The 71236-nt window shown below is 48.8% G+C and overlaps 1 protein-coding gene across 1 annotated transcript; it reads left to right on the forward strand.

Moving 5' to 3' along the window:
- Positions 1–2821: 2821 nt before the first annotated feature.
- Positions 2822–30137, forward strand: LOC309597898 (ankyrin repeat and MYND domain-containing protein 1-like; the record flags this gene model as incomplete). The annotated part of the gene is made up of 18 exons (XM_082327889.1): positions 2822–2929; positions 4496–4642; positions 7657–8093; positions 9115–9331; positions 11840–12004; positions 13465–13523; positions 14957–15128; positions 15602–15742; positions 18070–18231; positions 18918–19025; positions 20064–20195; positions 21056–21169; positions 23389–23554; positions 24457–24523; positions 26471–26625; positions 28340–28459; positions 28990–29060; positions 29955–30137. 18 exons carry the CDS (start codon positions 2822–2824, stop codon positions 30135–30137), a joined length of 2724 nt encoding a protein of 907 aa, XP_082184015.1.
- Positions 30138–71236: the final 41099 nt, after the last annotated feature.

The raw sequence follows: 71236 nt of genomic DNA on the forward strand, positions 1-71236 counted from the left end.
GCGCAAAGTGATACTTCAACTCCAATTAATGAAAAGTGCAGTTTGCCCCCAGCAGCATTTTGAACTTTGATATCCTTTTCCTTAGACACCTGTGCTGTGCTATATTTGTTGCATGCACCCAGTATCGGTCTTCAAGGACTGGGGAGGGTCCTGCTGCCTGAAAGAGTGAAAGAAACATTTAAGATGTGAAAGTTGTTTCAGAATCCATGGATCAACTGTAAACCAGACCATACTGGATCAGCCCCCATGCTGATAACAGCTTGTTACAAAAAAATTTAAAGTAAACCAACCACCTCATTCAGGCTGTTGCTCAACGGAAAACTACCGTTACAGGAAGCACTGACATTACTGATGATTAGAATGAAATAAAAGAGAAATATGGGCATGTTGCACTTTGACTACAACAACTGAATTTTACGAGGGCTCAGGAGGTTTTCTAAAATGCTGATATTAATCAAAATGCAAACTATTCATTTGGCTTGACACATTACTTTGAAATCTCCCAGGTATTTTGTGATGAAAATGTCAACGAGTTTTTTTGGTTTTTTTTTTGGTCACAGAATTTGTAAAAAAAAAAGTTATTACAGGAATGACTTGTCATATTTGTACAGTGTGTTGATCCTAGAAGTGCCAGGGGTAAGCTTTAAAGCTTACCTTAGAAGGACCGGGCTCCATCTCCCCTCTCCCACCTCTCAGGCTAATGCCACCAGACTGTCAGGTTACTTCTACTGGTTGTGCTTGCTGTCACCCCAGATGCTAGGAAGAGCATGACAGTGCCAGCCAGCGGTGGGGTTAGCCACAGTGGGACCCTCGACAGGCAGAGGGATTCTTGTTTTTCCCTTGGATTCCCTCTTTTTCTGTTGGGGTCCTTCTGTACTTCACATTTAGCAGCCACTGCTCCATCTACTGGACTGATTTCAAAAGAACAGACCCTGGCTGCACTTCATAAGGGTCCTGATCTTTGTGTGTATGGGGACTATTTTGAAAATGTGATAAATATGACTTCGGTTTATCCTGGTAGCTTGTGCCAAGCCAGTATCTCTGTTTGACAGGGTAAATGACTCCCTGGAAAAGGGAGATGCAATATCTCTGATCCCTCTGGAATTCAGTAAAAGATTTGGTGCAGGGCAACAGAAAAAAAAAATTCTTCTGTTAAAGTGGACATTTTTACAAATGCTGTAAGTGATGGACATGGGGAGGGGGTGAGGAACTGAATAAATCAAATTAACAAATATCAGTGTTCAGAGGGGTTCTGCAGAGCTGATCACAGGTGATCAGTGAACTCCCTTGAGGATCAAGTGTGGGACTGATTCTGACTAACATTTTCGTTTCTAGTCTCGACACTAAAAGAGGACCTCACCCAGAACTGTGTGTATTATTTTCGTCAGGCAAGAGGAACTCAAAGGGGAAGAGAGGTTAACACAAGAGAAAACAGATATGAAAGCCATTTATAATTCTGGCTAGACAGTGACATTATTGCTTTTTTTTAAAAGGAATAACGGTGCAAAAGATCTAACTGATTTTACAATGCAACATGAACAATGTAGTAAAAAAGAAAAAAATCATGATGAAATTCCAGTGGGTTTCTTTCAGTCCTGCATTTTTCTGTCAACGATAAATTATCCCTAGTTTCATTCTAATAAGCTATAACCTCCCATTACAACTTACAATAGAAACTACTCCATGTTTCTTGAAGAAACACGAGTTTGATAGCTGTGTGATCTAAAATTCATACCCGATGATGTGCTCAGCAGAAGTTAGCAGATGGTGAGGGAGTGCATTTCCACTCGCCAACATCTGCAGCAGACAGTTGCTGTTTGGCATCTTCCACGCCCTGGCGCCGCACGTGCAGGCTCTTGCTTTCAGATTACAATGTCATTCTGACAGGTGGAATCCTGAAAATTAAACCAGGGACTGTAAGTTTTTCATGATCAAAAAATAAAAGGAATTACAAAAGCAGATCTAAAGTTTTTAAAGCTAAGTGACTTTTGTTTAAACTCATTTCATGGCTTTAGTGCTCAGTGGAGATTAAGGGAAAACTCCCATTTGTTTTCCCATGAATTGAGTGTGCTTTCATAGAAAAGGGAGGCTTAAACTGATTAGTTGGTGTCTCTAATACAGCTGGAAAATCTGGCACTTTGGAGGGTTTTGGTGAAATGCAGTTTTTTTGACAAAGACAAAGACAACTCGTGACAACCTGATGGTGGGCCAGGGCCGACACCGGGCCCAGAGAAGGCTGCTGGCCCGGCCGCCCGGGGACTCGGGCTGACACCGATTCTGCATATTCCCGGGACAGCCGGTCCCGCCGAAGGAACAATCGGTCCTGCTCCAGCCCCAGAGCCCCAGAGGCTCGGAGTTCATCCATCAATTGGAAAAACCGCATGGGTTTGGTACGATGCCAGCACGGACAAGGTGGAGCGCGTCGGCCTGGAGCGCTGCGGGGCCTGAGGAGGAGAGGGGCAGGCGCCGGCTGAGGAGCCGGGGCCGGGGCCGGGGCCGGGGCTGGGGCTGGGGCTGGAAGGAGGCGGCAGGAGCGGGGGGAGCAGGGCCAGGCTCAGGGCTCGGCCCGCTGTCCCTCCCGCTAGGCCGGGGGCCCTGCCCGCGGGGAGCGGCCGCGGGGAGGGTCAGCCGGGCGCGGCTGGGCCAGTGCGGGGCGGGACGGCGGGGGCAGGCTCTCTCCCCGCCCCGGGGCCGCGGGGGCCTCCCTCCTTGCCGCCGCTGCGGAGGGGCCGGCCGGGGTGTCCCCGGCAACGCGTCGCCCGGCCGCACGGCGCCCCGCATCCCGCCGGCCGCGGCCGGGCGCGCTGCGGCTGGGGTTGCTATGGCGGCCGGCGCCGGGCAAGTCGCCGAGGGCAGAGAAGCGGCGAGGGCGGCCGGCTGCGGCCCCTGCCCCGGACAGGGCCTGCCCCGCGGGCCGCGGGCCGGCGAGGTACGCCGCCGGCGGGGTGCTGGGCTGCGGGCCTGAGCCCGGCGGGGAGAGAGGCCGTCGGAGGCGTCTCGCCTCTCCCGCCCGAGTACGATCGTCCCGCGGGCCCGGCTGGGCCTCCAGCTGCTGCGGGCGCAGGAGGGGCCGCCGGGGGGCACCGGGGAGAGGCGGCTTCGCTGGAGAGCCCCGTCCGCCCGCGGGGGAGGCGTGGGGGTGCCCTGCACCCCCGCTTTGACGGCATCGCCGCCTTGCAAGGAGAGGGGCTCCGAAGGGCAGGCTTCCCTAGGCCTGCCTTTCCCTTCTCGCCCTGTGTTGGGGCCAAACGAGGTAGTTTCAGCTTATTTGTGAGTGAGGCAAGCACTTTCCTGGCGTCCATGTAACATCTGAGAGTGCGTTCACCGGGTGCATCGGCCCTGGCTGCTCTTCTGCGTGTTTCTGTCACTCCGTGTCCGGGTTGGTAACACATCCATGGCAAAAATGCAAGCTGGGACACAAGTTTTCAGATAATACCCTCTGCTCTGCTGCCTGGATGACTTCGTCTGTCCTCAGTCTCAGAGAAAATATGACATGGTTGCTGTGGGTGCTGTTGCTATTACCACCATAATGTTGTGGGTCTTTTCTTTAAGCTACAGGTAGTCACTCCTTTTATGCCACAAAATGCCAGGACTGTGGCAAAGCTGCAAATTTTATTATTATTTTGAATGCACCAGAAGACGTAAGGATTTGAGATTTTAAGTGGGTTTTTTTTGAATTATCAAATTTTGATTAATTGATATAAAATATCTTCCAAAAGTCTGGTTTTGCTTCAAAATAGTGAACACCTTAAAGTGTTTGTGACAGAAATCAGTGACAATTGATCAAATTTAGTCACGAACAGTCAGAGGAGCAGGTTGGTTGCTAAGGTTTTCTTCACTGAAGAGAGAGGGGCTTCGGGACAACCTTTTGACTTTGCTTCTACCACTTCCATACAATCCAGCACTGTGTTTACCTATGATATGAAATTTCATCAGTGCTTTCTACTGAAGGGTAGGAATGCCAGTTCTGGAGTAGCAGTCATATTTATCTTTTAAGCAAGTAGTGTGTAGAGGTTTAATAATCGAGTTGCTTCACCTGCATCTGACAATTGAGGGCTTTATGGTTGTGTCGATTTCCCTTTTGGTTTGAAGGCAGAATGCTAAATGTGTACTGGCACACAGGTCTTTATGAAAGCTGTTGAACGATTGAATAGATGTTGGTTTAGCCTGCATCGTTTGGCAGTGTATCCAAGGGTATGAACGCTGAGATGCATCTACTGAAGTAGTGTGAACTACTGATTGCTATATGATAGAAGAGCTTCTAGAGAAATTGGTAAAATCCTGGCTGAGTTTTGAAGCCCGTGACTGAAATGGAGTTGAGACAGTGCCCAGTCTTTCTCAGCAGTGTAACAGATTCACCCTCTTCATCTGTCAGTTTGCTCTTCATGTGCCACCTTGTTACTCCTGCTCTGTTGCTGTAAGGAGGCAATTTCACTTATTTCTGTCCTGTCAGTTGTATCATTCTTGTTGTCTTGTCCTCTTTTGTGGGTTACAGAGATACATAGGACAGTTCTACATGAACCACCGCCATGGGAAGGGGATTTGCTACTGGCCTGATGGTTCCAAATTCACAGGAGCTCTTTATCTTGGCCATGTAGAAGGCTATGGGACCCTGGAATGGAATGATGGCAGAAAATTTCAGGTAACTGGAAAAATGCTGTGCTAATACTGCGATATCCTTGCCTTTCAAAGTCAGCATAAGTACAGGAAAACTTGAGGGTGGATTTTTTTCAAGCAGCTCCATTAGTGTTTTGGTTCTTTAGAGCAAAATCATCATACTTTGATCTCCAGTGAGTTAGGGCACTCTTTTCAACAGCTTAGCTTCTGCTGTACTCAACTTTTGCATGGGGAATTATTGAAGGAGATGATCATAGAATCCTAGAATCATTTAGGTTGGAAAAGACCCTTAAGATCATCAAGTCCAACCATTCACCTATCACTGCCAAGCCCACCACTAAACCATGTCCTCGAGCACCACGTCTGCCCTTCTTTTAAATACCTCCAGGGATGGAGACTCAACCACTGCCCTGGGCAGCCTGTGCCAGCGCCTGACTGCCCTTGCGGTGAAGACATTTTTTCCTAATATCCAACCCAGCCCTCCCCTGGCGCAGCTTGAGGCCGTTCCCTCTCGTCCCATCGCTTGTTCCTGGGGAGAAGAGACCGACCCCCCCGGCTCCAGCCTCCTTTCAAGCAGTTGCAGAGAGCGATGAGGGCTCCCCTCAGCCTCCTCTTCTCCAGGCTGAGCACCCCCAGCTCCCCCAGCCGCTCCTCCCCAGCCTTGTGCTCCAGACCCTGCCCCAGCCTCGCTGCCCGGCTCTGGCCACGCTCCAGCCCCTCCATGGCTGCCTTGGGGTGCGGGGCCCAGCGCTGAGCACAGCATTCGAGGGGCGGCCTCACCAGTGCCCAGTACAGGGGCATGATCACCTCCCTGGTACTGCTGGCCACACCATTCCTGATACAAGCCAGGACGCTATTGGCCCTCTTGGCCACCTGGGCACACTGCTGGCTCATGTTCAGCGGCTGTTGACCAGCACCCCCAGGCCCTTTCCCGCCGGGCAGCTCCCAGCCACTCCTCCCCACGCCTGCAGCGTTGTCTGGGGTTGTTGTGCCCCAAGCGCAGGACCCGGCCCTGAGCCTTGTTGACCCTCACCCAGTGGCCTGGGCCCATCGCCCCAGCCTGGCCAGGTCCCTCTGCAGAGCCTCCCTGCCCTCCAGCAGATCAACACTTCCACCCAACTTGGTGTCATCTGCAAACTGACTGAGGGTGCACTCGATTTTAAACAGAACTGGCCCCAACACTGAGCCCTGGGGAACACCACTTGTGACTGACTGCCAACTGGATTTAACTCCATTCACCACAACTCTTTGGGCCTGGCCATCCCGCCAGTTTTTTACCCAGCAAAGAGTGTTCCCGTCCAAGCCATGAGCAGCCAGTTTCTCCAGCAAAATGCTGATGGAAACAGTGTCAAAGACTTCACTGAAGTCCAGGCAGACAACATCCACAGCCTTTCCCTCATCCACTAAGGGTCACCTTGTCATAGGAGGAGATCAGGTTGGTCAAGCAGGACCTGCCTTTCATAAACTCATGCTGACTGGGCCTGATCCCCTGGTTGTCCTGTATGTGCCGTGTGATGGCATTCAGGATGATCTGCTCCATAACCTTCCCCCGCACCGAGGTCAGACTGACATGCCTGTAGTTCCCCAGATCCTCCTTTCAGCCCTGTGATGTGATACCATCTGCCCAGAACTGAAAATCTGATGCCCGGAACAGTTTCTTATTCTAGTATCTAATGTATAAGATCTCAGTATTTTTTCTCCTTCTTTGATGAAGAGCTTATTAGTTAGACAGTACTCTCAAAAGGCATATTAGGATGCCACCAATATGAAACTGCAAAAATACTGCATTTTAAGAAACTGTGGAGATAGATAGAGAGCAATCTGAAGAGTCCAGGTAGCTAGTTGTCTGTTTTGCATCATTTTCAGACCTGATGTTGCTGGTAGAAGCTGGAAATCTTGTTTTCTAAGAGCTTGCAGTCCTTCTTTGTTTTCTTAGAAGGTGTATCTGAAAAGTCCCAAGCGTAGGGGAACACCGCCCACCCATTCCTACTGATCCCTGGGTATCTCTGCAATTCATCAAATAATCTAAAACATCCAGAGAAACAACATAACAGTCTTTGCATTGAGAAGGTGATCAACAAGAACATAGTATTCTTGCTGAATGTTGATAATGTGGCACTAATCATGGATTTAGGAGAGCTTTAATTTGAGTATGTGATGTATGATCTAAAGCTAGGGGAAAAATAGAGAAGCTTCAGATCATAACCATACTCAGAATTTTATTCTTGCCAGGGGTAGCGCTTTTCTCCTGCTCCTTTATCTTTGTAGCTAAACAGCTCAATGTGAAGTTGCTAATTTTTGCTTTAAATAGCGGTTTTGAGGTTGTGATAGCTTAGTGTGAACCTGTCTTCAACCATGTGTAATCCAGATATGCATGAGTCTGCTGAAATTTGGTAATGCCTTACCTACCATAGTGTCATGGCCAAACTACGATACCCTTATAGGAGGACTGTCCTGTAGTGCTTTATTTGCTACTGAGACTCTTCTGTTGGCATGTCTTGTCATGCTTGCAAGGCTGTAGATATCCTACTTTAGTTACCATTGTAAGAAAAGAAATAACTTGTCATTTACAGTTTCTGTGTCTGTGAAGATGTATGTCAGACATGTTAGCTTTGATTAAGTAGGAAAATCTAACCAAAAATCTGGCCTGGCCTGAAAGGTAGCAGCATGGCTAATGAATCTAAAATTGGTCTATAAAATTGGAATAAAATTAAAAGAAAATCTTGCTCAGGCCCTAAAACCATCAGGAAGTTTCACCTAAACATTACATCCCACTGTAGTTAAATTTAGGGCCTTCCACTGTTCTCATGCTGGAAGGTTTGTGTTTGCTATTAAATGGACCAAAGTGAACGTGAAGGCTTTGCTGTTCACATTGGCCTCAGCAGTTATTGCTCTGTCAATAGGAGGTGGACCAGTAACTCCAGCACCAGCCAGATTAGAATAAAATAAAATAAAATAATAAATAAATAAATAGAAACCACACTTTAATTGTACAACTTGTTTGATCTCTGACACTAATGAGTTTACTTGTTTCTTAAGGGGCTGTACAAATCTGATGAGCGATTTGGACCAGGGATTGAGAGCTATCCAGATGGCTGTCAGGACATTGGCTTGTGGCTCAGGGATCATCTAATTAAGCTGTGTACTGAAGTACCTGGTTATTTTTCTCTCGTGGATTATCCAGCACACTGCAGATACATTGATGACAATTCTCAAAAGAAGTATATTTCAGTTGAGGAAGACCCATTTCTCCATAGCTATAAGCATCTCCCTTTTGATGATAAGGCTATTTTCCCTGAAGGAGTCTTTGCATATTCTCGTAACACAGATCATCTTACTTTGACTCGTTCCTTCCTGGAAGAGTGTGATGCTTGGTATTTTCAGAACACCCCAAAGCTGCCTGAGGAAGACCCTTGGCCTGTTGCAAATGTCACCCCTCTACTGGTCAGAATGCAGACGCATGTCTATAAGCACAGGTAACCATTGATGATTTGTTTATTATGTATGGATTTTTAGAAATTATTATCCATGGGTGTTCATTATTTTCAAATTTATGTTGCAGGGTAAAAGCTGCACTCCAAATTTTTTTTAATGGCCTTGAGATTAGAAGTTGCCAATACAGATTTTTTAAAAAAAAAGAAACAAACAACATATTCATCTCTCAATTCACAAATTTTATTCCTTTAAGTTAAATGTCTGTTTTATCCTGGTTACACCTATAAAAATGGTCTCATTGCTCATAAGCATGTCAGAGTTTCTGGAAGTCCAGTCTTGAAAGGAATTGGGAGGCCAGCGCTGTAGAGACCTGTTCTGACCTTCCCTGTTCTGAGCGTGTAGTGTCTTGCATAGAGGTAGAAATAGGGAGAAGCATCGTGCCAGATTTTCGAAAGCACTGAACATCTGGCCAATGATACCTTTTTGGGGTTGTCTTGACTCTTCTTCTCCTTCAAGGCTATACTAAACATGCTGCAGCAAGTCTACAGCTAGTAGAACTGCCAACTGCACGTCAGTTTTTATGTGGCTCGGTACTTGTACGTGGAGATGCTCTTGGGGCCTGCGGAGTATTTCCGGATTGGCTTTTTTGATAGGAACACAAGCTACATAAGCGTATTTTATAGTCATAGCTAAAGCAGGTGACGGAAATCAAATCATAAACAGATGTCATGAGTGTGCATGATAAATTGGTTCATAGAAACACGCAGTAGTTAGATTTTGGTTTCCTATTTTAGTAGATGTTTGATGGCTGGATATTTTTTAACTCCTCTGTAGCTAAAATCTATATGCTGCTGCCAGTACCCCGTACACTGGTTTGCCTTTCTGCCATTAATGTAAGCAAGCTTACACTATCTGAAATAGTTCTTAAAATGATAGCCGGCCTTATTTTCCCATCTTGCTCGCCAACATATTTTATTCTTGATGTGTTTTTTCTTTAATTGCTGTAGTGGTCTAAGAGTACCTAGCTGCTTAAATGTGCCGTACTTTTTTCTCCTTTTCTAGGCGCTGTCAAGGGGAGTTCACTTCAGATGTCAACCTCATTCTCAGTGGAGCCCGCAGTACTTTTGGGCCTCCAGGCCCCAGGGAACTTGCCTCCGAGCAGCTGATTCAGAAGGCAGCAAGAGGAGACTGTGATGGGGTCTACGCGATTCTGAGGAATGGGCTTGCTCATCCAGACGTAGCTGACAAACATGGATACACGGCACTTGCTGCTGCTGCTGTAAGACTCTAAGCATGACTCTTTACCACATGACGAGAAAATTCCTGGTATAGTAGGCTGGATTAAATTTTTCTCTTGTTTCATTCCATAGTGTGAAAGGAATGTTCAGTAAACAGGAAGAACAGAAAAGCGGTGTGGCATGAATAGTGTCTGTAATGACTGGTATCATGCCAAACCCCACAGTAAACAAGTAACCTAAAAGAAGCTGTTCAGTAAGTGTTAGAGATGACTTCAAATCATAGAATCATAGAATCATAGAATTGTTAAGGTTGGAAAAGACCCTTAAGATCATCGAGTCCAACCATTAACCTATCACAACCAAGTCCCCCGCTAAACCATGTCCTCGAGCACCACGTCTACCCGTCTTTTAAATACCTCCAGGGATGGAGACTCAACCGCTGCCCTGGGCAGCCTGTTGAAGTGCTTGACTACCCTTTTGGTGAAGAAGGTTTTTCTAATATCCAACCTAAACTTCCCCTGGCACAGCTTGAGGCCGTTATGTGGTATGGAATTGCCCTTTGGCCAGTTTGAGTCAGCTGTCCTGGCTGTGCTCCCTCCCAGCTTCTTGTGCACCTGGCAGAGAGAGCATGGGAAGCTGAAAAGTACCTGACTAGTATAAACACTACCTAGCAACAAACTAAAACATCAGTGTGTTATCAACATTATTCTCATCCTAAATCCAAAACACAGCACTACATCAACTACTAGGAAGAAAATTAACTCTATCGCAGCCAAAACCAGGACAGTATGCTATTAAATATATGTGGTACCCATAGCCTCTACACTATTATCATATTATTATTTTGTTTTTCAAAGAGTATTGTGATCAAACTCAACATCCAAACCCACCAGAAAAAGATTATATTTGAGATTCAGATTTGGAGGAGGTGACTCAGTCACAAAATATACAGGAGTAACTGATAAAAGTACTGGTGCACACAGTATAGGATTTACTGCATTAAGGTTCTTTAGAGCTATATGTGGGATATTGTAACTGAAGAATTATGTAATATACTATTAAGGTCAAAGGTGTGAACTGCAGGCTGATTTCACATGGCAGGCTTTCCCAGCACTGAAACAATGCGAGCCCTGTTTATATGTCTTACAAATGTATATAAAGGCAGTGTTTGTTAAGTGACACCTGAGCAGTTCTAGTATCAAGTCAACCTTAGTACAAAGGTGTTCAGTGGTGAATTATTCCCTTGTGTCCACTGGCCCGGGAGATCTGGTTTTCATCCTTTCAGCTATCTATCCCACTGTCTGCCCATCCAAGACCATAGACTATGTCAGTGTGTAGTCATCAAAAAATGCTGGTAAATGGAGCTTACTAATGTAAGAAATAGAAGTTGTTCTTGCTTTCAGTGACTGGACTGAAAGAAATCCAGGTATTATTACGCTCTTTTTTATTTACCACTACAGAACTCTTATATACAGCTTGACTTAATACTCTCATCTCCATCCAGCCCTACTCTTCCAGAAAAGGTAAAGATATTATTGCACGTCATATAGGAGTCACTACTAATGGTCTTTTAATTTCTTAAAGTTCATTTTAAAAACAGTAGTGCATTTTTTAAAGACTTCTCCAGGAGGTTGTTTGAGACATTAAACTTCTTCATGTGGACTTGTGCTGTTGGGATGCATGCTACTCCGAGGAGAACAGGGAAGAGAAGAGACTGGCTGCTTCTCCTGTAACTGCCAGTTCCATTTGAGGAGAAGCCACGTTCAATATCTTCACCTGGGAAGACATCAGTCCTCTCCTTAGCTTTGTTTCCCACTCACGGTAGCCATGTTAATATTCCCAGCATCTCATTGACACTTCTCTGCAGAAGTGGAGAAAAGGACATGGTACAGTGCTGAGAACAGGGATGATAACATGATCAAAATCCAAAACAGGAAAATAAAATAAAATGGAAGCCAATGAAGGCAGGCTTTTGTCAGGTTTGATTTCAGGTTATGATTATGCAGTGGACTAGATCTATGTTCTTGGATGGGGCTGTGCCCTTGTTATTTTTTCTCCTAGTTGAAATGAGATTCAGACAGAGTTGTTTTGGTTTTGGTGAAAAGTGGTGGCGGCTAGAAACCATGCGTGCACAGCTTCAGTTTCTGTAGAAGGGGGATGAAATCCTGCCCCCCCGCCTTTTTCTTCATGCCCTTTTCAGCTACCTCAATACTTGGCATTCATTGTAAATGGCTAACAAAATCTAGATAATAATTCAGAACACTGTATTTCTCCTGTAGCCATCTCAGTCGCTTTTAGTCTTTTCCTGTGCATGAATCCTCACTGAATTCCTGTGAAATCCAGTAGTTAAAAATGAGCTGAAAAATGCATGTTCTGAACCCTGTAAGACATGGTTCAGTATTGTGTTTCTGTTTTGTGGGAAATATAAATTTGAATTAGCTAAACAGTGTAGAGCATCACTACTTTAAAACTGTGTTGTTAGTTCTTTCCATGTCAAAAGCTAGAAGTGTTTACATATATGTGCAAGTATGGATGTTTCCCCTCTACAGGTCCATTCCCACAATGACGTTGTCAATCTTCTTCTTGATAGTGGAGCTGATGTGAATAAGTGTAGTGATGAAGGATTATCTGCTCTCTCCATGTGCTTTATTCTCTTTTATCCAGAAGAATCTTTTAAGGGTAATATTGCTGAGAGGAGCTTGCGCAGTTACAAGGTTGGTTTACTTCCAATCTAAAATGACAGAATCATAATGTATTATTTCCTCAAGCTGTAAGCTTGCTTTTTAAATTTACTGTGTATACTCCCTAGGAAAAAGTCAGAACTGTTACGCATTTTGCACTCTGCGGATGCAGAATGATCTCTGCTCTCACTGCTAACTCCCAACTGGAAGGACCAAGCTCCAGTGCAGTTACAAGCTTACTCTGCAATTGAAAGAAGGCGCTGTATCGATAGCAGAGCTGTGAGGCCGTGTTGGCTAGGTGTTTAGCACAGTGGAGATGGGGCAGTTGATGGGAATTACAAAAGTGTAAGGAGAACAATGGGATGTAGGTGATTCTCCTGGTACTACGTAATCCTGCTGGCATCGTGGAGGTGGCTAGTAAAAAGTAATTGTGCTGTCAGAAGTCTGCCGATCCTTGGGGAGTGCTCACAACGGAAGGGTCATATCCCTGGCCTTCCTCCTGCCGCAAAGAGGAACACCGGCTCCGGACTTCCTACGTAGGAACGCGATATACATTTTGTAAGAGTGCAAACCTGGGAATGGGAAAGAAAAAGAAAGCAAGGATGTCAGGAAACACCAGCCAGGATTAGAAAACAGATTAAAAAGGGGTCTGGGCAGGAACTGTGTGGTCTTTGGAATGTTCCAGAGGAGTCTAGAAATGTAAGGGCACTGCTGAGACTTTCACATGAGGCTAGAGAGGTTGTGGCCCATGCCTTGAGGAAACTTGTTAGAAATTAAGTACTTGGTTGCTCTGAAGTCGCTGTTCCAGTTCCAAGAGTGTGTTCAAGTGGTGGCCCATTGCTAAAGTTGCAAGACTTTTATGGGAAAGGAAGAAGGGGAGCGAGAGAGAGCAGCTGCTCAAAACTGCACAGAAAATCAATGTGGAGCTATTCCCTCTCATTTTGGAGGTAATATGTGGTAATTAGGAATAGAGAGGGGATCTTTCTGTGTTGGTTTGTGTCTCTCACAGTCTCTGAGATTCCGCAAGGTAAAGGTACATTGCTTTCCCTGTTCCTCTGGCTTGAGTATGCATCCAGATTTGGAAACATCAGCCTTGTAGATCCTAGTTCCAGATTCTCATGCAAGCTAATGCAGGTTGAAAATCTGTAAGTGTCTTGTTTTATTTCAGCAATTTTTTTTCTTTTAAGCTAGGTGATGTATACTGGAAGAAACTTTTAACTCTTCTAAACATGCTTTAGACACCATAGAAGTTGGTGTATTCTTGTATAACAAGATAACAAGAAAAGTATTCTGTTATTTTAAGAGATTTTTTTTTTAAAAAAACATAGTTACAAATTACTTCTAAATGATTTCCCTAACAGTTGTTAACAAAATTCTGTTATCATTATATGCTATACTGTGTTACTGTTCTGATGTGTTAATATGCTGAGTGGTGCATTGGAAGAGGATTTTTTGTCATTTTTGTAATGTCTTTCTTTTTTTATATCTTTAAGTGGAATGAACAATCAGAATCCTCAGAAACAGTCAGTGTGGCTGAAGGCATAATCTCGGAGTAAGTCTCATGCACTGGGAGACCAACTCTCATAAACCCTTTTGTATAAAGAAGGTAACGATATTTCACCTATTTCACGGAAGTGTGCATCCATTGCACGGAAAGATAATTTTTGTTTGTTTAACTGGGCAGATCTTGTTTCCATGCCAGCAGAAGCCGCTCATTGTTTATGCACTCTAATATAACCCATGTCAGCAGTGGGCAAAGGTTGCAATGGAAAAGTGTGGTTCAAGCAAAGGACATCATGCTTGAACAAGACGACTTCTTAGCGGAGCATGAAAAGCCGCTAAGTATGCAATGGACACTTGCAGTGTAGTGTAGATGTGAGGAAGGAGAATATATTCACTTTACTTCTTCAAGTCTTGACTACATATGAACTTGCTAGTTGTTTTCTGCAAGTGTGTGTTCAGCAGTGTCAACTGAAAGGTAGTCCAACTATTTTGCCTTTGTGGATCTTTGAAAGGGCCATGATCTGCTTTTTGCTTTGGTTACAGAGCAGTCACCAAAGATGATGAAGTTTTTGTGTTGGGTTTTATGGCAGTGTAGGTTATTTTGATAACTTGAAACTCCCAAACTGTAAATTCCTGGTTGGCCTTCTGGCCTTCATCCCTTACATTTTACTTTTGTGACACATCCTCACACCTCCCATGATTCTTGTTGTCTGAAATCTTTTGCATATTGCATGTTGTTTATTGGACTATGAAGATCCATTGAATGTAGGCCTTGTGGGTAAAGCTGAGTTAATACCATGCCTGAAAAGATGAGTCTCCACCGAGAACACTTTGTGATGGCGTTTCTGGGTGATTTCCAAGCGCTGATTGCCCTTTTATTTGTTTTTTTGGTGGTGTCAGTTCATTTTGGGGTGTGCGTGTGGATAGTTTGCCTCCATGGAAATGCAGATGGCACCTGGAATATACTGTCCTAGTCTAGCATAGCTCCTGTTCCAGCTTTTGTTTAAGGGAAACACTGTACCTTTGTTCTCTTGGGATGGATGAATGAGGTATGATTGAAGAAAAAACTTTCCAAGGAGTCTTTGATGGCGGGAAGGAGGAGTCTGTTTCTTTCATTAAACAAGTCTAAGACTAAATGTTTGCAAGTCACATGAGTGACTGGTGGAGATGCAGAGAACCTTGTCTAGTTTTGGCTGTCTGTTCCCACGCAAGGGCTTTTCATGACCACAGGGAGTGCTTTTGCATGCTACTCCTTTAGTTTGGAGGGCTGAGAGACACTGGCAGTGCTGTCCCCTCTTCAGGTCATAGTGCTGTTGCCTGGGTGGTGATGTTGTGATGCGGCCCTGAGGACTGCCATGTCTTCCCTCTGCTAAGTGACAGTTTTCATGCCTGTTACCTGGGAGTCATTTTAGTCCACTAGCTTTTAGAGTTTTCTTGGACGATGCGAATACATTATTGTGGTATTTTCCATGTCAATTCTAGACGACAGAAGAGATGGGAAACAATCCAACTGCTGCTTCGTCGAGGTGCAGATCCCAATGCATCCTGGGTCCCACCACACCTTCTCTTCTTTGCTGTTAAAGCCACAGATGCAGAAGCAGTGAAACTCCTCTTAGAAAGGGGAGCCAGAACTGATGTGCGGCTTCCATCCAAGGTTTTACTGCATTATAATTCATAATGTGGGATTCTAGATATGTACTGCAGCTTCCGTGCCCTACTGTAAAGTATCCTGCATGTCGGAATCAGCTTTAGAGTGCCAGAAAGCTGTTAAAAGCGATTATCCTGTTCACGGATATTTTTTTTTAATAGGAAGAACGCAAAGCTCCTTACTCTCCAAGTATTTTTTTTCTCATATTTCCTGGTGGCCAAGCTTGTGTGTGGCTGGGGAATACTTGTGAAGCTGCTCCTCAAGTTGCTAATAGCTGTTGTGATATTTAGTAGGTTTAGTGTCTGGGACCTTTAGTGTTCCACAGTCCTGTAACTCGAGGCTCTAGGTTTATGGTGGCTCTTTGTGAGCCACAGCATGTGGGAAGAGTGAGCTTGGATTATTCTTTGAAAAAATATTTAGCGCTGTTTAAGTGCTGCTTGTGATAAACAGGAGTCTTAATGCTATGTTTGTGTTTTCAGTTACGGGGGTTAACTCCTCTCCACATAGCTGCCTCAATTCCCGGGGAGGAAGGAGTCCAGATAACACAATACCTCCTGCACTCTGCTCCAGATCTTAATGCAAGGGCAGAAGATGGAAATGAGATATACGGTCCAGACAAGGTATGTTGCTTTTTGAGTTCATCTTCTTTCAGCTGTTGAAATTCAGATTGCACAGGACCTAAGCAGGGAGTTGAGATTCCTGCCTGCTTGATTTCACAGTAAAATCTTCACATTCCGCAGAAAGAACCTTTAAAAAAAAAAAAAACCAAAAAGCCACTTGAGGTCTATAGTATTGGGTTGCAGTAAACATATCCTTCTGGTTTGGTGCCCCAGAACATTTTGCTATTGTGCCTTATATAAGGCAGAGTTTAGAAATCTCTTGCGTGTAGTCCAGTACAAATGCCTGAAGATAAGACTGCAGAAACAGATATGTCTGTGATGGGACTTGCTTGTCTCATCTCCATGGAGCTGGCCTAATCCTTCTTTTCTTTCCTTATTTCTCTTTTCCTTCAACCCAGGCTGTCTCTGCTAGATTCCTGCAGCATTTGCTGTGCCTCCAGGTTGCAGAAGGTCAGCCTAGCAGTAGACTTTTTTGGTAGTATAGCACTTTTTAGTTAGAGTTGCCATTTTTGATGATAATTCTCTACTGCTGATAGAGCTATACCAGCAATACATGCTTTTTCTGGCACTTGTTACCTTAGAAATTACTTTAAGTTGTAGTAACAAAATCATGTAGTCACAGAACAGTTGAAAGATGGAAGGGACCTCTGAAGACTGTGTAGTACAATACCCCTGCTCAGAGTAGGATCAATTGTAACAGGTTGCTCTAGTCCAATTGGTTTTTGAGTATCTCCAAGGGTGGAGACTCTACAACTTCTCTGTGCAACCTGTTCCAGTGGGAACACTTTTCCTAATGCAGCCCAGGACGCTGTTGACCTTCTTTGCTGCAGGGGCACACTGCTGGCACATGTTCAGTTTGTCCACCAAGACCTCCAGGTCCTGTTCTAGAAGGTTTTTTCCATCTGGTCAGCCCCCAGGATGTACTGGTGCCTGGAGTTATTCCTCCCCAGGTGCAGGGGAGCAATACAACAATTTCGTTTTGTTAAATTTAATAAGATTCCCCTCTGCCCAATCCTCCAGCCTGTCCAGCTCCCTCTGAAGAGCAGCACAACTTTGTGGTGCATTAAACCAGTCTTGCCAGTTTTGTATCATCCGTGTACTTGCTGAGGATGCACTCTGTCCCAGCACTGAGGTCATTAATGAAGGCGCTAAATAGTATTGGCCCCAGTATCTGCCCCTGGGGTATGGCGCAGCTGGACTTCGTGCTGCTGATCACAACCCAGGATTCACCTCACTGTCCAATTTTCTAGTCCATATTTCTTCAGGTTGTCAGTGAGGATGTTATGGGAGACAGGGTTGAAAGCCTTGCTGAAGTCAAGGTAAAAAACATTCACTGCTTTCCCATCTTTCCCCAAGCTGGTCATCTTATTGTAGAAGGCTGTCGTGTTTGTCAGGCATGATTTCTTTTTTGCAAACACATTCTGACTGCTTCCAGTCACCTTCTTATCTGTAATATGTCTGGAGATGGCTTCTCAGAAGATTTTTCCATCAGTTTCCCATAGGCCAAGGTGAGGCTGACCAGCTTGTAGTTCCCTAGTTCTTCCTTCCATTTTGCCAGAAAAGCAAAGAAATTCCTCAGAAACCTCCCCTGCTCGCCATGACCATTCAGAGGGAACCAGAGTGGCCTTGCAATGACATTGGCCAGCCCCCTGGCACACCAGCAGGTCCCAGTCACTTAAAAAAGGAGCTGGCTTATGTAACTAGACTGATAAAATTTATCTTGTCATGACAAGGACTAAGGTGAATGTGTGCAGGACAGGGAGATCAGATGGCTTTTTCAGTTTGTATTTTAATACTTTGTCCTTAAGTAGTAAACTGGAGAACTTATTACCTATTTATCAACAGTACTTAGTTACAGAATGCCCAGACACAGTGTAAGCAAGATTTACTTTCTCAAATATCACTTTTGTTTTTTATATTGATCTGGTGACCCTATATTCATAGACCTTAAATGAATGACATGTGAATGAGCTTGACTCAAGGCAGGCCCTTTGTGCCTGAAAGCTTGCTTCTTCCGTCCCACTCCCTACACCATATCGTTTGGCCCAGTAAAAGTTATTAACATCTGTCTCTCAAATTTGCCTTCCCGAGACTTCTCCACTGGTTTTATTAAACTTCTTAGTGTGCAGTGTGAAAGCAGTCTAGCAAATACGGCCTGAATGTAGAGAAGAAAGTAGAAAAAGGGTGGCAGTTTTTTTCATGGGGCTGAACAAGTCTTGTCCATGACTGAGATCCAGACCAATGGGTGACTAGGCAGGTTTATTTTCTGTTAACTTGTCTTTAAGCCATGTTGCAAATGTGCACATCATTTCACTTAGGTTTCTCAGTCTCAAGCCAGAGAAGCCAACTTGGCAGGCGATGTCACTTTGCAACTGAAAAATGAAGCGGGACCACCACAAGAGTACTTTTCCTCCTATAGCGGTCCTGCCCCTGAAGAAGGTGGAAGGAGCGCGTTGCACATTGCATGCGAAAGAGAGGATAAGAGAGAGGTAAGATCATAGCGTCTGAGGCTCTGCTCACAGGGAGTAGTTCTAAGCTAATCTCAAATGCCATAACTTGGCAGTGAAGAGATTTCATCCCTCTGTAAGGAGCTGATTGAATACCAGGAATAAACTCCTTTTCTACTGAATTATTAGCATTGTACTGATTAAAAATCTAGCAGCACTTGAGGAAAAAACATTTCTTAAATCTTTGGAGTTCTGTTTGACAAGAGAAACTCCTTTAGTTGAGTTTCCGTTGGTTAATTGGCCATTAACTTAATCATCCACAAGGCCAATCTGAAGTTGGACAGTCTTAGTTTTGGCATGCACTAACCTCTGTGCATTTGATTTGGTACTGTAGTAACATTCTTCTAGCAGGTTTGGGATGCATACAGTTGGAGAAAGGTATTTGAGGGGAGAGCTACTTGTTCAGAAGCAGACCCAGACATTCCTTCTGGTGGCAGGATGAATGAGATTTAATAACCTGGTTGTGAAGAGGTTTCACCATTGTGTTTTCTCAGTCATGAGAAAGTGGACGTATATTTTTATTATAACATCATAATTGAGGTGAAAGGTTTGAGTGTGTTTTATGGTGCTAATTTTATTAATTATACTATTATTATTAAATTTAATATTAAAAATTTAACTTTATCATGATCTAATTCTACCTTTTTCCACCGCACTTGCCTACAAAGCATGCCAGAGATGTTATCCGCCTCCTTTTAATGCATCGGGCAAATCCAAACACGTTGTGGAGTGGCCATTCACCACTTTCCTTAGCAATTGCCAGTGGGAATGACTTGGTGAGCATCTTTAAGTTCCTTCATTTTTTTGGGTGTACTTCTTCATTCATGTCTGCCTTCTCTGCCAAACTACATAATGAGTGGTGCTTGCAGTCATACATTTTCAGTGAAAATAATAAAGTTTTTACTTTTTTTTTTTTCAAACCTATGGATGTTTCATGAGCCGAACTAGAGGAGTCCTAAAGGACTGTAGTATGAGGTAGCCAGAAATATTTGGGTAGGACCCAGAAGGTACTAGCATTTGGAGAACTGTGTTCATTTTATGAAGCACAAGGACATTCAGTTCTCTTACAGGCTGCCTCCCTGCCCGGAGCAACCCAGCCAAACACCAAAACACTCGCTTCTGGGCATAAGACAAAAGTGCAGCCATTGATGGTAAGAAGTATGCTGTTCTATGTAAAGATTAATGATCAGTCTTAGAAAGCATTTGGTTGCAATGAGGCTCAGCACTCCACAGATGAGGCTTATAGTTCACACAGTAGAATTCAGCGTCTGAAGTTAGCACCCGTCTTCCCGAGCAGGGAATGGACTTCTTTCTGCCCACACTGGGCCCGTGAGCGCAGGTCCACAGCAGCCGGCATGGTGCAAGAGAAGACATGCAGCCAAGGCAGGTGATGAAGCAGATGTGTCTGCAGGGCTCTGCCTCTCTCTGAATAGAGCTCGCTGTGTCCAGGCTCCTGGCTCATCATCTTTGTGGAAAGCAAGGCAGGAGAGCGAGGGGGTGAGAGTGGCACCCTGGCTCCCCACGGAGCTCAGCTGCCCTCTCATTTCTTTGATACTGTTGTTTGGTAAAGTATTTGATGATGACATTATGATTCACGCTAAAAGAAGTGAAGACTGCTAGCCAGTGAGCTAACTTTTTGTATGCTACCAAAGCTGTGACAAGTACTGGCAGATACTCCAAGTGTGCTGTGGTGAATACCGTAAAGCTCTAGGGTCTTGACTGACCTGGCTAGGGTCTCACTTTCCTGCCGTAGAACTGTCAGTAATATCTTCTCCAGTCACTAATTTGTTCCGTTTGCATATGCCCATTTGCAGGCAGTTGTTGAACTCCTCAAACATGGGGCCAACCCGAATCTGCCGTTAAGTGGAGCAGTACAAAGTGCCCTCTGTGCAGCTGTCAGTACGGCGTATGAGCAGCAGAGAACGACGGCACAGAGGATTGCTTTGGTGAGATAATATCTGGGTGTTTGTTGTTTTTTTTAAACTTTGGTTTAAACCAGTGATTTTTGTCAGGTGCGTTGAGTCCCCTTTCTCTTTAATGGGTAAGCTGATTTTTTTTTTTTCCGGAACAATTATTTTGTGTCTGTTCGTAATGCTGTTTGTTTCTGTCCTGAGGAACAGGGGTTTTGTATAGAAATTCATTTTCATGTTTGAGTGAAGAGGATGATAACCTCCTTGTGTAGAAGAGGAAATGCTACATTAACGTCAAATGGGCTGGTTGTAGTGCCACAGCCCTGTCAAATCTGACTGTTACCTTGTTTATAAACACAGCCAGCATCCACGCAGAGAGCTGCATTGTGTTTGGTTGTTACTGTAAAGTGGTCCGTACCGCTTGTGGTGAGCGCACTTTCTCATCTGCAATGAGGTCAGCGACAGCGTTTGGCCTTGTGAAAATTGGGGTTTTTCTCCTCATCCCAGGGAGCCTGGGGCTGATCTCATTCAGAGTGGAGGCGAGGAAGGCTGCAGCTGAGGGGTCTGGGAGCAGAGGCAGTTCCCCCAGCTGGGTTCTGTTCTGCCCCCTCCCTCACTAGTTGTCCCTGCTTCGTTTGTTGCTGCAGGATTGTGGGATACCCAGAAACGTAGCAACTGCCTGCAAGAAGGTTTTACTTACAAAACACATTTAGATTTGACAGTTCATCATCAGCTGTAAAGGGGCAGAAGAAGTGCATGCTTCAGTGCACAAAATAGTCTCACAAATAGAGGTTAAGCTCTGATGTTCAGGCCTGTCTCTTTAGCTGTGGTGCGAACACATTTTTTTGGGGAGAGTTTTCTCTTCGCTTGGATGTGTAATGACTTGCTTTCTTCAGGTTGATAAGCTGCTTGAAGCTGGCGCAGATATCCTTGCACCAGTTACTCTCAGGGAAGGACAGAGAAAAGCTGTGGGAACCGCTGTTGACTATGCGTATTACAAATATTACCAGGTATGACTTCAGTTCCTGCATCTGAATGCATTTGCATCCATTCAAATACATGGCCCGTTGTGTCCTTGTGAATTGTCTGGGGCCTCTTCAGGAACTTTCACGGAAATTTCCTTTTTCCTTTCGTTTGTTGTGAGACTCAGTTCAGCACCAAATGAAACATTGATCACTTAAAGTCTGAATGCCTCTGACAGTTTTGCCTGTGAAGGCAATTCTTGCTGTCACGTATTATAGTAAGATTCCATTCATAATCGGATTGGAAAGAGTTAATTGTCATCTTAAACCCAGGCATTAAAACCAAAAGGAATATGTGTTTCCGTGAGGCTCCAGTCAAATCAGGAGAAGTTATTATGGGTTATATATTACAGTAATTTTAGATGTGTTGTAAGCTATGATAGGACATTATTGATCAAACTTTAAAATAATGGATTTCCTAAATAAAGTATATATTTAAATAAAGCATACATTTAAATAAAACATACATTAAAATATCGGTTATGTATTATATGTTATATATTGTATATGAAATAACTAAAATATATATTTGCTAAATAAATAAATGGATTTACTAAAGTCATCCTTAATCATGTATTAGTCCCTTATAAAAAGAATCTTACTGTGAAGTATAACTAACAAATTTCTGCCTGATGCTTTTTTTTCTGGATGTATTTGTTTAAAAAAGCTTTTAAAAGGCCTGGGATCCTGTGACAGTTCTAATTAGAACTGATAGAAGATTTTTTTTTTTATAGCCTTATTAACAAGAAAGCTTACGTGATAAGCAGATTGCTTACGCCTGGAACAAACAGTAGTTGTTCTGAAAAGAACAAAAGTAATGGCGCACCTCAGTCAGCGGAGCAGCCTGCTGAGAGCTAACGAGGGTTTTTGCATCTCACGCCAATGTTCTATGTAGACATTAAATTGGGATTTCTTTGCTTGCAATCGCAGCTGATCCTCAAGCAGGAAAATAAATTAAGCAATTTATAGCTGTAATCACAGGTCAAACTTGACCACCATACTTCAGGTACCTTGCTTACTTTCCTGCCTTGCTCTGGACTTTTGTCTGTACTCTCCTTGCTGGCGCTGGCTACAGGGAAGCAGTACGGGGAACGGAGGAACGTAAGAGTGGACAGGCAGTGCCCTCTGGCTGTCTTCATTTCCAAGAAACTTTTTGGTGCTTCCAGAAGTGCTGGGAGAGGAGCTCTGCGATATGAGGGCAGCTTCCAAGTGCAAGGTCCTGCACTTGAGTTGGGGCAATCCCCGGTACCAGTACAGGCTGGGGGATGAAGGGATTGAGAGCAGCCCTGCCAAGAAGGACTTGGGGATATTGGTGGATGAAAAGCTGGCCATGAGCTGGCAATGTGCACTCACAGCCCAGAAAGCCAACCGTCTCCTGGGCTGCATCCCCCACAGCGTGGGCAGCGGGGCGAGGGAGGGGATTCTGCCCCTCTGCTCCGCTCTGGGGAGACCCCCCTGGAGCCCTGCATCCAGCTCGGGGGTCCTCGGCATGGGAAGGACATGGAGCTGTTGGAGTGGGGCCAGAGGAGGCCACGAAGATGCTCAGAGGCTGGAGCACCTCTGCTGTGAGGACAGGCTGAGAGCTGGGGGTGTTCAGCCTGGAGAAGAGAAGGCTGCGGGGAGACCTGATTGCGGCCTTTCAATACTTAAAGGGGGCCTACAAGAAAGATGGGGACAGCCTTTTTAGTAGGGCCTGTAGCGATAGGACAAGGGGTGATGGTTTTTGACTAAAAGAGGGGCGATTCAGACTCGATATAAGGAAGAACTTTTTCACAATAAGGGTGGTGAAACACTGGCAGGGGTTGCCCAGAGAGGTGGTGGATGCCCCATCCTTGGAAACATTCAAGGCCAGGTTGGACGGGGCTCTGAGCAACCTGATCTGGTTGGAGATGTCCCTGCTCATTGCAGGGGGGTTGGACTAGGTGACCTTTAAAGGTCCCTTCCAACTCAAACTATTCTATGATTCCACCTTGAAGAAACATTTGAAAATCATTTTAGTTAACTTGTTAAGCACTCACCAAACTGATAATTGCAACAGCTAGAATGTATAACCTGGACATGTCCTGTGCCCCATGTCACAGACTGAGCTCCAAGCCAGGATCCAGCAGGGATGATGCTGTGCTTTTGGAATGGGTTGGCTTTAACTCTGAAACACTTGTGTGTTAGTGTTCCCGTACATTAGTGGATTAACTCGTGGTATGTTGCAGGATAGGAGAATTGCTCACACACCATACCACATACTGTCACCATCCGAGCAGGAGGTTTTTCAAACACGCCGATCACTGCTGGAACACATTACAGCGAAGCTCCGGGAACGTGTCATCCTGAAAGAGAAAGAGTGGGATCAAGAATTGCTGAGAAGATCTAAGAAATGTTAGTTCAAGCCTAAGAGTAGTTCAAGATTAAGGGTAGCATCACCTGGTGTGAAGGGGAATTTATTGTTATAATTCCAGTGTTACTGTCTGAAAAGGTAACTCCTAATAAAAACTGCTCCTACATATTTGGTAAGGAGATGCAGGGGGTCTACAAACATTAAAGAGAATGGACAAGGCATTGTGAAGAAAATCTGAATATGAGTTTAGTGCCTGGCAGCTGATTCCTGGTAAATCCCTGTGCAAGATCTAGGACCACGAGTTAAGGAGTGATTGAGGGAGCTTGCTCCTCTTTCATGGGAGAACCTTGGACTTGCTTTGCCTTTAGTGCAGGGAACGGGATGCACGCAATGGTGACTATGGACATCTAGCGTATTGTGATTGCTTATGGCAACTTACTCTCAGGTTCTTTCCTAAGACTCCCATTGTATCAATGCTCTTCTGCTATGAGAGTAGCAACAATGAATATATAAATTAAGATGATTTGAGTTATATCCTCAGTAGTGCTCAAATGTGTGGTGAAATCAGGCCTAGAATCTAGGTCTCTGAATGCGAGTCTTTGGGGCAGAAGATGTATCACACTTGGGAAGTGAGAGTTGAATCTAAGATTGTTACCTTTGCCGTTCAGCATAACCAGAGACTCTGTGGCTCGTCACAAGCAGGACGTAAGAGTAAATTATCTGTGTGGTTTCTTCTTGGCTGTGACGTAGCACCTTGGCTCCTGTTTTCTTGGCTCCTGAAGCCTGTTGATGGAAGATGCATTTTATTATGTACCTTCAAATTTTATACAGTAGATGGAGCCAAGCAAACTTTTAATGACGGTGGATCTTGTGACTAGTATGCTAATGCTCAAGTCAGAATACTGATTTTTGTTTTCCCCGGTGCCCACTTTCGTTGGTGTAGTGGATTCAGCCGGTCATACGCGCCTTTCAAAGAAGAACGGAGGGAGCCATCATGTGGAAGAAGTGAGGTAGGGCAGAGATGCTGCGCGCAAGGACTGACTGTTCTTAGTCAACAATACTGTGCCCTGTTTTTTTTCCTCACCAAAACCATTGTCACCCTGCCATTTTTCTCCTACTTTTCCTCTCTACTCTATCCAGACTGATCAGTTAGCTTCTTTCTCTGCCCTGCTCACATCACTCTTTTTCAGCTTCAGACTTTGCCATGAGAGTCTTCCTAGTATTCAGTCATTGTGAGAAGCAGCGTGCCCTTGTGTTTTAAACCAATTAATGACATCAGTACCTTAGAGTAGCATGAAAATGCTAAGAAATAGGCCCATACCAATTTTGTAGCTTAAATTTCTCCAGAAATTGCAGGAATGACTTGTACAATTTGAATGTTATTCTTGGAACTGTGTATGAACAACAGCTTGAATGATAATGGAATTGCTTGCCTCAAGGATACTGAATTCTGCCATCAGTTTCTCCTGCTGCAGGGAATTCACAGGCTTCTGAACTTTGTTTCAGTATTTGAATCACGAGGAAGTAAGAGAGGTGTCAGGAACTGGGGCGCTTTTGAAGAGAAAAATTTTGAGGTAGCATTTTTGTTGAACCGAGATGGATCAATAATAGCATAAGATGCAGAAAGAGCCAGAAGAACATAAAGTGCACTAAAAGAAAATCCGGAAGGTTAAAGTAGCACACAAAGATTTTACAAATACATCTCAGTCATGACTTGCAGAGACAAATGAAACCTCAGTGAAACTTGCTAGCTATATATCAGGAACAGTGTGGCCAGCAGGACCAGGGAGGTGATCGTGCCCCTGTACTGGGCACTGGTGAGGCCGCCCCTCGAATGCTGTGCTCAGCGTTGGGCCCCTCACCCCAAGGCGGCCATGGAGGGGCTGGAGCGTGGCCAGAGCAGGGCAGCGAGGCTGGGGCAGGGGCTGGAGCACAAGGCTGGGGAGGAGCGGCTGGGGGAGCTGGGGGGGCTCAGCCTGGAGAAGAGGAGGCTGAGGGGAGCCCTCATGGCTCTCTGCAACGGCCTGAAAGGAGGCTGGAGCCGGGGGTCGGTCTCTGCTCCCCAGGAACAAGCGATGGGACGAGAGGGAACGGCCTCAAGCTGCGCCAGGGCAGGTTTGGGCTGGATATTAGGAAAAATTTCTTCATGGAGAGAGTGGTCGGGCACTGGCACAGGCTGCCCACGGAAGTGGTGCAATCACAGTCCCTGGAAGTGTTCAAAAAAATGTGTGGATGTGGCACTAAGGGAAACGGTGTAGAGGCGGACCAGGCAGTCAGGTTAACAAGTTGGACTCGATGATCTGAGAGGTCCTTTCCAACCTTAATGATTCTATGATTCTATTGGAAAAAGATAATCTTAAGATCTTAAAGATCTTAAATACTTTAAAAAGGATGTAAATACATAGTCCAGCTTGCACTTCTGTTTCCCAGTCCCACTGAAAGCCTTAGCCCAAGCACTCTTCGTTTTATGTTCCAACTTTGGAATAACTGTTGTGGTGCAGTGGCCTGTGAGCGTCCCTGTTTGTCTCTGCAGTATTCCAGTGGGTTCTGTGAGGGTTTTTTTGTTTGCCAGCTTGGCTTTGTTATCTCTGGCCATGTATAATCTGGTCTGCCTGCCAGTGTCATGAGGACATGGAGGCACACAGCGTGCTGGTGTGTGGCAGGACGGGGATGTTGGTTTGGTAGAGGCTTGGTTTCTCACTAGGACACTTGGCTTTTTGGGGGGCTGTTTCTGGGGGCTGGCTCTGCAGCTGGTGTGCAGTCTGTTCCCCACAGGCTCCTGTGATAAGCTACAGAGTCTACTGTTCCTTTCTTGTTGAACATCATTGTTGAATGTTATTTCTATATTGTAGCCACTTTGATTTAGTTTTACTGTGATCTGCAAACATGCTGTCAGCTTGAGGAAAACCCTAAACAAACAATAACGTGCTTTCATTTTACAACTACCTTTGTTCTAGACTATCGTTCTTTAAATACTGCTACCAGTGTGGACGTTCAGTTGGCGTTCAGCTTTCACCTTGCATGCGCTGTCATGAAATCTTCACTTGCAGTGAGACTTGCAGAAGGAAATCCTGGAACGAGCGGCATAGGCAGGAGTGCCTGGGGTTGCTGGGTAAGTCTGGCTGTCATTACTATACGAGTACAGTGGTTTGTGCATGTGTACTGACCTGGGAATGTCTTCCTTGTAATAGACCAGTAAAATGTGTTTTATGAACGAATTTAAGTAAAACAAACAGTTGAGTTCATTCACTTGAACAGCTGGGTCATTACTCTCAGTTTCAAGAGAGAAGAATCTTTAAGGTGCGCACAGAGCAAAGGAAATGCTCCCTGTAAGGCTGAGGTCAGCTACTGTGGACATCATAGATAATTTTCCAGGCTGAAGGACCACAATAGATCTAGTAAGCTAGGCAGAGTGGAGCTTTCCGTACAAACTCTGCCTCTTAATCACCTCTATCTGTATATTAGAAGAGAAATCAATGAGATTTCTGACTTTTATGCATGGAATTGTTGATACTGCACTACTGTGGTTCTTTGAAACTACACTTGTGCTGATAAAAATGAGGCCACATTACACACGGCACATGCTCCATAGCAGTAGAAGACTAGCATGGTAGGAATTACACTATTTTAATTATATCAGATGCTCACATAGATTGAATGAGAAATCTGTCAAATGTGAAGATGGATACAGAACTGCTGTATTCACAGAAGTTCTGTGATTAATCTGTCTTTTAGTGGCTGCCTGGGATGGGAGTTTTAAATCTGGATACATGTAAAACCCCGTGTGTTGGGGATAGTGGGGTCTGTCCCACTGAAGATAAGTTATAGCAAACATACGTGCTTACCAGTATGGGCTCTGAATAGAATCAAACTATTATAGAATGGAATAGAATGGAATAGGATAGGATAGGATAGGATAGGATAGGATAGGATAGGATAGACAAGACATCAAACTACAGGGGCAAATGGTGGGTAATATGGCAGTTGTACACTGGAGGATTAAACATGAAAGAAAATTGCATTAATTTAAAAAACAGAATTTTACTACCCTGTCTTTAAAAATGTAATGTGTTAGGGGTGGAGCTGGGTGATGCTAGGATGTTAACTAGTAATTATGTAAATTACTGCTGCTTTTTGTAGTAATCCCTTTCCTGTATGGCAAATGCCAAATTTCATTCGATTCAGATGCAGTGAATTCAATTCAGAACAAGTGTGAATGTCTTCCTGTAGACAGAATTTTTCTCAGCAATAAACAAACTTCTTTTTAAGTAGTGTCTTCCTTCCTAGTTAATTTTGAGGTAGAAAGCTTTTTGTTTGTTCCTTTGTTTTGTCTCTTTTTTCTCTCCCATGGTTGTGCTTAATTCAAAATGACCTGAAGTTCCCTCACAGATTGAGCGATCCAGTCTGCTGCTCTGAGAGCCTCTGATGCCCTCCACCCTGTTTCCCGATTCCTGCGCTTTTCAATGTAGGGCAATGCGATTAGCATTCATTTTGTACTTTATGTGCAAAACTCTCAATGTTTAACTGAGTCCTGGAGTAACTAATAGTCAGCATGAACCGCAGGGTTAATACATTCGCAGATATGGTTATGAGAAGACGCGCGTATCGTTGGCACTCCCGTATGTGGTCATTGTTTGCTAGGGAGTTCATAGGTGAGCGAGTAGGTGGTCTACCTGAGAGTTCTGTCTGCTAACGTCACATTTGATAAACTGCCAACAGAGAAACTTCCTCAAGTCTTGTACCTGCTTCTAGTTTATTTTTCCAGAGAAACCAAAGGTCACCCAAAGGGTTGGGTTTTGGTTTTTTTTTTTTGTTTTTTTTCCCAGAGAAGAGTACAGGCCAGGCCGCTCCGGAGGCAAGCAGTGCAGGATGCAAAAAGACTGTCACTGGCAAAAAGGGGAAAAAGGGAAGAGAAGGAAAAGATGAAAGCAGAGGTGGAAGAAAGAGTAAAGTTGGGATTGGTGGAAGAGAGCATCGTGGGAAGAATGCCTGACTTGAAACAAGTCACTCCTACTACTGTGTGGACAAGTTTTAATACCACTGTACTTTCTGCCTTGTGCTCTGCTGCTGCTAAGGTTAAAAGTGATCTAATTTGACACGTTTTGAGAAACAAAAGCCAAAACATCCTTCTAAGATACCCCATATGAGCTCAAGGACGATAATGCCATTGAAAACCGGTGTGTGGGTATATACAAGTTATATATTTAAATAAATGTTTTCAATTAGAAATATAGTGAACTTCAGATTGGTTTTAATGTCTAATGCTCTCTCTCTCTCTCTCTTTAAAAACCAGTATTGCCCATTATTAAACTTCGTTACAAATATTCCCTCCCTTGGGGAACAGAGGGCCCATTTGGCAACTGGACTTGCTCTCTAGGGAGGTTTGTTGCTTCCTGGGGGGCTTAGATGGTCTGGGATCCTAGGGAGAGCTTGCTGAGGACTGTTCAGCCCTTAGACTATTACCCCTTGATGTTAGCCCACATGGGCACTGACAGTCCTGCCAGGAGAGTCTCTGAGTGTGTCAAGAGTGACTACATGGCTCTGGGGGTGAGCGTTAAGGTCGGGGGCCCAGATGGTTTTCTCCTTGATCCTACTGCTGAAGTGGAAAGGCTTAAGGAGGAGTGGATGGATCTTGAGGTTCAGCACCTTGTTGTGCAGCTGTGTCACTGACAATGGCTTGACTTTAAAACCACAGGACCCTCTTTGGGGGTCAAGGACTGGTAGAGAGGGGTAGAATCCACCTGACAAAAATAGGGTAAAAAACCCATCTTTGCTAACAGGCTGGCCAACGCGAGGAGACTAGGAATAAGATATTCACATTCAAGTGAGGAAGTGGTGGACTGCTCTGGGAAGCAAAGGTGCAGAGTGATGTGGTTAAAAGTCCTCCAAATCAACAGAACAGGGCAGAATGGGGCCCGCCCACAAATAAGGAAATGCTGAGAGGGCATCATGGGGGAAGCTCTCAGCTTTTCTTGGGAAAGCAGCATGACTGTGTTGCACCTTTCTGAAGTGCCTGTACACTAATACACTCGCTATGAGGAGTAAACAGAAGGAATTAGAAGTTTGCATGCCATTAAAGGGCTACAATCTCATTGAGGTCACAGGGATGTGGTGGGAAAGCTCACATGGCAGGAGTGCTGCAGTGGAGGGATACAAACTCTTTAGGAAGGGCAGGCTGGGAAGGTGATGAGCAGGAGTTGCCCTTTATGTGAGAGCAGCTGGAATCCATGGAGCTCTGCCTTGGGGTGAACAATGAGCCGGTTGAGAGCTTATGGCTCAGCATTAGTGGGCAGACCAACATGGGTGATGTCAGGGGGGCATCTGTACAGACTGCCTGATCAGGAAAAAGTAGATGAGATCTTCCTCAAACAGCTGGAGGAAACCTCACGCTCATAGGCCCTAGTCCTCATGGGGGACTTTAACCACCCTGGTGTCTTACAGAGGGGCAATACAGCAGAGCACAAACAATCCAGGACATTTCTGGAGTACACTCCTGACAGCTTCCTAGCACAGGTGATTGAGGAGTCAATCAAGGGAGGTGCTCAGCTCAACCTGGTGCTTACAAAGAAGGAAAAACTGGTTAACTGGTTTGGTGACATCCATCTGGATGGTTTTGCTGACTGACTAGTCCAACTCCAAGCACCTTGGGTGGATGATTATAAATGAAAAACAGCAGAAATCTTACATTTGCCTCTTTCTGTTATGGATGCCAGTGATACTCCGTCATCTTTCAAAAGGAGAGAATTTGTAGATGAGTGTAAATTGTTAATGTACCTACTGATGTAGCCTCCCTATGTTAGTGGTGTGTTTGTGTTCCCTAATACCCCATGGTGGTAGTTTGAGGCACCTGCAGTTCCTTTGTTTAGCTCCCCGAGTCATGGGGAAAGAAGGCTGGCTGCAGATGGCTGCCATGAGGCATTGAGGCAAGAGAGGAGGCTCCACAGGCGGCTGTCCAGACAAGGGAACCCATAAGGCCATGGAAAGCAATGACCACACATCGCCATATGAAGCTGTGTGAAGACTGTCATGTTATGGATTAAGTAGCCATCTCCGGAGTCAGATGAGCTGGACTATTTGAGGCCAGAGCCTTTCCAGGTCTGGAGCATCTTTATGAAGCTGGACTTTAGCTTCCAGGTGTGCCTGGAAGTTTTTGGTAATATCCAACTTGAACTTCCCCTGGCGCAGCTTGAGGCCGTTTCCTCTCGTCCTATTACTTGTTACTTGGGAGAAAAGACCAACCCCCCCACCTCGCTACAGCCTCCTTTCAGGTAGCTGTAGAGAGCAATAAGGTCTCCCCTCAGCCTCCTCTTCTCCAGGCTGAGCCCCCCCAGCTCCCCCAGCCGCTCCTCCCCAGCCTTGTGCTCCAGCCCCTGCCCCAGCCTCGCTGCCCTGCTCTGGCCACGCTCCAGCCCCTCCATGGCCTTCTTGGGGTGCGGGGCCCAACGCTGAGCACAGCATTCGAGGGGCGGCCTCACCAGTGCCCAGTACAGGGGCATGATCACCTCCCTGGTCCTGCTGGCCACACTATTCCTGATACAAGCCAGGATGCCATTGGCCTTCTTGGCCACCTGGGCACACTGCTGGCTCATGTTCAGGCGGCTGTCAGCCAACACCCCCAGGTCCATTTCAGCCAGGCAGCTCCCAGCCACTCCTCCCCACACCTGTAGCATTGCCTGGGGTTGTTGTGCCCCAAGTGCAGGACCCGGCCCTGAGCCTTGTTGACCCTCACCCAGTGGCCTGGGCCCATCGCCCCAGTCTGGCCCGGTCCCTCTGCAGAGCCTCCCTGCCCTCCAGCAGATCAACACTCCCACCCAGCTTGGTGTCATCTGCAGATTGACTGAGGGTGCACTCGATATTAAACAGAACTGGCCCCAACACTGAGCCCTGGGGAACACCACTTGTGACCAGCCGCCAACTGGATTTGACTCCATTCACCACCACTCTCTGGGCTCGGCCGTCCAGCCAGTTTTTAACCCAGCATAGAGTGCACCCAGCCAAGCCGTGTGCAGCCAGCTTCTCCAGGAGAATGCTGTGAGAGACAGTGTCAAAGGCCTTACTAAAGTCCAAGTAGACAACATCCACAGCCTTCCCCTCATCCACTAAGGGTCACCTTGTCATAGAAGGAGACCAGGGTAGTGAAACAGGATCTCCCTTTCATAAACCCGTGCTGGCTGGGCCTGATCCCTCGGTTGTCCCGCACTTGCTGCATAATGGCACTCAAGATGACCTGCTCCATGACCTTCCCCCGCACCGAGGTCAGGCTGACAGGCCTGTAGCTCCCCAGATCCTCCTTCCGACCCTTCTTGTAGAGGGGCGTCATGTTTGCTGGTTTCCAGTCATCCGGGACCTCCCCGGTTGACCAGGACTGCTGATAAATGATGGAGAGTGGCTTGGCCAGCTCCTCTGCCAGCTCCCTCAGTATCCTTGGGTGGATCCCATCTGGGCCCATGGACTTGTGCGCATCCAGGTGGAGGAGCAGGTCAGTGACTGCCACCTCTTCAACAACTGGGACTTCACTCTGCGTCCTATCTCTGTTTCCCAGCTCAGGGGCCTGAAAAACCCGAGGATGACTAGCCTGACTATTAAAGACTGAGGCAAAGAAGGCATTAAGTACCTCTGCCTTCTCCTCATGCATCGTGGCAAGGTTACCTTCTGCATCCAACAAAGGAGGGAGATTCTCCCTGGCCCTCCTTTTGTCACTAACATAATTATAAAAACTTTTTTTGTTGTCTTTATTGGCGGTGGCCAGTTTAAGTTCCAGCTGCTCCTTCGCCTTTCTGATCTTCTCCCTGCATATCCTCACAACATCCTTGTAGTCCCCCTGAGTCGCCTGCCCCTTCTTCCAAAGGCGGTAGGCTCTCCTTTCTTTTGTCAGAATACAAATTTGGTATATAAGCAAACAACATGGGGGAGACACCAAATCAATTAGCTGCATCAGATGTAAATAGCAGTGTATGCACAGCAGGAGGATCAAGGCATTGCCCCTTCCATGACTGCCGAACTAACAGTCCTGTCAAGTTCCCTTTCCAAATTGCTTGAGCAGAGCTGTGATGTGGTCTCTCCTGTTCCTGACTTCTCTCCAGGCTGTTTGTAAATGCATCCCTCCAGCACAGGCTATGGACTTTCTGACTGCTGTCCTGGACAGCTTCCTGCATGTCAGACCCACATGTGTGAAGGCAGTGTGGAAGTGGGTGTTCATCTTCCTGGTGGAATGCAGCAAGGAAATACTCCAGGAGGTAAAGGAGACCTTTTATTCCATTTGACTTTGTGTTTTCCTCTGTTGGCTGTTGCACTACACACTGTGCAGTTGGCATGGGCTCAAGAAATGCCACCTGTGTGCTGAGCCGAGGGGCTACTGGTGGTCGGAGTTGTGCATGGTGCTGGTGTCTACTCCATCTGGTGACAAGGATATGGGTACTTCTTGTCCAAAGTCTCCCATTGGTCCAGATCTTTTCATGAGTGTTCATCATAAGTGCTCCAACGAGTTGATGAACAGATCTTTCCAAATTTTGCTGAGCTAACACAGCCACTATCTCCTTTCCCAGTTTCCTTCTGTCCTCCCCCTCCCCATTCCAATATACTCTCCATGCCTCCTCCAGCAACTTTTCTAAATTCCTTATATCTGGTTCCTTAAGTTTCTGAAGTTTCTTTCTGATACCATTAGTGGATTGTCCCAAAAACAGAGATACCAACTGCTGTGTGGCAGCTTCTGACTCCGGTTCCATAGTAGTAAATCTTCTCACAGCAGCCCGTAAGCGATCTAAAAGCTCCGTGGGCGTTTCAGTCTGCCCCTGCTTGATAGCATACAGAGCAGACCAGTTAACTGCCTTTGGGCTACATGAGCTCGGGCTGCCTTTAATACAAGCTGCTTCTCAGTTTCAGTCATAGCATCTAGCATAAGATCTACATCTTTCCAATCCGGGTCCAAATTCTTAGTAATCCATTCAAACTTTTTCGCAATCCCACTTGGGTCCTCCCTGTACCTCTTAACTGCATCCTTCCACTTATCCACATCATCCATCTGGAAATCTCTTCCGCCTTTCTGGGTTTCTCTTTCACCTTCAAACACCTCTGTCCAATACTACATGCTGAACAACATCGCTTCAACTTCCCTAACTCTTTTCTGATTTTCCTTTTCCAAAGCCAACACCATGGGATCTTGGGGAGCAAAATTAAAACCACAATCTTTCTGCCACTCCGGGTAATTTTGGAGGGTGAAAAACATATCCGCATACATAGCTTCGTCCCATTTCCCTCACTCCTTAAAAATAACAGGAGCTGCAGCAAGACATTACACTTCAGAGTCCCCTTCACAGACCACTTTTCTTCATGATCTAATTTATACAATAGCCATCATTGATTACAATACTTAATTAGAGTTTTCTTATTCACATTTCCTCCTGGATGACCCCCTATGTCCTTCCAGCAATATAAAATACAACCTAATGGAGATTTCTTTGGTATCTCTTTACTTTGCTGGGACCCTCCCATTTTATTGGTCCCAGTTCTCTCCTGTATTCTTGCAGTATCTTAACAGTTAGTTCCACGGTCCACACTTTACCACTTAGAGGGTTACAGAATTACTGTTTTACATCCTTACAACCTTTTTCTTTCACTTCGTCCGTCTCTGGCCGTTTCCCTCGTGGGACACTGAAACCGCGGATCAGGACTCCGCGCTCACTTCACAGCGATGCTGTCTCAAACACACATACGCACAAATTTTCATACAATACATACAATACATACATATAATATATGCAATACCCGGGTAAATGAAACAGATAATTATCGCTCCAGTTGATATCCCTTCAGCAGCTGCGAAGATTTAAATAATTTTTGTGAGAAGTCCACTTACCCTTCTCCTGCTTCTTATACAGTTATTAGCAGGTCCGTCCTGGCTCCCGATACCGGGATGCAGCGGTGACCTCAGATTTGCTCGATCTACCCCCAAGATCGCTAGCGGCCAGTCTATTGGTCAGCAAATCTCCTTGGCCGCTCTATCGGCCAGGGTACCCTCCTCCCCTATGGGGACTATGCTGAACGCCAGACGTCTCTGTGCGGTTTACCAGTGGCCCCGGCCAAGCATACGACTTACTGGCACTTCTTGTTAAACATACAGTTTAATCGTCGGCCTCAGGAGGTTGTTTGCTCCCACGGTGAGCAGTTGGCAGCGGAGGCTCCTCCGAGGAAGGTGCTCAGGGCGCACCTAGGAGTGTCCGCTCCGCAGTCGATCCCGCAGTCGATCCCGCGGTCGAGCAGAGACTCTCCTGCCTGGCTCGCCAAACTGATGTGCGGAAACAGACTCCACAACCCGTAAGGTTGTAAAGTAGGTATGTTTATTCAGCGCCGGGCAGCACGGAGGGGTCATCCCGCCAAAGTCATGCGCGCCCACGTGGTGGCTTGTCCTGGATTTATACAACAGAGTGTTACATATACATAAGGTTTCCCAATACGCCTAGACATATGCATGACCTGTCCCCGCTTCGTATTAAAATTAGCCCCAAGAGGCCGTTTCCATAAACTCCTCCCAACTGCGCTTGCGCAGTGCCTCCTGGTGGTGGTCGCGGGGGGGCGTGGGGATGAAGGCTGTTGACTCTTCTTCATCACCGCTAGTAACCCCTTGCTCTTGCGCAGACTCAGTTGCTCCTTGACTCTTGTCCAAACTGCAGGGTCAGTTTCAGCTGTTTTTTAAGACAAGTTTCTGTTCTTATCAGGAACTGTCCTTCACTGAGAGATTACAAGACTCCTTACTTCAATCATTTTGTACAATAGTTAAACTTTTGCAGTTACACTCTAAGGCCCCTTTTCAGCAAGACACCCCCACATGGGCAAATCACGCCCAGGGGCAGATACCCTGGCCATGGGCAAACTTTCCCCCCAGGGCAAATGCCCCCACCCCAGGTGCAGCTCCCCCACCCAGGCACAGATACTCCCCAGGGACAGATACCCCTGGGGGCAGAGATCCCCACCCCATGTGTAGCACCTATTTACCTGTTTACCATCTTTCTCTCAAACCACGAGTTTTCTCACTTTAACCTGTATCTTTAACCTGTATCCCAGGGCGCTGGGTGTGGAGCAGGGCTCTGCTGCCTGCAGCCGAGAGCCCCGCTTAGGGCAGAGCCCGGCACCAGGCAGGCTGGCAGCAGGGAGGGGACCCCCAGCCCAGCCCTGGAGAGCGGAGAGGTTCCAAGGGACGTGCGGGGACGGCCTGGGCTTGGCCCCAGAGAGGGGAGCTCCTGGCCAGGGGTGGTGAGGAGCTCTCTCCTGCTGGGCATTTGATGGCCTCCCTCCTCCCAGCCCTTGGGGAGGTGACTGTGGGGAGCCTGGCTGATGGCACCGGGCACGGCCTGGCCCTGTCCTGTGGACGCCATGCTCTGCTCAGCCCTGGCAGCTGCTGGGATAACGGCGGGATTTGGGCTCTGGCCAATGCTGTCGCACTGGCGAGTGGGCCGTGTCAGGGGCAGAGGCCAAAGGGCTGGGAGCCCGGCCTCAGCAGCCCAGAGGAGGTGGTGCAGGGTGCCCCTGGGGGCACAGCTCTTCCCTCTCCACAGGAAAACTTCTCCCCCGGCTCCCGGACAAGGATGTGCAAGCCCAGAGCATGCCAGAGGTGGCCGCATCTGAACACCACGATGAAAGCTCCAGGTTTTGCAGTCCAGCAAGGGCAGCTGGGGCCTTGTGGCAAGGACACCCTGCCTCAGTGTGTGCTGTGCTGCCGTGGGCTGCTGGAAAGCTTGGGCGTCAGGCAGCTCTCAGGGCAGTCCTGGGTCCTTCGGGGTCCACCTTTTGCCCTCGGCCTCCCTAGAGAAAAGGCTTCCACCGGAGGTGAACAAACAGGACTTCTTCGGGGGGAAAGCCCAACAGAGGGCTGGAATTCTAAAACCATGATGGGGCCAGGGTGTGCTGAGGGGTGAGCTGTCCTGCACACAGTGGCAGAGGCCCAGAACAACGCTGTTTGCTCAGCACGCTCAGGGTGCTTCCCGTGTGAAGGACACCACGGCCTTGGGCTTGTGCTTTCAGCACACCACCTTTAATCCAACAGAGCCATTTTCTTGGAGAGAGCTTCACTTCTGCCCGGCTTTGCAGGGCCAGCAGCAGAGCGCCCACAGGGCCCATCCCCGTTTTGGCTTCTTCCTGGGAGTTCTCAGGATCAGCACGGTCTGAATTGCCAGGGACGAGACCGAGAGGTCGTCATCTTTCTCCAAACGCTGGAGCGCTGCAAGAGGAGGAAAGAAAAAAGAGCTGAAACCCACCGATCTGCAGAGACCCCCCACGCATCCCTTCCGGACCATGCCAGCCCCACCCATCCCTTTCCCTGGCCAGGAGGAGCAGGTGGGACAAAGGCATCAGCGGGAAGCTGCTGCTCAGGAGCGCCCCAAATGCCCCTGAGATGTTCCTCTGCCCTTGAAGCGCTTCCCTGCAGCAGGGCAAGGCATGGCAGCACCCTGCCCAGGCTGGGGCCCCTGCCCCACCAGCCCCGCCACGCACAGCACTGCCCCTGCTCACCGTTGCAGATCTCAGCCAGCTTCTCCTCACTTTGGTCCCTCCGGTGCCGCGCGGCGAGCCCTAGGCACAGAGCTGTGTCAGACCTCCCGCTCCCCAGCGTGCTCCCAGCAGCACAGCTCCCAGCTCTGCGGGTTTGGCTGCACACCCTCCTCCCCCTCAGCAGGGTGACCCCAGGGAAGGACAGTACCCGAGGCGGGCTGGGACTGAGCAAGGCGGCCACCAAGCCCACCTGCGTGGGCAGGGCTGGGAGAGGGAGGCCCAGAGCCCCTGGCTGCCCAGGCCCTGCACGGGGCAGCCGGGGCTCTGGCAGCCACAGGGCTGCCCCTTGCTGCCAGTGCAGCGGCTGGGACTGGGGCCACGCTGCCAAAAGAGGGACCCCAGGGGCTGTGGCTCACCAATGAACCTCACGGCCGCCTCTCGCAAGGGGACCTGAGCATCCTTCAGGTATGGCAGGCTCTGACTCAGATAGTCTTCAACTCTGCTCCTGTCCTGCACCAGCTGGAGAGAGCACAAGGGCATGGGGCTGGCACAGGCCCTCCCCAGTTACCCGGACGGGTCCCTCCTCCCAGCACCCTGGTCCCCCTCCCACCTCAGGCCATTCCCGTGTCCCAGCCAGGAGCCCTGTGGGGCTGAGGTTCAGAGAGAGCCGCAGGCAGAGGCAGGTCTGGAGGTCCTGAGAGCCCTCTGTCCCACTGCCAGGGCCTGGCTGGGCTAGGGTCTCGTTCGACATCTTGAGGGTGGGGAGGGGAGAGGGGCCTGGAGAAGAGCCCTTGGGGGGGCTCTGTGCCTGGGGGCAGGGAAGGCGGGTGCAGCTCCAGGCTGCGGGCTCTGGGCTGGAGCAGGGCAGGCCAGGCACAGCTGCACAGGGGCACCCCTTGTCCAGCCTGGGCCCTGGGCCTGGGGGTTGTCCTCACCAAGCACTCCCCAATTCTCCAGGTCTGCTCTGTCTGCGTCAGGTGCTTGAGCTGCCTCCACTTCAGCAGCTTTGCAGCGACAAGGAGGGCTTCCTGAGAGGCCTGCAGAGGGGGACAGGGATTGGGGGGATTGGGGCTCAAAGCCCTGGCCTCCAACACCTGCAGGGGCAGGAGTGCGGGGAGCAGGGATGGGAGGGGACCCCACACCTCCATCCTCTGCAGCAATGGAGGGACTGGGGCAGGGATGGAGGGCAGCTCTGCCCTGTCCTCTGACTCGGGCAGTTGGAGCCTGGGGTGAGACAGACGCCAAGAGGCCAACTGCCAGCAGCCCTTGCCCCTCCCTGATGCCCAGCCCACCCCTGTGCTGGCAGCACGCCCTTCCCCGCATCACTGGTCACGTCTGAAATCTGTACCTTGGCCACGCTCTCGCTCTGGTCACTCATGCGGAAGAAGAGTAGGAGCAGGCTTCTGCGCACGTTCTCCTTCACCTGCCGCTTGTGGCTCCCCACCACCATCTGTAGCACCTCTTTGAAGAGGCAGATGGAGAGCTCTCGCAGCTGGCTGGACTCCTGGGAGGGAGGAGGACAGGAGGACTTCAGCAACAGCCGCTCCCTGAGCAAGGGCGTTAGCGTGGCTGATGTGAGGGGAGATGCTTTGCAGTCAGGTTCTGCACACAGGAGCCGTGGGCCAGATCTGCAGCCGTGGCTGAATGGGCCCGGGCCCACGAAAGGCCACGCATGAACTTTCCATCAGGCGGTGCCTGTGCCAGCCCCCAGCATTCACCACCAGCCACACCAGCGCAGAGCTCCCCAGGGACCGGGCTGGCCCTCAGCAATGCCTCTGGGGCACACATGGCCACCTCAGCCTTAGCCCCTTGCCATGGCGCCTGGGGAGACACCATGCTGCAGACCTTGGTGCTCAGCTCTCCTGCCTCCGGCTTCACAGAGCTGCAGACTCTCCCTACTAGGTATGGGGAGCCCAGAACCAGACCCAGTGCTCAAGACTTCAGATCAGCCCAGTGCACACAGCAGCAGACCCCCACCCTTCACCTCCTGGCTGAAGCCTGCCTGGCCAGCAAAGACTGAAGTATCTCCTTCGGGGAGCATGATAACACCTCACAGAACATCTTGCTACTCTGTCCTAGCTTTTGTGTTTGCTGGAAGTGTAAAGCAGTTTCTTTGGGGCAATTGCGTAGATCCTGCTTGCAAAGCCTCTGCCTGTGGCACAAGACACAACAAAGGCACCCAGCAAGGGCAAGTGACATCAGGCAGCTAAAGGGATTTTTTTCAAGAAGGCGAAAATGCCAAACAGCTTTTTCATACTGAGCCAAATCTCCATGCTCTTGCACAGTTTTTGCTTGGATTCCCTTCAGCCCAAGCTCCTGGGGGAGCTCACTCATTCAAGTCTCTCACCATTTCTTTGCTGGAAGTCTTACTAGGAATAGTACTAGACTGACTGCACTGTTTCTCCTCTGGATTCCCTCTATCAAACTGGACTTTTAGCTGACACTGTGCATGAACAAAGACTATAAAACCTCCAAAACCAGCAACAATCACAACAAAAATACATATCCATGCCGGTCCCTCTGAAAAGCCCCAATGCTCTCCATGGCACTAGAAAAAGTTGGAACCTCTTATTTCAGTTTACCCGCTAACAGCTTTCAGTAATCTTGCTAAAAAGTTTTTTAAAATGGTAAAAAATTGTAAAAAAAAGATCTTCAAGCTACAGAGGAATGCTGAAAATGCTTTAAAATCCCTGCTCTCACTATAGAATTCCTCAAAAGCCATCTTCTTAACAGACACTATAAAATTTCCTGAGAAGATTGTAGTTCATGAAGGGTCAACGTTCGATATATTCCTTACCTGCTTAAATTCACCTAACAGAATGCAAGCCGTTCTTTTTCACCACTTGTCAACTTTACGTATGGTTGTTTTCAATCTTTACTTCCAGCAAACAGGATGTAAAATGTGGTGGCTCATCTGCGCCAGAGGAAGCACAAAGAGAAGCTACCATCTTGGCAAAAGACAGAGAGAGAGTGGGACCACTTGAAAAACCAGTGCCCATAAAGTCTGAGAGCACCACTTGAAGGAAGGCCCAAGTTAACCATCAGGAGAGAGAGCATTTGGAGACAGAGCTTGGGGGGGAAGCTTAGGCAGCACCAAAACCTGGCAGAAGTAGTGACCAAACAGCAGAAAAGGTGTGAGGCCCAGGACGCACAGGAGTTGGAGACCGACGGTGACCAGGCCTCTGCATGCTCCGCACATCTCCGCCTCAGAGAGTGCTGGGACAAACACTGGCGCCCTGCACTTGCCTCGCCTCCTAAAGCTCCCAGCAACCTCTCTCAGTCTTGCCAGAGCCCAGCTCCAAAATTAGAAACGTCCAGTGACTTCTCGCACGCTGAAGGTGCTAGGACTGAAAGCTGGTGCTGGTGCTCGCCTTCCTTGGGCAGCCCTTCAACAGCTCATCAAACACTGCAGCTCTGCGCTTGCCTGGCCTCCTCATGGTGCTAACACTCTCTCTCACTCTTGCCAGAGCTCAGCTCCCAAATTGGAAACGTCCAGCGATTTCTCCCACAACATGGCTGCCAGGCCTAATTGCAGAGAATTAATTCGAGCTCAATGAAATGACGATTGAAAATGAAACACACAGAACAGCATCCACCATCAAAACGCTTTCAGCGGGAGTTTTAACTGCTGCAGAGCTGCAGGCTGATGACCATCACTCTCACAGGACCCCAAAAGAAAGAAGAACTGGCAAACTGTAACTCTACCCATAGCCCATATCTATCTAGCCTTTAAAAGGAGAATAGCTCAGCCTACAGCTCTGAAGGTACAGACCAGCCTATATGTGTATCGTGTGTCTACCTACTCGATGATCTCTCCAGAAAGTTAAATCACAATTACCTTTGAAAGAGGATGGAACTGGGTGGGGTGGGGTGGGGGAGGAGAAAGAAAGGAATTGCTGGAAGAAGAGGGAAAGTGTAGGCACACAGTTAAAAAGAAAGGAGCCCAGTTATCCCAAAGGCCAGCTCAGCCCAACTCCCTCTCACTGATGAAAAGCTGTGCAGCTTGCAGGAAAAAACCTGGCTTTGGCCCTGGGATGCACACAGATGTCAGAGTTCAGATGTGAAACAGCAGAAAAACCTTGACAAGGCTCCTTTTCACTGTCCTCATACCTGTGTGCGTGCTGTGACTTTCTTGTTTCCTTGAAGTCCTCCCAGACTAACAGGGAAGTGGCTTCTGCCCAGTCCACGTGCCATGAAGAGAACAGTTTTGGCCACTAAGCGGGTAGCAAACCACTGCATCTGCAGAAGAATAGGGGCGGCCGCACCTCAGCTTCCGAGATGCCCAAAGCTGCCCTGAGCCCCAGGAGCCCCTGGCGCCCTGCCATTTGCTTGGCCCTGAAGCCCCACGGGGCCTGCCGGCACGGGGGAGCTGCAGGGACAGAAGGGAAGGACAGTGGTCAGCCCCCGTGGGGAGAGGGACGGGCTCTCTCCTTCCTTCTGGCCACAGGAGGATGCCCTGGGCCACGCCAGCACAGGGCGTCTCTCCTCCTCAGCGCCCAGGGGACGGCGAGGCCTGAGGGAGGCCCTGGGTGCTGGGCTCAGCATGAGCGCTGGGACCGGGGGCAGAGCCCCATCTCCTGCCAGCTGCTGGCCTGGCCCATGCCAGCGGCTCCCGTCACGCAGCTCCCCCTGCCCACGGCTGTGGCTGGAGCACAGCCAGAGCCGCAGTTTGGGAAAGACTTGCCGATCCAGAGCCGATCCAGGGAAGCTCCCCTCCTGCCACCTCCTCTCCTCTCCCTCCCTCCCTGCGTAGGCCCAGACCCCCCCGAGCGGACCGAGGGACAGCAGAGCTGTGCACACACACCCCTGCGCTGCTGAGAGAGCAGCTCCCACCGCCATGGCCCTTCTCGAGGCCGTGTCTCCGCAGGCCCCGTGTCCCGGCGGGCTGAGGAGCCGCTGCACTGCAGAGGGCAGCAGGCGCAGGGTGGCGCTGGGAGGAGCGGCCCAGGCTGCCTGAGCCTGCCCGGCAACAGCTGCACCATTGGCCACGGCTGAGCCAATCAGCGGAGCTGGAGGTGGCCTGTCAGTCACAGCTGGGCTGGGGCGGGGCCGGAGGGGGCCGAGGCTGAGGGGCCTGAGGAGAAAGGGGCGAGAGCTGGGCAGGGGGCTGCCGGGGCCCGGGGGGAGCAGGGCCAGGGCCAGGGCCAGGGCCGGGGGAGCTGCAGGAGCTGGAGCAGGAGCAGGTATCTGCCAGTGCGGCTGGGCCTGGGGACAGGGACCTGGAGGCCTCACCACCCATGGCCCCGCCATGGCCCAGTCCCCAGCCCTGGGCCCGAGGGCTCAGGCCCAGGGCCAGCCCCAGCAGCAGGGTTGGAGCGGTTCCTGCTGCTGCTCCGAGGGTCGCCAGCCCCAGCCCTGCCAGCTGGAGGTAGGTGTTTGATGTCCACAGGCCAGGGGAAGGCAGAGTGGCCTCCTCTCTCCAGGCGGCTCCAGGCTTTGGAGCAGGCATGGTGTGGTGGGGACAGGCCAGGGGCCTTTGCTGTCCCCTCCTGTAGGTCTGGTGCTGATGGACAGCCCCATCTGTGCCGACAGCCTTTGATAAATGGGGATTTCCAGATGCGAACTTGTTTCTGCTTCCTGGTGGGAGCACGCGCTGGGGCGTTGTTGTCAGAGCAGCCACTGGGGAGCGCTCCTGGTTGGAGGCAGCTCCTTTGGTAGCTGCTTGTGCTACCGCCAACTGGTCCCAAAACTTTCTTTTCTTTGGCGTTCAGAAAGCAGGCATTCTTTATTGCAGCGCTGGATGCTCGGGCGATATCTCCACCTAGCATGCATGCCGTAGGTCATGCCAGCAAGTATTTATCAAACTTAAAACGTACACATTCCTTATTTTTCCAAGGAAAGTCATTAATATTACAATTATTTCCCAGAAATCGTTAACATATTTCCCCTCCCACCGGAGCATGCGCTGTTTAATTCTGGGGATTCTTTCGGGGGTCCCTGGTGGTCGTTCTCCTCAAATTCCAGCTGTCCACTTTTTGACCTTGTCTTTTTCCACCTCAGCATGCTGATTTGGCTGTTTCCTTTTGTTAAGAAGACAACTGGCACTCCCCAATGTTCAGGGAGTTTCTTGGTTTATGTTCAGACTGCCCATTATCTTTGTTCTGAGCTCACTCTTTCATTCAGAGATTCCTTCTTACCTTACAGGCCTCTCCTCTGTCCTTGGTTTCTGCGGGCATGCTGATTAACTTCCTTCCGAGCTCTACTCTGTCCTTGGTAGCTATCAGTTGTTGGTGACCAACTTCTTCTAAGCAGGCCTTGATGATGAACGTTTTGAAGCAGCCCTTGGTAATTAACTTTTCTGAATCCCACATGTAACACTTGTGCCCCTCTCGGGGCCCCAAGGTCAGATACCTGCCTTTGCCCCCACCCAAGCTGTGCTGCGGGCTTTTGGGAAATGGGGGTACCGAGGGCGGATGGTTTAGCACAGCTGGGAAGGTCCGGTAACCTGTCAGGGACTTTTTGCTTCCTGGTGCTTGCAGTAGCAGGTTATTTTTTTTTTTTGCAAATGTATTTTTTCCGAGGAAACTTCACCAAGGAAAGCACAGCGTTTAGCTCTGGTTGCTCTCTGTGTGGACTGTGTCTGTCCTCAGCCAGGCACGCGGCAGCTTTCAGATGAGGAATGGGACTATTCCAGGGTGAGGTGAGCAGTGGGGATCCCAGGCCTGTCGTGTTTAAGGCAATCAGGGGAAAATGTGCGGTTAGAGCTGCCTGTGTTTCTTACCCCTTTGATTGCAGTGCTCCCCTCTAGTTCTCTGTAATCCTCACTCCTACGAGTCGGCTGCATCGGGTTTACATTTCTGTAAGTTGATGCTACACTTTGCAACTGTTTCAACTTGATTCTTCACAGGTTTGAAAATTCCCTGTTCAGGTCTCTCTCCTTTCTTCTCCCCTCTGTCCCACAGAACCATATGTGACTGCAGGGGCTGCAGAGTCTGTGTTTGCTCCCCGTGGTGAGGAAAACACGGACATGAAAAAGAAATAGATAGTGATTCTGAAAAGACCCCTTTCTTTGTGCTCATTTTCACATTCAGTTGCCTGTTGTGGGTTCTTAAATGATGCGAGTTACTCTCAAACCCTTGTTTGCCTGCCTGTGCTCAGGAGGTGCCTCAGAAACTCTGTTTGGGCATTGCTTGTGTCGGACAAGTAACCGTAGCCCTTTCCAGAAAAATAGCTCCTGGGTGAGTTAGTTCCTCAGCCGTAATGGCAGGGTTTCTGTTGCTGCTTTACCCCAGATGGTGTCACACGTCCTGGCACGACGACTGGGTAAGGGTGCTCTCAGGGTGTTTTCTCAGCTTTTCCAGTGCTCACCACCAGAGAGCCGACGGCCCCGGGGGAAGGGCAGGACCCCCTTCTTTGTGCACCCCAGGATCTTGTCACGCTGCATAAGCTCCTGCGCAAGCAGAAGTGGCCGATAGTGAACTTGTTGAGGGAGGCTGGGGTGGGCATGAGGAAGATGCCGGGAGCAGACTTCCTTCAGGTCATCAAGGGGGGATGTAGGGAGAAGAACGGGAGTGAACTGCTGCCACTGCCGTATCCTTGTGTGCAGAGCCAGGGTGGTTCCAGTGTAGGCAATGGTGGCATTTCAGCAAGGGGCACTTTCTCTTGTCCTACCCTCAGAGGATGACTGCCACTGTCTGGAAAGCTGGAGGGGAAAGGGAGGGCAAGGATGCAAGAAGTGGGATGTCATCTAGGGCGGGTTGTGGGAGTGAGGGTACCCGTTGCCTCATGGTCTCCAAAGAGAGTCGCTGCTCAGCTCTGTGGCTGCCCGGATCCTGCTGCAGACGCTGAGCTGGCATCATGCTTCCCAGTGTCAATACTCGACCTTTCCCCCACCAGTCTCGTATCTGTATTCCTGTTGCGCTGCCTTCCAGCACATGTCTGTGCAGCACGGCTCACCCTGAGCCTCACTTCCCACAGGGCAGAGCAGTACGGAGCTGAGGAGCATGCTCAGGTCTACGAGGGTTCAGCAGTGCAGGTGTTAACTGGTACTCTAGTCCAAGCCAAAACAAGCCTTCTCAAAATGCAGGGGGCTGGGAAGTTTGGCATGTTAACAGCTGAGAGGTCTGCAGAAGGCAGCAAAAGCCCAGTAAAGCCCAATAAAGTTGTTCATGCTGAGACCTCACCAGGTTTTCCTTGTGCTGTGCTTCCCTGCAGAACAGCAGCAAATCTCATCCCACCTACCTCTGGGGCAAGCCTTGTTGTTTTGGTGATCCCACTGCCTGTAGTGATCCCGTTTTCTGTATTGGTTGCCAGAGCAAAGTTCCCATGAGAGCCAGGGATCAGTAGGACGTGGTCATCTTGTTGATTTCCTTGAAACGGGAGAATTTTGCAAGCAGCGGAGATCTGGCGGAAGGTCAAAACCAGTGTCTGGAGATGAGGAAAGGACAATGCCGAGAGACCAGAAGAGGTGAGAGGAGCCCAGTGTGCTGGGAGAGCATCTCTGTGTCCTCACTGACGGGAGATGCCAGAGTGGATCCGGAATATGGTTCCCTGAGACCATATAGCGGCCTGTAGCAGAGTGGCCGGGAGGAGACTGCTGGGGAAGAGATGGAGAAACCAGGGGATATGCAATACTGCCATCAGCCCAATGGCAGGAGGGAGGTTATTCAGTCCTTGGGGTTGGGCTGGAAATCTGAAGCCTGCGGTGTAACATCCTGTACTGGGATTTGGTAGTTAGCACTGATCATCCGCTGATCAAAACCAGAGCCTTTCTGCAGCTGTTGGCGGCAGCTGGAAAAGAGAGGTTGGGAAGACCTTGCTTTTTAAAATCTAGCCCAGAGCAGAAGCCTTGTCCTGGTACCTGTGTTGTCTTTCACTGCAGTTTTCACATCTGTGAGAGAAGAGGCATTTGGCTGACAGTTTGTAGGACTGCCTCCTTTGCAGAGTACACATACCTTGTAAGCATGGAAGAGAACTGGACATGGACAAGCAAACACTTGAGGCAACTGCAGTGTAGAGATGGGGACAGTCTGTAATATTTCTGTCAGGCTCGAAGGCTAAAGGATGTTTCCATTGCAAGAGGCGAGTCTGTTGGGAGATCCAGTCTCCCAAATTCCAAACCCCGTGTATGAAACAGTGCTGAGCCCCGTTGTTTCTTTCTGCTGCTCTCTAACACAGTTTCTCTGGCTTTTTCTTTGGTTGGTTTTTAATCCCTGGTAGGTGTCCAAGCTCCGTTCCATCAAGCCACTTGCAAAGCTGCCACTTGCCCACCTTCTGCTGGGGGTCAAGCCAAAGGGATGAAGCCTCGTGCTCGTAGCAAGCCCGAAGCAAAGTTAAAGCGCTGAGAAGTTCCCCCAGTCAGCCCAGAGCCAGCGTGCAGCTGCGATGAGATGGAAGAGCCTAGGAAACCATTCGTCAGCAGGAGGCGATGGAAGAAGGTACAGTGCGTGTCGCACCTGGGACTAAGCGATACACTCAGTTTCGTGTCTGGATCAGTACTGTACTTACCCTTTGACTAAGCCCCAGTTCAGAGCAGAAATTCTTGTTACTCATTGTGGGTGCCAGAGTTTCTGGCTCTCTCCTCCCCGGTGCATTAATTTAATCTTTTGTGTGTAGGCAGGGCCTTGATAATGCTCCTGTGTGGGCACTGTGTATGTGAATGGCAGGTTTTCTGCGTAGTTGTGACTGATCTTTCTTGCTTCTTTTCATGAGGAAAATCTTGATATGTACTGCGCAGGACCTATAGAAATGCAAAGAAGTGATGAAGAAAGAGGTGCCAGTCAAGGAGGGAGTGCAGGTTAGTTCTGGTTTTCAATTTTCTTGACTGTGTTCTAGCCAAAAGCCTTGTCTTAAACAATTGAAATGAGCTGAACTACGGAGTATTTCAGTAGCTTTCAGATGACCACCTTCAGTCCTTGCCCCAGCAGGTGGAAACGCGGGACGGAGGTCAGCACGTGTGCCCTCAGGTCATAGCGGGGCTTCCTCAACCCCAGGGTGGGGATGCTGTTCCTGGGGACGCTGGTTGCAGCTCGCGGTGGGGATGCTGGCGGTGGGGCTGTCGGCAGCAGGCCGGGGCGAAGCTGGCGGTAGCAGGGGTGTTGGTACCAGGCCGGGGTGGGGATGCTGGTTCGGGGGCGGTTGTTCCTTTAGGAACAGCGAGGTGGTGCTGCAGCTGCAGCCTCTGCCGGGCAGGGGCGCGGTGTGAAGGCAGCAGAAGTGGTGCTGGGTGGGCCCGGGCCCGGCAGCGTGATGGCGGGCAGAGAGGGTTCCCGCATACCAGAGCGGTGAGGGTGTCTGCCCTGCCTTGCCCCTGCCCCCACAACTCCGCAGCTTCCTCCCAGCCCAGGGGCTCCTGGGGGCTGCCCCGGGGTGCTGCAGCGGCGTGCGGCCCACTGCTGCTGGGAGGCGCGGGGCACAGCCTGGCCGTGACACCAGTGGCGCTGGCGGCTGGCAGCACTGTATCACTCGTTCCATTGAACATGTCGCAGCCCCCGGGCAGCAGGGAGCCGTAGCTTAAAGCGTGTGGGGCCGGGGGACCGGGGCAGGCAAGGGTGCCTGGGCCGAGGCAGGGCTCAGGGCCAGAGCCCCGGCCCAGAAGTTTAAGGCCTCCGTGCTGCGGGGTTTCAGTAGAGCGGCTGCATGAAACCTGTCCCCTCTGGTGTGCGAAGGGCCTTTGCCCCCCGGCATCCCTCTGGCTTCTAGATGGCGTGGCAGGCACGTTGTTGCTGTTGGATGCTCTCTGCTTGCTGCGTCCTGCCTGCTGCCCACACCGTGCCATCCCCATCCAGCTTCCCCTCCAACAGCGTTTTCGAGTTATTGGGCACCTGGCACATCCACCATCTTCTTCTTTTTCTTTGGTGGGATGCTGCCGCAGAGGGAGGTCTCTTGCGTCTTGGGGGCGCTGGCTGGTGTGGGGCGCTTGGCCTTCTTGCCGCCCATCTCTCCCGATCTGGGCACCATCTGGCAGGAGGCGGGACCCGGCGGCAGCGGCAAGCGGGTCAAAAGCATCTGGGGCTGCCTCCGCAGCGCCTCCTGCACCAGTTGGGCCGTGCGGGGCGGGTGACGCTGGAGGGCAGCCGGGGGGCTGGCCAGGGGACTCAGCAGCGGGATCCACAGGGGGCTCAGCAGGGGAGTCTCCGCAAGAGCCTTCAGGAGATCCTTGCGGGGACTCTCCACAGGACTGTCCTCAGAAGTCTCCGAGGGGCTGAGTGGCAGCCAGGTGGGGAGGTCTGCCGCCACCGTGCCCTGCTTCCCCTCGGGGTCCTGCAAGGGGGAGGCCGGCCCCCCCCAGAAGGGTTCGGCGTCCCCCAGCATTGCTGCTGCCAGGCGGTCCTCGGGGCAGTCGCCCTCCACCTCGTTGTCCCAGAAGTCGGGGACTTCGCTGAAGGAGGCAGTGCTGGCAAGGCTGTCGGGGACATCAGGGAAGGTGTTTTCGCCATCCCCCAGCATCACCGCTGCCACTTGCTCCTTGTTGCAGCCGCCCTCTGCCCTGTACTCCAAGAGGTGGGGGAGCTTGTTGAGGGAAGTGGTCAAGCTGGAGATGACGGGGACATTGGGGACGGTGTCCTCACCATCCCCCAGCCGCGCCATCACCGCTCGTTCATTGGGGCAGCCACCCTCCGCCACGTACTCAGAGAGGTTGGGGAGTTCATTGAGGATGTCGGCGGTCAAGCTGGGGATGTTGGTGGTCAAGATGGTGTCCTCGCTGTCCCCCAGCCCTGCTGCCACTGCTTGCTCCTTGGGGTAGCCATCGTCCGCCACGTACTTGGGGAGGTTGGGGAGCTCATTGAGGAAGGCAGTAAAGTAGAGGACATCGGGGACGGTGCCCTCGCTGTCCCCGAGCCGTGCCACCACCGCTCGCTCCTTGGGGCAGCCGCCCTCCGCCACATACTCGGAGAGGTCGGGGAGCTCGTGGAGGAAGGCGGTCAAGCTGGGGCTGTCGGGGACATCGGGGAGGGTGTCCTCGCTGTCCGTGGTGTCGAGCCAGGCGAGCACACAGCTGGCGGTGGTGTCCTCTGCCTGCTCAGGAAAGGCCTCGGCGAAGGCGTCTGGCCCCTGCTCGGGCAGATCCTTGGGCTTCCCCGGGGCCCCCGGGTGGTTGCTGCTGCTGAAAAAGGAAAGAAAACCAATCGAACCCCAGGGTGATGCCAGCTTTCCTAAGCTTGGCCACCCGACCTTGGGCTCTGCCACCCCCCAAACCTCACCTCTGGGCTTCGTTGTGGTTCTGCCGGTCGGCAGAGCCAGGGCGGTCTGGCGGGGGCTGGCAGCAGGGACACTGTCCTCGATGGCCACCCCGTCCTTGTTGGAGGCCTCCGATGACTTCTGGGCACTGCCGGGCAGGGTGAGGAGCACAGGGGGCCCTGTGGGGTCCAGGGCCTCCCCCTGGCCCACAGCCCATGGACCCAGGCCCATCGGCTGGTGGGGCACCAGTGTCCCCATCGCCACCTGCTGTCCCCAGCCACAGGCTGGGGACAAGGAGTGGTCACGGTGGGGAGCTGCACCCCGCAGGGGAGCTGCACGACAGGGGGGGGGCTGCACAACAGGTGTGAGCTGCACCACTGGGGAGAGCTGCACCCGGCTGTGAAGCTGCAGCATGGGGGGAAGCTGCACCCCTTGGGGGAGCTGCACCCCAGGAGGGAGCTGCACCCTGCAAGGGAGCTGCACAACAGGGGGAAGCCGCGCCATCAGGGGGAACTGCACCACGGGGGGAAGCGGCACCATGCCGGGGAGCTGCACCACCTGGCCTGGGGCCCTCAGGGGCCCCGGCAACCCCTGCCAGATGGTGGCCTGGGCCAGCTGGGAGGTGACGGTGTGCACCTGAGCAGGCCTGCGGGACAACGGCAGCCCCGGACCAGAGGAGCGCAGCACGCTGGCAGTGACCGGTGGTGGCATGGCCGGGGCGGTGACGCTCACACTGGGCACCTCCAATGCCATTGGCAGCCAGAGAGAGAACCTCTCTGTTGGGGGAAGCGCAGAGGAGCAATGGGGTGAGATATTGGTGGGCAGAGCCGGCTGGGGGGCTACCTGGAGGGCAGGAGCACCAGGAGGAGCGGGAGCCAGCTGCTGTACCTGCCATGGCGCTTGGTCAGGGTGGGGTTTGTTGGGGGCAAGCAGCCCTCTTCCCCATGGCGATCATTCCACCAGCACCTGCTGCAGCCAGCCTTGCGCTGGTTTGATTTTTCCTACTGCAACAGCTTCCCATCTCAAGGATTTCCCATCCTGCTGAGGTTTCCTGTCCTGAATGATGGGTCCCCACCCGCACAATGGCTTTTAAACTGCATGATGCTTTCCCATGCCAATGAGGATTTCTCAGCCCCGTCATGGTTTCCTAACCCAAGGGTCTCCCATCCCCACGATTTCCCATCCCAAGCATGATTTTTGGGGGGGTGTGAATTTTCCGACCGAGGAGAGAGGCCGGGATGCAAAGTATAGCATTACAAGAGGCATTCCTGCATTTGTGTGCATGAGCTGTCCCATTGAAATGGGGGCACCCTGAATGCGGGCGCACACATGGTTCTTATACCTTTCAAGCATTCAGGTGGAACGCGATTTGACCAAGCGCTACTTAACACACACACAGGCTGCTGCTTTGCAAAGCGACTCTCATTCTGTGGCGACGTCATCCATCTGCTTCTTTCTTGATCCAGACGTCCCTGCGGTCGGTCTTGCTGCAGTTCCGTATCTCTGATGGCAGATAAGGGGAGGGTTCCCCAGAGGTGTCGGAGGGGCTGGGATGCTGGGGTGATCTGGGTAGTGCAGGGGTATCCTTTCTTCTTCAGGGTGGGGGCTGTCCTTCTCCTCCTTGCAATGAGCTGGGGTCCTTCAGTCATGCTGACTGAACCATGACCGAGCAGTATACAACGTAAACTAGATGTATCTTAAGAAATGTCATACAAGTTCCTACTCTCAAGACTAATTGCTACAATAGTTTTTCCTAGCAATGGGCTTTTCCTAGCAGTCCCTCCTTTTCTTTTGACCATCAGGGTCACACTATACTCTTCCTTCTTTAAGTCGTATGTTGAGCATATAAGGTAGTAGAACACTGTAAACACACACATCGATAATTACAAAGCCAAACAAGATGGTGAATACAACAGCCCAAATCCTTTTAGTTCACAGTCCTCTACCTAAGTCTGGGAGCCAAGAGGTTAGCCACCCAAACAGATTCAGGAGAGACCCCCTGCCTTACTTCATGTAGTATTTTTAAATGAGTCTTTCTCTTGTTTCAGTCAGTTTCATCTTTCTGGTCTCGACTTACATAAAAACCCAGCAGCTGTTATTCGACAATGCACATTCTCTCTCCTGCGCTGCTGAAAGGTGCTCTAGGGCTAATCCATTCGTGCGGAGGCTCCAGAAAGAGAGAGCGCCAGCGTTTGTGGGGCTGTGAATGGGGTTGCCTGGATACTTGAAGAGCAGCAAGAGCTTTTGGTCCTGGCCCCTTTGGGGTGGAAGGAATCCCTGGACGTTCACTGTTTCCAAGCTGGGCTCTGGCTGTAATCAGCAGGCCAGGGAGAGGGACTCTCGGGAACTTTTCTGTCTCCCTGCTTCTCCCCAGTTCCAATCTGTATTAGAGGTAATGATAATTTGGCTTCCTGGACACATCCTAGAGAAGGTAGATACAGGATGGAAGTGTAGGCTGCTCTATACCTTCAGAGCTGTAGGCTGGGGCTGGAGCTACTATTCGCTCATTCTAACTTCTTTTCCATAGTCTGCACTAGGTAAGCATGGGGACAGCAGTGTAGTCCTCCTCCTGAGAAGTTGGACTCAGTGTAGCCCACTCTGAGTGATACGGTGGGAAGCAAGACGGCAATGGAGCACGGGCAAGAGAGCCGTTAAGGTAGCGGCTGAAAGCCATTCACTCCTGGATAGAAAGTGGGAAAGTGTGGGCTGGAGAGCCAGAGGCCTCTGCTGCTAACAGTGGCACCAGGTAAGCAGTAACAGCTTCACCAGCAGGCTTGGATTTAGTGAATGCCCAAAGGCGACAGACGTGGCTGGTGCTCATCCCTGAATGTTGGTGTGCTGACAATCTAGAGTGAATTCTGGGGTCTTCCCTGATGGCAGCCAGACTTAGCCAGGTCTTTCCTGGTAGGCACAGAACTTAAAATACCTTAAAAATGCATAGTGCGAACACAGGAGAGCTTGGTGGTGGGTGGGAAGTGGAATGGACTGTGTCCTTGTATGGGGGCCATGGCGGTGGTCTCTCTGTAGGTGCTGGCTTTAAGGTGGACAAGCACACGTTATCCTCTCTGCACCCTTGACGTACTGTCATCCTTCTTCCTTTTGCCCTCCCTCCATACCCATCTGACTCCTGGGCTGATGGGTTGTATTGTTTTCATTACAGATGACCCCACACACCATCGGTAGCTGAACTCTGTTGGTGCCACGGAGAGGTAGCTCTTGATGGCCCTGGGAATCCCTGGAAATGAGGGAAATGTTGGAAGTTGTTTCTGGCTCCTGGTGGGAGCACGCAGCAGGGCTTTGTTGCCAGAGAAGGCAGTGGGGAGCGCTCTTGGTTGGATGCAGCTCCCTTGGCAGATGCTTGTGCCCCTCTCTCTCGGCCCCAAGGCCCCCTGATACGTGCCTTTCCCCCCACCCAAGCTGTGCTGCGGGCTCTTGGGAATGGGACTACAGAGGGTGGATGGTTTCACCATAACTAGGAAGTTCCAGTCAGCTTGTGAGGGCTGTTTCCTTGCAGTTACAGGTTTTAGAAGAACCCAGCAAAGAAGTTTTCCAAGAAAACTTGAGCAGGGAAAGTTCAGGGTTTAGCCCTGATTGCTCTCTGTGAGGACTGTGCCTGTGCTCAGCTGGGCACACAGTAGCTTTTGGACAAGGAGTGGGACTATTCCAGGGTGAAGTGAGCAGTCAGGATCCAAAGTCTGCTTCGTTTAAGGTAATCAGCCGCCTTGGTCGCTTACCCTTTTGATTTCAGTGCCCTCCTCTAGTCCGGATGGGCAGTGTTGAAGTGGAGAAAGCAGATCTTCCTCAGCCAGGCACGCACATTCCCCCCAGCTCAAGGTGAACAGACAAAAATCTCGGAGGGTGTGTTGTTTTCTTAATTGTGTATCAGCTATCCAGCATCAGAGGAATTGTATACAGTGAATGGCTGCAGGTGCCTGGAGCTTGACCAGCATCAAGTGGGAGGCGAAAAGGAGAAAAAGGTGACCGTGGGGAGTTGTTATCAGTTTGTTGGCTGGGAAACCCCTTGGCGGAATATTGAGGCAGGGGCACCCGAGTCGCCGTAGTGAGCAGTCGGGCCTGGGAGCGCTGCGTGCGAGAGAGGGAGCGGAGGCTGAGCCAGGGCCGTGGGGGCTTCTCCCCGTCATCCGCCCGCCCACCTGGGCTGCGAGGTGGAGCCGGGCAGGTGCTGCCACCGCGGACCAGCTCCATCACTGACGGTCGCGGGCCAGAGTTGTTGCGGTAGACGCCATCGTGGAGCAGGCACTGCCTGGCCCCGACCATGTCGTGCATCCACTACAAGTTCTCCTCCAAGCTGAGCTATAATACGGTCACCTTCAACGGCCTCCACATCTCCCTGTGTGACCTCAAGCGCCAGGTCATGGGCCGCGAGAAGCGGAAGGCAGCCAGCTGCGTCCTGCAGATCACCAATGCCCAGACCAAAGAAGGTGCGTGGGGACGGCGGGCGCGGGTCCTCGGGGACCGCCCGGCTGGAGGCGTCGCAGACCTCCCCCGCAGCGGCCACAGCCTGCGGGAGCCACGCTCTGCTCTTTGTGTCTCGTCTTCACGTAGCGTGAGTCAGCCTGGGGCCCATCCCGCCGGCGTGCGGGGGGACCGGGAGGGCAAGCGGCGCCGGGGATGAAGCGGGCTGGGAAGGGGTGGTGGGATTCGGCCACGATCGGTAGCTGTGACTTGTGTTGGGGGGGTCTCAGAGAGCTCGTCTTTTGTAGTTGTAGTAGAGCTGCTGCTTTTTGTAGTTGCTGATCTGTGTTTTGGACGCGGAGCTAGGCGTAGAAGAATACGTGGTTGATGTGCGACATAGATTGCTTAGAAAAGACCTGGTTTCCTGGAATTCTTCTAGGTAAAATGATAAGGAAATGTGGGAGAATATCTCATAGTAACAAACCTGCCAGAATTCTCTGAAATGTGCCCGAGAAAGCTGAAAGTGATCGAAATAGAAGAGATGGCTGATTTGAAGAAGAGAAGTGGGTTTGGTGACATCATTTTGTCTTCCACTTGTCTTACTCCACTGCATTGGAAAACTGCTTCTGTGGCTCTTGCAGAAGCTGCTCACTAGCAACATTTTGGATCAAGAATGTGTCTGTGAGTTATAATCTAGGCAGACCCTTTCAAGCCATCTTGCACGTGAGTGCTCTCTGTATCTAAATTATACTTTGGAAGTTCTTGTTACTAGAAAACTCCTTTTCTACACCAAAGACATTGTCATTCAGATGCCACTGAGCATCAGTTCATCGTTCATTTCTAACCGTGGGTTTTTTCCCTGGTACTACGTGCTAACCGTATCAGGGCAGCCCTGAAGTTTTATGGCAGAACATTTATGGTGGCTACACGTAAGAAATGTTCTTAGAGAAGTCCTAAATGCTTTCAAATCTAAAACTTGGTGCGTGATTCTCAGAGATGATAATGGTTTCATATTACTTAGTAGGCTCTTTCAGTTTGGTAATCTGCCATCTTGCTAAGTTTGAATGTGATTAAAGACTCTGGGATGTGAGTTTTCAGAAACACAAAGACTTGTAAAGTGTTTTCCTTCCTTAAACTGTAAATTTCTTTCTTTTTTCCCCTGTGGTTCTGTGACACTCTTACAACAGTTTTTTCTTTAACGTGTGTAGTGTTGTTTGTTTCCCTCTTCGATGTATTAAAACGTAAACAGAATAATATGTACGCTGCAGGAACTGTAAGTTCAGCCCTAGCCTTTGAAGTGGTTGGCCCTGACGCTCCCTGCCCAGGGCAGGCCTTTCTTGACAGGTGGCTGTGTAATGGTTAGATTTTTCCTTTTGAGAAGAGAGCTCTAGGGGTTGGTTTCAGGATATGACGTCTGTAAAAGCTTCTGTTTTCGTTACTGGTAGCCCTTTCTAGGAATAATACACGGAAGCATTTATGGAGCATAAATTGTGAACTATTCCTATTTTGTGTGTGATCGCTGAGCAAAAGCACCCTGAGAGAGCTTGGCTAGAAAGGCAGCATCTTTGGTTTTCAGACCATGGCTCTGATTCGGTCTGCAAAGGTAAGGGCTTTTAATATTTAAAACTGTAGGCAGATTACAGGGAATGGCTGCTGACAATGCCTGAAAATAGTTAGTCATAGCCGGCTTGTGTAAGTACAATGTCAAAACCATTCTCATGGAGAGATCTTTGCATTTTAAGCTTACTCACTCCAAGTGCGTCGGGTAGGCGGCTTTCTTTATTGGGGCCCATACGTAAAAGGGCCGAAGGCTTTCCTCCTCTTCAGAAGACTGACATGGTGTAAGCCAAGGCAAAGCACGGGGAGCTTCAGGCACACGCTGTTTTTGCGAGGCTTTCCGAGGCTGTCTTCATAAGGAATTTCCTGTGAGGGTCTCTGCTCTGCAAGCAGTGAATGGAGAGAATTCACATCCCTTTGGTGAAGTCAAACGAGATGGTTAGCTTAAGAGGGGAGATAGCGCGTTAGTTGGAGCCCATTCTGCCCCACTTGTGAAGGCAAGCTCAACAAACGCCCAACATTTCTGCGATCCAACTTCTAGCCCTGCCAGTTTCGTTTCCACTGGAATGTAAAGCACTGGGCAGCTGAGAAGTGTAGCTGTTGATGGCCTGAGCTCCAAGAAATAGGCTGCGGTGGCAGGCTCTCTTCTGTGTTCTGTCCGTCTGGAGCACCAGCGGCGTAGGTGAATCGGTTTTAGTTAACAGCTACTGAAGCAATGGCGCAGGGTTTTCATGCTTTAGCGCAGTGCCTGTTCTGTTGCAGGGCAAGCTAGTCAGGCTTTAGAATCTGGCTTATGCAGGTGAGACTTTGCTGCGGTTCGTTTTTCTCCAAAGATCTCCTGCGTTTGTAGCCTAACAGAAGCAAAAGCAACTCCAGCTAGGTCAGGAAAGAAGCTCATGCATTAGCAGCGTCTCCTTTAGTGACCCTTGAGAGCATTTTGCTGTTGGCATTCAAACTGTTTTAAAAAAAAATGAGACCGATTTTTCTGCTTGTGTTTGATTATCACACCTGCAGGTTTCTTGAACTGTACTGTTTGGGTGTTGAGACGATAGAAGCGCGATGTTAGATATCAAATTTGGCTTTTTTATCTCAAAGGGATTCTCTGAAGTGCTATGTAATTAGATATCAATATACGTTCTTACGAATTGACGAATGTTTTCTCTGTATTTATGTTGTTTTCAGAATACACCGCTGATAATGCCCTGATTCCTAAGCACTCATCGGTCGTTGTTAGAAGAATCCCTGTTGGAGGAGTTAAAGCTCCCAGCAAGACATACGCTGTGCAAGTATCCAACAAGCATTGTAGTCTTTGTCAGTGGTTTCCATGTGTTAACTCTTTTAATGGCTATTAGTTTACAGAGGCATTCTGATTGTATCTTTCTTGTTAAAGCTGCTGTTAATTTTTGTTGTCCTGGGGTAGATTTTAATGTATCCGTTTGGCTCTTTCTTGCATTTGGGGAAGGGGGGGGCGGGATGTGGCAGGTATTCTTACGCCCCAAATCGGGGTCTTTTGCATGCTAGCTATAGAGGAGAGACCAAGGGTTGTCAGCTGTGTATGCTTAGTGCTGTCTTGTGAAAGCATCCTCTGTTTCTGGTTGGATGGCGCCCTCTCCTTGTATGGTAATGCTGCCCTGAAAGGAGAGGAGAGATGCATATACCTTAATAAGCTGGGCCAGGGAAATGGATGCAGAAGAGTCATCAATCTGTTCCCAAAAAATTAAACACAGATTCAAGTTCTACAATCCAAACATAGCAATACTTAACCTCTACTGTACGCTGAAAGGCGGCACGATAACCTCCGAGTGTCACTGAAAGAGGCGTTTCCAACCTAGTGCCACTTGTACTTGTTCAAAACAAAGTCCAAGCCTACGACAGCTTCAGAGTGCCGATGTGGTTAACGAGAAGAAACTAAACCAGCCAAACCCGCCTGAGATCAACTTCTTGCTCCACAGTATCTCAGAGAGGGGCCCTTGTCAAATGCTCACCACTGCTGAAAAGTCAAAGGGGTAAGGAAGCTGTCAAGTTTCAGCTAAAAAGGACTTAAAAAAACCCCTGGAGTTCATTTGAGAAGGAAGCATCACTACAGGAAACTACTTTTCACTGTAGTTTGTCAACTAATCAGCTAATGTCTCATCATGTATAAATGCGCATGCTTATGCTTTTACGAACAGAGCATAGTTGCCTGGCAAAATAAGTATTTCCTTGGGTTACTTATTTATATTTTACCAGCAGCAGGACAGTGTTTTCAAACCTGAAGAAAAATGCTGCCCCTTTTCCAAAGGTACATTCAAAGTGGTGGTAGACTGAAGAAAGGCTTCACCTTTGGCACAGCAAAGCAGCAGGCAACCCTGAAGTCACCAAGCTCCAAACATGTACTGCAGGCAGAAGGTAAGAAAGATGACAGGCATTTTAGCCACAGATGCACCAGGCTCTAACCTTGTGCCAAAGCCTGTACACTGGGTTTCAGGTGTTTTCATTTGCAGACAAACTGTTAAACTAAACTGCTTCATCAGGTAAAGCAGAAAGAGCAAATGCAGAGCTCTAGAATACCGCTTTGCGTAGCAACGCTATTGACATTCACGGCAGGGTGTTCAAAACATTTACGTGCCCAGAGGGGCCCAAACAATAGCACTTCAATTTCACAGCTCTAGGAACTGTGTACCCAGGTATTTAAGGACACGAAAAGGACTCATTCAGCTGCACAGAACTGTCTTCAAAACATAAGGGATCTGTTGGTTTTGGTATTTGTTTGAACTCCCAAGGCAAAAGAAAGAAACAGTCCCAACTTTAACAATCATGGTTTCTCAGTGGGTATACCCATATGGCCAAAACGTATTTAAAACCAAAAGGTAAGTGATACACGGTGAAAATGGCAAAAAATACATTCCAAACCAATTTTATTGCAAGAAACAAAAAGCACACGACCCCCTATACAAACAGACATGTTGCTAGCTAGAGACAGACAAATGTAGAACAGGGCACCATGTTCAGTTGGGCAAACCTTGCACCTACGTGATCTCAAAATGGTCGTACATTATCTGTACAACTCAAAGTCATTCAGGAAATGTTCCAGCAGATTCAATATGAAATACAATGCACTCCTAGGCACAAATACCAGTATTCCCATTTGAACTGTGCGAACGATGCCATTACTCAGTCTTCATAATGCTGAATCAAATCCATTCTATTCACAACATATACTGCGTTTTCCTGGAAAATATATAAAGGTAATGGTTGGAAAATTAATACAAGGCTACATTGTTTAGAATGAAGTGCAGTGTCTAGCAAAAAGTCTGAGATCGTGTTTTACATACTGCTTTTGATCTTCCGCTCACTGGCTCAGTTGGACTTCTGGAAGAAGAAATACAGGGGATCAGAACTTAAAACACAGCACTGGTACCCAACATAAAGCGGTGGAAACAGAGTCTAAAACCTGACCATCCAAACATTATGTTCTGATAGTCTAGTGAATGTGGATGTTTATTCCTACACAGAAACTCTTCTCTCTTGGTCCATGCAGTGCAGCTAAAAAACCCCCCAACAATCACATTTCCACTTTATCACAAATTGCTCTAAGACTTATAGATAGAGAACACAACAGTGCAAGAGGAAGTCCTCTGGTATTTTGTCTCTGCTGCATCAGTATCAAAAAGATGAGGTCTGTCCTACAGCTTTGTGTTCTTCAATCATCAACCATCAAAACACAAAGGTCACTTTAGCCAATCTCTGTACCGCTAGTATTCCAAATACATACCAGGTAGAGTACTTGAGTGTCTGAGAAAGAACAGTCATAGCCTAGACACGTCCAAGTGCAAGTCTACTGCAGTGAAAAAAAAAATCCCTCTTCTGACAACGAAATAACAGAAAAGTTAGCAGCAGAGTCTTTACAACAGTGTTTCTTTGTGGAAGCCCAAGCCCTGTGTTCAGATGTCTACCATACTTGGCCAGGAAAGGGTCAAAATACTACATGTGTTCCATATGCTCTATTGACTAAAAATAGCAGTAGGTATGTCACCTGAAAGCAGTTCCGAGGCTTTTGGGCGATTTAGGAGCCCTGTGACAAAAAAAAAGTCTTGCTTGAAGATAACCTTGAAAATGCTACAATATAATAGGCGATACTTATTAAGTTTGAAAACTTGCTGAGATTCCACACACTCATTGAGCTGTACCTGCATGCTGCTCACCATGACTCAGACATGCAAGCATTGATGTCGTTAGCAAACAATTCATACATCACCCAAAGTGTCCCATGAGCAGAGGCAATGCAAAGGCTGCTCTGGAATTTCTGTACAAATGCAAGGCTCGTGCTCCCTGTCACTGCTAGAACACCACCGGGCTGGCAATTACAGCCACGTACCTCCGGCAGATGAGGAAGTACAGGGAAATACTTTAGATTACCATGCAAGGATTTCTTCATCCATGTCCCTTGAAGAACATACTGCAAGGTGAGTAATGCATTGCTGAAGGGCTCTCCACCATGACAGCATACATTCACCATTTCCAAACAGGAACCACTCTACCGGTTCTTTCTGCAATGTTTTCCGCTGAAGGAATAGGAAGCTTAGCTGCCCGGTTAATTTTCAACGGGAGAACAGCAGTGCCATTCTTTCCTTATCCCCACACACAGGTATTGCTTTGAGCTTTGATGCCAGCAGCATCTCTCCTCTCCTTTCAGGGCAGCATTACAACACCAGGAGAGGGCGCCATCCAAACGGAAACGGAGGATGCATTGACAAAACAGCACTAAGCATACCCATTGAAATTACCCCCCCCCAAACAAGGCCGTGTTTATAAGCACGACGCTGTGGCGTCCAGAATTACTCGGTAGTGCCTGAAAGCACTGCAACAACTCCTGCAGTAATATGCCCAAAGTTTACATGCACAGCCACAGAAATTCAGGGGTTTTTGCTTGCAAATGTTTCCTGGGTCCCTGTAACTCATCAGGCTACTTTATTTCTTGAGGACCAACATCAGGAAGACATGGCAAAGCCACAAGCGAATAATATCTACTAATTGTGGTGGAGAGGCATATCTTTTAAGGCAGCTGGAAAACATGACCAGTCAAACAATGCTAATGTAGCTGAGAGAGAACTGGGCTGCATGAATACCTAAATGACAGCATTAATCCTCTAGTCAGGCTTGCATTTGAATATCTGTCATTTTAATCAATACACCCAATTCCCTGTCCTCCATCAATCTCAGCAATATAGAGTTAAAACCTGGAGCACAGATACCAGCTTAGGGTAAAAACAGTTTCAAGTTTGGAAAGGATTAATTATTCCTTCATCGTACTCACACAAAAGGAAATACGCTTTAGGATAGTGTTGGTTTTTATCTTGCCTGAAACGGACGTTGTCTTTAGGAAACTAGCAGGAATCCCTTAGGAGTGGAACTTCTTGTTTGCATGGTTCGCCAGCTGGCAACCCTTGGTCTCTCCTCTATAGCTAGCATGCAAAAGACCCCGATTTGGGGCGTAAGAATACCTGCCACATCCCGCCCCCCCCTTCCCCAAATGCAAGAAAGAGCCAAACGGATACATTAAAATCTACCCCAGGACAACAAAAATTAACAGCAGCTTTAACAAGAAAGATACAATCAGAATGCCTCTGTAAACTAATAGCCATTAAAAGAGTTAACACATGGAAACCACTGACAAAGACTACAATGCTTGTTGGATACTTGCACAGCGTATGTCTTGCTGGGAGCTTTAACTCCTCCAACAGGGATTCTTCTAACAACGACCGATGAGTGCTTAGGAATCAGGGCATTATCAGCGGTGTATTCTGAAAACAACATAAATACAGAGAAAACATTCGTCAATTCGTAAGAACGTATATTGATATCTAATTACATAGCACTTCAGAGAATCCCTTTGAGATAAAAAAGCCAAATTTGATATCTAACATCGCGCTTCTATCGTCTCAACACCCAAACAGTACAGTTCAAGAAACCTGCAGGTGTGATAATCAAACACAAGCAGAAAAATCGGTCTCATTTTTTTTTAAAACAGTTTGAATGCCAACAGCAAAATGCTCTCAAGGGTCACTAAAGGAGACGCTGCTAATGCATGAGCTTCTTTCCTGACCTAGCTGGAGTTGCTTTTGCTTCTGTTAGGCTACAAACGCAGGAGATCTTTGGAGAAAAACGAACCGCAGCAAAGTCTCACCTGCATAAGCCAGATTCTAAAGCCTGACTAGCTTGCCCTGCAACAGAACAGGCACTGCGCTAAAGCATGAAAACCCTGCGCCATTGCTTCAGTAGCTGTTAACTAAAACCGATTCACCTACGCCGCTGGTGCTCCAGACGGACAGAACACAGAAGAGAGCCTGCCACCGCAGCCTATTTCTTGGAGCTCAGGCCATCAACAGCCACACTTCTCAGCTGCCCAGTGCTTTACATTCCAGTGGAAACGAAACTGGCAGGGCTAGAAGTTGGATCGCAGAAATGTTGGGCGTTTGTTGAGCTTGCCTTCACAAGTGGGGCAGAATGGGCTCCAACTAACGCGCTATCTCCCCTCTTAAGCTAACCATCTCGTTTGACTTCACCAAAGGGATGTGAATTCTCTCCATTCACTGCTTGCAGAGCAGAGACCCTCACAGGAAATTCCTTATGAAGACAGCCTCGGAAAGCCTCGCAAAAACAGCGTGTGCCTGAAGCTCCCCGTGCTTTGCCTTGGCTTACACCATGTCAGTCTTCTGAAGAGGAGGAAAGCCTTCGGCCCTTTTACATATGGGCCCCAATAAAGAAAGCCGCCTACCCGACGCACTTGGAGTGAGTAAGCTTAAAATGCAAAGATCTCTCCATGAGAATGGTTTTGACATTGTACTTACACAAGCCGGCTATGACTAACTATTTTCAGGCATTGTCAGCAGCCATTCCCTGTAATCTGCCTACAGTTTTAAATATTAAAAGCCCTTACCTTTGCAGACCGAATCAGAGCCATGGTCTGAAAACCAAAGATGCTGCCTTTCTAGCCAAGCTCTCTCAGGGTGCTTTTGCTCAGCGATCACACACAAAATAGGAATAGTTCACAATTTATGCTCCATAAATGCTTCCGTGTATTATTCCTAGAAAGGGCTACCAGTAACGAAAACAGAAGCTTTTACAGACGTCATATCCTGAAACCAACCCCTAGAGCTCTCTTCTCAAAAGGAAAAATCTAACCATTACACAGCCACCTGTCAAGAAAGGCCTGCCCTGGGCAGGGAGCGTCAGGGCCAACCACTTCAAAGGCTAGGGCTGAACTTACAGTTCCTGCAGCGTACATATTATTCTGTTTACGTTTTAATACATCGAAGAGGGAAACAAACAACACTACACACGTTAAAGAAAAAACTGTTGTAAGAGTGTCACAGAACCACAGGGGAAAAAAGAAAGAAATTTACAGTTTAAGGAAGGAAAACACTTTACAAGTCTTTGTGTTTCTGAAAACTCACATCCCAGAGTCTTTAATCACATTCAAACTTAGCAAGATGGCAGATTACCAAACTGAAAGAGCCTACTAAGTAATATGAAACCATTATCATCTCTGAGAATCATGCACCAAGTTTTAGATTTGAAAGCATTTAGGACTTCTCTAAGAACATTTCTTACGTGTAGCCACCATAAATGTTCTGCCATAAAACTTCAGGGCTGCCCTGATACGGTTAGCACGTAGTACCAGGGAAAAAACCCACGGTTAGAAATGAACGATGAACTGATGCTCAGTGGCATCTGAATGACAATGTCTTTGGTGTAGAAAAGGAGTTTTCTAGTAACAAGAACTTCCAAAGTATAATTTAGATACAGAGAGCACTCACGTGCAAGATGGCTTGAAAGGGTCTGCCTAGATTATAACTCACAGACACATTCTTGATCCAAAATGTTGCTAGTGAGCAGCTTCTGCAAGAGCCACAGAAGCAGTTTTCCAATGCAGTGGAGTAAGACAAGTGGAAGACAAAAATGACGTCACCAAACCCACTTCTCTTCTTCAAATCAGCCATCTCCTCTATTTTGATCACTTTCAGCTTTCTCGGGCACATTTCAGAGAATTCTGGCAGGTTTGTTACTATGAGATATTCTCCCACATTTCCTTATCATTTTACCTAGAAGAATTCCAGGAAACCAGGTCTTTTCTAAGCAATCTATGTCGCACATCAACCACGTATTCTTCTACGCCTAGCTCCGCGTCCAAAACACAGATCAGCAACTACAAAAAGCAGCAGCTCTACTACAACTACAAAAGACGAGCTCTCTGAGACCCCCCCAACACAAGTCACAGCTACCGATCATGGCCGAATCCCACCACCCCTTCCCAGCCCGCTTCATCCCCGGTGCCACTTGCCCTCCCGGTCCCCCCGCACGCCGGCGGGATGGGCCCCAGGCTGACTCACGCTACGTGAAGACGAGACACAAAGAGCAGAGCGTGGCTCCCGCAGGCTGTGGCCGCTGCGGGGGAGGTCTGCGACGCCTCCAGCCGGGCGGTCCCCGAGGACCCGCGCCCGCCGTCCCCACGCACCTTCTTTGGTCTGGGCATTGGTGATCTGCAGGACGCAGCTGGCTGCCTTCCGCTTCTCGCGGCCCATGACCTGGCGCTTGAGGTCACACAGGGAGATGTGGAGGCCGTTGAAGGTGACCGTATTATAGCTCAGCTTGGAGGAGAACTTGTAGTGGATGCACGACATGGTCGGGGCCAGGCAGTGCCTGCTCCACGATGGCGTCTACCGCAACAACTCTGGCCCGCGACCGTCAGTGATGGAGCTGGTCCGCGGTGGCAGCACCTGCCCGGCTCCACCTCGCAGCCCAGGTGGGCGGGCGGATGACGGGGAGAAGCCCCCACGGCCCTGGCTCAGCCTCCGCTCCCTCTCTCGCACGCAGCGCTCCCAGGCCCGACTGCTCACTACGGCGACTCGGGTGCCCCTGCCTCAATATTCCGCCAAGGGGTTTCCCAGCCAACAAACTGATAACAACTCCCCACGGTCACCTTTTTCTCCTTTTCGCCTCCCACTTGATGCTGGTCAAGCTCCAGGCACCTGCAGCCATTCACTGTATACAATTCCTCTGATGCTGGATAGCTGATACACAATTAAGAAAACAACACACCCTCCGAGATTTTTGTCTGTTCACCTTGAGCTGGGGGGAATGTGCGTGCCTGGCTGAGGAAGATCTGCTTTCTCCACTTCAACACTGCCCATCCGGACTAGAGGAGGGCACTGAAATCAAAAGGGTAAGCGACCAAGGCGGCTGATTACCTTAAACGAAGCAGACTTTGGATCCTGACTGCTCACTTCACCCTGGAATAGTCCCACTCCTTGTCCAAAAGCTACTGTGTGCCCAGCTGAGCACAGGCACAGTCCTCACAGAGAGCAATCAGGGCTAAACCCTGAACTTTCCCTGCTCAAGTTTTCTTGGAAAACTTCTTTGCTGGGTTCTTCTAAAACCTGTAACTGCAAGGAAACAGCCCTCACAAGCTGACTGGAACTTCCTAGTTATGGTGAAACCATCCACCCTCTGTAGTCCCATTCCCAAGAGCCCGCAGCACAGCTTGGGTGGGGGGAAAGGCACGTATCAGGGGGCCTTGGGGCCGAGAGAGAGGGGCACAAGCATCTGCCAAGGGAGCTGCATCCAACCAAGAGCGCTCCCCACTGCCTTCTCTGGCAACAAAGCCCTGCTGCGTGCTCCCACCAGGAGCCAGAAACAACTTCCAACATTTCCCTCATTTCCAGGGATTCCCAGGGCCATCAAGAGCTACCTCTCCGTGGCACCAACAGAGTTCAGCTACCGATGGTGTGTGGGGTCATCTGTAATGAAAACAATACAACCCATCAGCCCAGGAGTCAGATGGGTATGGAGGGAGGGCAAAAGGAAGAAGGATGACAGTACGTCAAGGGTGCAGAGAGGATAACGTGTGCTTGTCCACCTTAAAGCCAGCACCTACAGAGAGACCACCGCCATGGCCCCCATACAAGGACACAGTCCATTCCACTTCCCACCCACCACCAAGCTCTCCTGTGTTCGCACTATGCATTTTTAAGGCATTTTAAGTTCTGTGCCTACCAGGAAAGACCTGGCTAAGTCTGGCTGCCATCAGGGAAGACCCCAGAATTCACTCTAGATTGTCAGCACACCAACATTCAGGGATGAGCACCAGCCACGTCTGTCGCCTTTGGGCATTCACTAAATCCAAGCCTGCTGGTGAAGCTGTTACTGCTTACCTGGTGCCACTGTTAGCAGCAGAGGCCTCTGGCTCTCCAGCCCACACTTTCCCACTTTCTATCCAGGAGTGAATGGCTTTCAGCCGCTACCTTAACGGCTCTCTTGCCCGTGCTCCATTGCCGTCTTGCTTCCCACCGTATCACTCAGAGTGGGCTACACTGAGTCCAACTTCTCAGGAGGAGGACTACACTGCTGTCCCCATGCTTACCTAGTGCAGACTATGGAAAAGAAGTTAGAATGAGCGAATAGTAGCTCCAGCCCCAGCCTACAGCTCTGAAGGTATAGAGCAGCCTACACTTCCATCCTGTATCTACCTTCTCTAGGATGTGTCCAGGAAGCCAAATTATCATTACCTCTAATACAGATTGGAACTGGGGAGAAGCAGGGAGACAGAAAAGTTCCCGAGAGTCCCTCTCCCTGGCCTGCTGATTACAGCCAGAGCCCAGCTTGGAAACAGTGAACGTCCAGGGATTCCTTCCACCCCAAAGGGGCCAGGACCAAAAGCTCTTGCTGCTCTTCAAGTATCCAGGCAACCCCATTCACAGCCCCACAAACGCTGGCGCTCTCTCTTTCTGGAGCCTCCGCACGAATGGATTAGCCCTAGAGCACCTTTCAGCAGCGCAGGAGAGAGAATGTGCATTGTCGAATAACAGCTGCTGGGTTTTTATGTAAGTCGAGACCAGAAAGATGAAACTGACTGAAACAAGAGAAAGACTCATTTAAAAATACTACATGAAGTAAGGCAGGGGGTCTCTCCTGAATCTGTTTGGGTGGCTAACCTCTTGGCTCCCAGACTTAGGTAGAGGACTGTGAACTAAAAGGATTTGGGCTGTTGTATTCACCATCTTGTTTGGCTTTGTAATTATCGATGTGTGTGTTTACAGTGTTCTACTACCTTATATGCTCAACATACAACTTAAAGAAGGAAGAGTATAGTGTGACCCTGATGGTCAAAAGAAAAGGAGGGACTGCTAGGAAAAGCCCATTGCTAGGAAAAACTATTGTAGCAATTAGTCTTGAGAGTAGGAACTTGTATGACATTTCTTAAGATACATCTAGTTTACGTTGTATACTGCTCGGTCATGGTTCAGTCAGCATGACTGAAGGACCCCAGCTCATTGCAAGGAGGAGAAGGACAGCCCCCACCCTGAAGAAGAAAGGATACCCCTGCACTACCCAGATCACCCCAGCATCCCAGCCCCTCCGACACCTCTGGGGAACCCTCCCCTTATCTGCCATCAGAGATACGGAACTGCAGCAAGACCGACCGCAGGGACGTCTGGATCAAGAAAGAAGCAGATGGATGACGTCGCCACAGAATGAGAGTCGCTTTGCAAAGCAGCAGCCTGTGTGTGTGTTAAGTAGCGCTTGGTCAAATCGCGTTCCACCTGAATGCTTGAAAGGTATAAGAACCATGTGTGCGCCCGCATTCAGGGTGCCCCCATTTCAATGGGACAGCTCATGCACACAAATGCAGGAATGCCTCTTGTAATGCTATACTTTGCATCCCGGCCTCTCTCCTCGGTCGGAAAATTCACACCCCCCCCAAAAATCATGCTTGGGATGGGAAATCGTGGGGATGGGAGACCCTTGGGTTAGGAAACCATGACGGGGCTGAGAAATCCTCATTGGCATGGGAAAGCATCATGCAGTTTAAAAGCCATTGTGCGGGTGGGAACCCATCATTCAGGACAGGAAACCTCAGCAGGATGGGAAATCCTTGAGATGGGAAGCTGTTGCAGTAGGAAAAATCAAACCGCTGACGCAAAAGTCACGGACACAGCACACGATCAATATGATCAAGCAAAATGTCGGTTTATTACATACACAGCTTCGTTAATATAGATTCTTGCCTTCCTGATTATGCATAAACTTATCAACTTCGCTGACAGAATAAAAGTACCCACTCTAAAATGTGTTGGTTATCTATTTGGATTATCAGTCCTATTAAGTGTTTTCGGTTGGGTGATGAGTTAACGATTAAAAATTGCAAAGGCAAATCAGTTCTTTTTCTTTGTATAACTGTTGTCAAAACCTTTTTTATAATGTGATCCAATGCCTGCTCTTGTTCCTTTGTCAGGCTTCGTCGTTCAGCGGCTCTGGTTAAGGTTCCCAACAGAGGCATCAAGGGAGCTAGATCATCATTAGTTATTCCACTAACTGACGTTACCCACTGTAAATCTCCCATTAGTTTTTGAACATCTGAGAGCCTCTTAATGTCTGTTTTGAGTATGATCTTCTGTCTGAGTGTGCTCCCAGTAATTGTCCATCCTAAATATTGCCATGCATTTTGTCGTTTTACCTTTTCTGGAGCAATTTTAAGACATTTCTGTTCTGTTCTGTTCTGTTCTAAGGTTAATAGAACCTTTGTAAAGTTCCTTCCACATCCATTTTTTTCTCCAGCAATTAGGATATCATCCATATAGTGAAAAACTAGTAAAAATGGATGTTTCATTCGGAATGGTTGTAAGGACCATGCTACAAAATTTTGACACAGAGTAAGTGAGTTTTTCATTCCTTGAGGTAGTACCACCCAATGGTATCTTTTTGCCAGTTCCTGTTTATTGATTGATGGTACTGTAAATGCAAATTTTTCTGCATCTTCAGGATGCAAAGGAATAGTAAAAAAGCAATCCTTCAAATCAATGATGAGTAAGTCCCAGTTTTCTGGGATCATCACAGGGGAGGGTAATCCTGGCTGTAATGCCCCCATATTTTGCATTACACTATTCACCACTCGTAAATCATGCAACAATCGCCATGTTCCAGATTTTTTCGGGATGGTAAGAACAGGTGTGTTCCAAGGGCTTGTGCAAGGTACAATGTGACCTGCTTCTTGTTGTTTAACTAAATTTTGTAAAATATGCAGCTTCTCCTGTTTCAGCGGCCACTGGTCTACCCACACTGGCGTTGTCGTAGTCCACGTGAGTTTTAAGATACGCTGCTCAACCATAGCCGCTCCTAAAAATGCTGGTTTACAAGTTTGGCTCCCATTTGGAATAACATATCCCGACCAATAAGAGCAAGTGCATTACATGTGGCCTTGTGGTAACAGTGGAACCGCCTTCAAAATTGAATGCTAAAAGTAATTTGCTAATCATCGTGCATTGTGCCCCCCCGACTCCCACAACACTGGTAGCTGCAGGTACCAGTGGCCAAATACGAGGACATTTTGTTATAGGGACAATAGTTACATCTGCCCCATGTCAATTAACATTGACAGTACTAAAGATTGTCCATTAGGATGTCTTAATGTTACCTTTTCTTCAGGTTTTCCCTTGGCAATATCTATTGCTAATAACACTTTTGGTACTCCTGTGGATCCAAAACCTCCATGCCCATATACAATTGAATGCGCTTTAGGGACACAGGCATGAAATGGTATTAATTGAGCTATTTTAGACTGTGCTGGTATTGTAAGTGGTGGCCATAAGGTATATACCATAATCTTTATGGTTCCGCAGAAATCCACGTCGATGAGTCCTGGTACTATAAATATATCTTTTTGTGATGTTGAAGAATGGGCTATAAGCAATGCACTCAACCCATGCCCTAGAGGTCCTTGTTGATCTGAAGCAATTAATTTAACCTCAGACGTTGTTAAGGTTATGTCTACTGCTGTTGCCAGGTCCACTCCGGCGCTACCGGCTGTAGTGGCTGCGCAGCGGTCCAAGCACCCTGCACTTTTGTCTTCACGCATGGTTGTGTGGCATGCTCCGTGCCGTGTTTCCCGATTTTCGACACTCTTGGGTGTCGTGATTATCTTTTTTACAATACATTTTTCTTTCTGACCCTCAGTATTAATTGGACTCCTACATTCTTTTTTAAAAAGGCCTAGTTTTCCACAATTAAAGCACTTCTTGTCCTTTTTTCCCTCTTGCTTTTTTGATACCAACGGCTTCACTGCTGCACCTACATCTGCAGCCGTAACTGTAGCCTTTTCTTTTTCTAACATTCGCTCAGCAGCCTCTAGCAACTGTCCTGTGTTGGATCCTCTTGGCAACACACTGAGTGCTCTTTTTGGTTTTTTTATTAGCATTATCAAAAGCAAGCATATCTAAGAACTTTACTTTCATTTCCTCATCCATATCTGGATGAGCCATAGTTGCAGCGTGCACACGATCAATAAACTTGCTGTATGATTCAGTGGGTCCCTGCCTTACAGCGGTAAAAGCAGGTCTAATTTTCTCATCGTGCACGTTAATAAGAGCTTTATAAGCTAACTCCTGACTTAATTGCAATGCCTCGATAGCAAACTGCGCTTGCCAATCAGGTCGCGTAAAAGGCCCTGCACCCATTAATATTTGAGCCTGGATTCCGAATAACGGATCACCTTGTTGTCGAGGTATTGAAGCTGCCCTATCATAGGCAGTTTGCCAATGTTGGAAAAATTGTAATTGTTGCGATGGTGGCAATAGCATCTGGACAATCATTCTAGAATCATAAGGAGTTAATAACTGTGCTGAAAAAATGTGCTGTAATGTAGATTGAGTATACGGTGATTTTAAACCATATTGAGTAACAGCGCTTTTTGCTTCTTTCATTATTTTCCAGTCCAGTGCTTCCCATACACCTCTCCCGTTATTATCAACTACAACAGGAAAAGCCATGGGTAAAAACTGTCCCTCTCTCATGGCATCTCGGATAACACCTTTCCATCGCATTGACGGATCTCCAACTCCTCCCACCAACATCCCTTGCCCGAATAACCACCCCCGATGGTTGTCGTGGTGGCAAAGAGGGAAAAGCACCAGTTTCCACCGGTGTCCTAGTTGGAGCAAAAACGTTGGGTGCTGACAGTCCTGGGTATAATGCGGACAGTGACGTTCGTGGGTTTTCTGGCGGGGCTGCCAATCGCGCTTCTAACGTCTCTAGTCTTTTTATCATTTCCTTTAATTCAGCTTTCTCCTCTAGAACACCATTGTTTTCCTCCTCCTCTTCGCCACTTGGTGGCAAAGGAGGGTAAAGTGAGGTGGTCGCCACCGGTGAGGGAGGTCGATTTGGTGGATCGGCCTCATCATAACTCGGAGGGCGGTCCGACTGTGGTACATCGGGGGATGGCGGAGTAGCCTCCGCAGCTGTTTTTTTTCTGGTGACTGCACTTCGGTGGTGGTGGGAGCTGCAGTTGCAGTCCCTGCTAGGATCCGGACCCCTCCTGCAACGCAGGGGTCGCTGCAGGGATTGTCGGACCTGAAAACAACATACTGGCTGCAGAGGTGGGCCCGTCACCTGGAGTCAAAGCCGCGAATGCCGATGCAGCGACTTGCCGCTCCTCCCCCATGCTTTTTGAAGTTTCATGAATCAGTCTCCACACAGTGGGGAATTTGCTCGTCTCTTTGGATCCTTCACTTATTTCTTCCCACAGTTCTGCCCCTATTTTCTCCCATGTCATAGCATCAAAGGCGGCTCCAACCGTGGGGATCAAATCCTTTCCTTTTGCCCAGAGCAATAATGCTTTCAGAGTAGACGAGTCATAACTTATACCTCTCGTTGAGAGGATGTGTTGGAGGAGTTTAACCACCACTGACTCTTCTTTTGTCATGGTAGCTCCCATCTCCTCCCTGGCCGCTCACCTGATCAGGGTGAGATTCCACCTTTCGCGCTAGTGTTTCCCGAGTGCCGGGGCAGCACTCACCTTCGGCCGGCTTCCGCCCCCTCCGTTCTCGCTTTCGTCAGAAAATCCAACTCCGATCTGAGGGTCCCTGTTCGGGCGCCACCTGCTGACGCGGAAGTCACGGACACAGCAGACGATCAAGATGATCAAGCAAAATGTCGGTTTATTACATACACGGCTTAGTTAATATAGTTTCTTGCCTTCCTGATCATGCATAAACTTATCGTTAATTGGTTAACTATGTTTGGCAATATGCTGTTCATGAGCTACTAGAATATTCTGATTCGTTCATAACAATAGGTCACACGCACTGCCCGCTCGTCCCATATCTTGTTTTCAA

The sequence above is a fragment of the Platalea leucorodia genome (genome assembly GCF_965183815.1).
Source record: "Platalea leucorodia genome assembly, chromosome: 15".
Taxonomy (NCBI): Eukaryota; Metazoa; Chordata; class Aves; order Pelecaniformes; family Threskiornithidae; genus Platalea; species Platalea leucorodia.